This window comes from Antechinus flavipes, chromosome 2 (assembly GCF_016432865.1).
Source record: "Antechinus flavipes isolate AdamAnt ecotype Samford, QLD, Australia chromosome 2, AdamAnt_v2, whole genome shotgun sequence".
Lineage (NCBI taxonomy): Eukaryota > Metazoa > Chordata > Mammalia > Dasyuromorphia > Dasyuridae > Antechinus > Antechinus flavipes.
This window is the reverse complement of record NC_067399.1, coordinates 372,726,732-372,798,820: the sequence shown is the minus strand read 5'-3', so window position 1 is coordinate 372,798,820 and position 72,089 is coordinate 372,726,732.

The following is a 72,089-nucleotide window of genomic DNA, read 5'->3' as shown; positions in this document are numbered from 1 at the left end:
GGCCTGGATAGATAGCGGCTCTGAAAATGATTTGGAGATTTTAATGGACTGCGAACTGAAAATGAATTATCAGTAACCACATGGCAGCCCCAAAACAGAGAGAGAGAGAGGAAGAAAAAGAGAGAGAGAGAGAGAGAGAGAGAGAGAGAGAGAGAGAGAGAGAGAGAGAGAGAGAGAGAGAGAGAGAGAGAGAGACACAGAGACAGAGACAGAGACAGAGACAGAGACAGAGAGAGAGAGAGGAAAACTTGAAAGAATAGAGAGAGGAGAGTCCCCTGCTTGGCTTGCTTTCTTCATTGAAATTCTTCCACAATTCTGTTCGTTCAATTCTCAGTACCAAGGGATATTGATAAGCTTGAGTGTCTAGGATAAGGCAACTGCCTTGGTGATGTGCCTTGCATCTTTGCCATGAGGATCAGTTCAAGGAGTTTGATATATCTAGCTTAGAGAAAGTAGTGGTGGGAGGTTTAATATCTGTCATCAACTCTTTGAAGGGTTGTCATGGTGAGAAAGGATTAGACATGACCTATTTGATCTCAGAAAGCAGTACTAGATGGTGAAGGTTGCAATGTGGTGGTAGGAAAAACTTCCTAACAATTACAGCTAAGTGGAACGGAGAAGTAAAGCATTCTCCCTCATTATATGTAGTCAAGCAGAGGCTGGGAAATCACTTGTCAGTTATGTTATACTGGGATTTCCTTTTATATATGGATTAACCTAAATGGCTGCTGATGTTCTTTCCAATTCTCAAATTCTGCTGAGTTTACTTTCCCTTTCTGGGCCTCTGTTTCCTCTTCTGCAAAATGGGGTTAATACTAACACTACTTATCTTACAACTTTTTTCAACTATTGGTACCAGTGTAGTGCTGAGTGTCCTAGTCAGAAACATGGCTCAGGCTCTCCAATACACTTCCCAAATTTGCATTTATTTATTTATTTTTTGCAAGCCAGGCCATAAACTAGCAATGATCTTTTCTCCAATAACCACAAAGAAGCTCTGGGCTTTGGAGTTTCCCTAGATTTAAAGTTTATCTCTTCACCTACATAAATTGGTAGATTTGGGAAAAGGGATTGACCCCAGGAAGCAAAATCTCTGCTAATTGTTCAAAGTATTTCAGACCTTAAATATGTAAATATGGACATTTCTTAAAGTCTAAAAGGGATTTTGCTTTACAAGTTTACATGTGTATTGATTTATTTTGTATCAACTGAGAAGTATTTTTATTTTGTCCCTGATGAAAGCTTAGGACTTTCTCCATCTCTCTCTTCCTCTTTGTTCCTCTCTAGCTCTCTCCCTCTCTTTCTCTCTATCTCTCTATCTTCCTCTCCCTTTTTCTTCCTCCCTCTCTCTCTCTCTCCTTTCTCCCCCTCTGTATATCTATATCTGTATCTATACTTATATATTTTTGTATCCCCAATATCCTAGCCCAAAGCCTCACACAAAGTAGTGGCTTCATAAAGGTTTGTGAATTGATTGATTGAAAATGCAAGTGATCTAAAGGAAAATGAAGGACATCCATAAGCTGAAAAGAATTATTCAATGATGAAGTGACCTAAAATACAAAATCAAGATCATATATGCCTAGAAAGGAGGGAAGCTTGTTTTCCATAGTAAGTAAAAGCTAATAGACAGGCTGAGTGCCACACTCCCATCCATGATATCAATATATAATGACCCTGAGGATTTCAGGGCTTAAGTTCTAGAATAGAGTTCGTTCACAGAGGTTCTCCAAGCCTTAGCCAAGAGCTAGCTGTTCAGCCTGGATCCCTTGAGTCAGCAGAATTTTAAAAGGCTAATTTCACAGCAAGCAGCTTGGGGCACATTTCTCCGCTTGCTTAAATACCACAGTTTCTACCCTGAGGGACCAAACCTGGAGCTTTGCCCCAGGCTGAAGTTTACCCAAGATTATTGTCTAACCCAAAGGCAGAAATTGCTTCATTTTAGTTTTTGTAATCCCAAAGCCTAACACATATGCATTTAATACAGGTTTTTTGATTGAGCAAAAAGTGGGAAATTTGCCCCGGAATAGGAAATTTGAAGAGCTGAGGTAGGAAAGGATTTTTTTTTTTTAGGGGGTGGGGAGGAATCTAAAAGAGAGACAGGGAATTCAGAGTTTTGGCTTCTAATTGCTTAGAGTTCCTCCAAGGAAAGAGAAGAGATTGGTCTATAGACCGTATTATGTCAGATAACTTTCTCGAATGAGGGCAGCTTTTTCAATAACCTGTTTGATGGTGATCAGTGGTCTTCCCTGCATTGGGCAAGTAGGCTGAAGTCTCTGTCTTCCCTTCTTCCTCCGCTGAAAATACTTTTTTTTTGCCGTTTGCCCAAGGTGCTAAAGGTCTTAGCAAAGGCTCTGTTGAGATATAGAAGCAGGGTACTGCCAACAGTTCTAATGAGCGTGTAAACTTTTCTGCCATTGAGATTGCACTGGACCTTGCATCTTGAATGAAGGAGGGATAACAGACAACTTTCTGACTGCACTGGTGAGATAGTTCACACACACACACACACACACACACACACCCTATTCCCAATCTATTAGGGATATCCTCTACAGATTATGTAGAGTCAATAGATGAGAACAGCAAAGGATAAAATGGTTGTGTAGAGGTTGTGATTTCCATTGATGAAGGAAGTACCAAGTGAAAATTTCTTCAGAATCCATGCTCGAAGCATGAATAGGGAACATGAACCCCTCTGTAAAGGTTCTGCAAATATTTTTACACGTCAGTCGCTCCACACAGCAATCCCACTTTTTATTGCTGGAGTAGCATTATGAATTGGTGCCCATTTCAGACTGTTCAGATTGTTGCAGATTTTATTTTTTTCCCCCATTTTACAGAACAGGAAACTTAAAACCAGTCTATGGTCCCATGGCTAGTATATAGCAAAAGTCACAGATTTTTTTTACCTGAAATCCCCCAAATTAAAAGAGAAACTTGTGGAAATTACAAAGATTTTCTAACCTAAGTCAGAGAGGAGCTTGGCATTGAGACTTTGTGTGTGTGTGTGTGCAGTTTACTGGGATGAAAAAAATAGATTTAAAGACTGTTGGTCCTATTTAATTGACCAGCTATTCTGTATTCCTGGAGAACTAGTTAACCAAGAGTCATCTTGTAGAGAGGAGAAACCTATCATATCCATAACTTTGATGATGGACAAACTCAATTTCTGAGTTCTAAACTAAAAGAGAAATGGCTGAGCTCATTCTTCTTCCTCTTACGAAGAAGAATAATATCAAAATCTAGTTCCTTCACTCTGAGATTGATCATCTACCATTTGTAGTGTTTATATCTAGTATGTATGATTTTTTTTTTCATTTTATCTTTCCCATTAATGTATGAGCTGTTAGGGATATATATCCTTCTTTATATTTCTTGACTTTACCATAATGCAAGGCAAATTGTAGGCACTTAAAATAAATTTTTGTTGATTTACTGACTGAAAAGACTCCAGCTGAGACTAGCAGCTAGAAGCAGGAAGAAGCTTGACAATGTTTTACCTAGACCTGGCAGTGACCAGCAATGATCATAGGATTGGAAAAACATCAGAATATGGTAATCATGGGAAACCAGCCTGCTTTGAAGAGATTGCACACCATGTCAGATCAGTGAGGAATAAGTCCAATGAGAATAATGCTATAATATCACCAAAAGATGTTGGTGGCCTTGAAGTACAGAAGGTCCCTCCACACATACACTTTGACAACATGTATTTTTTACATATACAGTGTTCTACATATGTGTTCTGGCCACTTATATTCTGTAGGTGCTGTCAACCTTCTCACTTATGTGTATAGACAAGGGAGAATGACTCTCAGATTTATGTAAGGTTAAAAAGAAGAATGTTTTATTGCTACTTTTTGTTTCATTAAATGATTTTTAAAATAACAAATTGTGTTTTCCAACAGATTAGTAAAAATAAATTCATAGATAAGGATTTGTGAGCTGCAGTTTTTAAATCGATGTACACTCACAAAATATCTTGGACTTAGCGTAGATTTTCTGGGATCTTTACATGTATGGAGGAGTTGTGTCCAAGGTGCTACACATTAATAAAAGGCAATGGATTTTGTTGTTATTGGTCTATTTGTTTTGGGATTTTTTTTTTATACTAGAGAGAGCATAACCTTACTTTCAAGGCTCACAACATACCTCATTTCTATCTTTGACTTTCAGAATTCTTATATTCTTTTAAGGTTTAGCTCAGGTCAGAACCAGTAAGTAGAGTACAAAGAACTCTGGAGTTGGAGTCAGATTAGAATCCTGGCTCTGCTATTTACAATTTGTTCGACCTTGGGCAATCAGGTCTTTGTTTTCTCCAGTAAAATGAAAGGTTGGATTAAGTGACTTCTGAAATCCCTGTGATCTTTAAATTAACGATCCTGTAATCTTGAGATCAAATGCTTCTTCTCTAGGAAGTCTTACCTCATCCTTCCAATTTTCTATTTTCACTGGAATTAGAAACTTCAGAATAAAGGAATTCTCTTTATCATTGTGGATTTGTATCTTCTCTGCAATTTGTAGTCTTAAAGAATTGTCTAAAGAACTGAGAAGTTAAATTATTTGTCAAGGGTCACATAGCTGTTATGAGAGCAAGACTTGAACCTATGTTATATTTATATTATGTTATGTTATATTTATCAATGTATACTATTTTGGGAATAAACTGAAAGATCTCTGAAATATGACTGTATCTTTAAGATCACTATAATCTCAGTGCTTAGAACATTTGCTGTATTTAGCAAAAATGCAACTAAATTGATTGAAAGAACTAGTGATGTACAGTCTGAACAAGTTTAGAAAGAGAAAATACAATAAAACTTCATGAAAGAAGGCTTGGTTCTTTATCTTATTCATCTTGGCCTCAAAGAGCAGAACTAAGAATAAAGGGGAAGTTGCAGATTTCAGTTTGAATTAGGGGAAACTCCCTAATGATTAGAGACTTATAAGAGTTAAATAGAGTGTTTCAGGAACACTGTCGTCTGTCATTGGTGGTATTCAAGCCAATTCTGGCTGGTTGGGTATATCAGAGGGGAATACTAATTCAGTTTTATGTTGGACTAAATGACCACCCTGGTCCTTCCCATCTAGAGTCCATTAAGTATATCTTAAAAGTTAACTTGTGCTTTCCATCCACAAAGATGTTGCTAGGAAAAAACTTATACCTTCCAAGCAGAGAAAATGATTAGCCATGATCTGTTGAGTTCAGGTAGAACAAGAGGATTTCAGATCCTTATGCAACAAAGATTATACAGGCTAGCAAAGGATGGAGAGATTTTGATCTGCGCGAAAGGAAGGAAAACTCACTCTGATAAAATTATAGATCCATTGAAATAGTGAAGTAGGGAAGTCTTGGGTGTTAGTTAAAATCAAAAGTGTCATTGAATCACTCTTGATGAAACCGACTTACTTGTTTCAGCCATTCTGGAAAGCAATGTGAAGCTTTGCCTCTAAAATTTTTAAACTGTATCTACCCTTTAATCCAGCAAAATAACAGGTTTGGTCTGATACTACATGTACCAAATTATTTATGGCAACTCTTTTTGTTATAACAAAGAGCTGAAATCTAAAGTGATGATTATCATTTGGAAAATGATTGAACAAATTATGTTATATGAAAATAACAGAATACTGTTGTGCCATAAGAAATTATAAAAATGGTTTCAGTAAAACCTAAGACTTATGTGAACTGATGAACTATGAAAATGAACAGAACCAGGAGAATCATTTATACAATGATAACAATATTACAAAGAAAATGCATGGGACAAAGATCATTGACTCAAATAAATCAAGGAGATTTCTTAAGAGAGAAGCAGAAAGGAATTATATTGCAATCTAGTGAGAAAGGCATTTCCCTCCCAACAAGCAGTCAGACAAAGAGAAGCAAGATATATACTAAACAGATTATATACAAGTCTGGGGTAACACTCTATAGGCTGGACCTTTGCCCTGATTAGTCAGGACAAATGACCTCACATTCTAAGTCATAAATGAGGAAAAACTTCTAACCCAACCACATCTTTAGGTTTACTAAATTACCTTACATGGGAGTTTTAATGCCAAGGTGGCCATAACTTAGTCTCACAAAGAAAAGGGCTATATGATCCCATTCTTTGTAAACCATGTGATTTCTGGAGAAAGAAACTTGGGCCTGGGGCACAGCTGACCTTCACTTAATTTTTAGAACACTGTTTCCATCTTGTGAGATTGCTTTCACAGTTCACTTCACTCAAAAACAACTTTAAAAGAATTAAGAACTGAGATTGTTGCAATGATCAAGCATGATTCCAAAGAATTAGTGATACTGCTCACTCACTTCCTCACAGAAAAGGAATGGTTTCAAGATTAAAGATGCCATGTTTATTACATGATCAACAGGGAGATTTGGCTTTTTTTGGTGGGTTTTTGTTTGTTTGTTTGCTTTAGGTTGGGGAGTATAGAAGGGAGAAATGAGCTAGGGATGTTGTTGTTCAGTCATTTTTTAGTTATGTTTGGCTCTCTATGACCTCATTTGAGGTTTTCTTGGAAAAGATAGTGAAGTGGTTTGCCATTCCTTCTCCAGCTCTTTTTAAAAATGAGGAAACTGAGGCAAACAGGGTTAAGTGACTTGCCAGAGTAATAGTTAGGAAGGGTTTGAAGCCAGATTTGAACTCAGGAAGATGAGGAAACTGAGGAAGCAGGGTTAAATGTCTTGTCAAATATCACAAAGCCAGTAAGTATCTCAGACCAGATGAAGGTGAGTTTTCCTGACTCCAGGCCCAGTACTCTATCCATTAAGCCAGAGCTAGAGAAGGGGTAATAAAAAGAAGAAAAGAAAAAAGGGGGAAGGTCAGAATGAGGGCGAGAAAGAACTGCAAACAGTCTTGCTTGGAAAGTTATATGTTGACTTTATTGTACATTTTAAAAGACATGCAAGTCATACATAATAGAAATCTGCAGTTTCATATACAATCATCTTTTTCTGTTCTCTTCTATATATGAAAATGTCCATTTTATTTGGAGTTAGTTAAGAGTCCAGTTGAAAGTAACACAGAAAAGTAGTAGTAATGTTATGTCACAGTTCTCAGTTTCCATAATTATCCTGACCTAGTCCTGACTCAGTTTCTCTGTTCAGTTTATAATACCAGTTCAAAGCTCAGTCCTTTGATTGTAAAACCTCCTCTCCCTCTTTATCAGAATATTTGATAAGGATAAAAGATCTTATGTTTTAGAATATCAGAATGCCTCACCCCATCTCCAGGGTTCCTCCTCCCATGCCTCCCCTACCCTTGTCAGAACCAAATTGTCAGAGTCCCATTCTGGCTCTCAGCACCCTGATTCTGCCCCCCACCTCAGTTTACCCCTTGAGTCTGAGCCATGTGTATGTAGATCATTGAGAACTCACATTGTTTGTTGGATTTTTGGAGAAGATAGTGTGATTCAGCCTGGGACCAAACTATGGATCCATTTGGTCCTAGTAAATCTCTCCCACTTAATAAATTATTAAATACTCTCTAATCTCTATCTTGCCTCAGTTTCTTCAGCATTACAGTAATACCAAAGCTTGACTAGGGGAGTCACAAAGTCCTAGGACTTTTCTACCCCAAATAGGATTCCTTCTTTCCTCATAGACTTCACCTCCCTACTGGTTCCTTAAGAGGCATCTCAAAATGTCTAGTTTTTGCAGGATTACTTTGTTGTGTGAAATTCAGGTACCAGGAAATAGAAAAGGTGACCTGTAATCTAAGTTTCTCTTCCCTGGCATTGGCTGGCTGAGGTGTCAATTGGGCCATTCAGTGGTAGTCAGTAATGGGAAACCACTTGGATTGTGTAGGCTTCCCCTGCCAAATCACTGATCTTATATATGGCAGAAAATACCCTGACATGCGGCTTCTCTGACCTATTCTCCTATGTAGAAATTCACAGGAAGCTGGGGTGAGATTTTAAAAAGGAAGAAGTACTCACAGTTGGCTCGAAGAGTAGTGAATGTTCTGATCCTTGTAAGAACTACTATGTGACACCTGAGCTTGCAAAAACCATAGTAATAGTTAAGGATTTGAAAATGAAAGTACTGTGGTCTGTAGTGGTATTTTGAGCTATAACATAGTATGTCACAAAAAGGCCTCTAATCTTTTTTTTTTTTTTTTTAACTTTAGAATCAGAAAAGCAAATTTATTTGGTGAAAACTGGGAGTAAATCATCCAAGGAGAATGGTGTGCATTGGAAGTAAGGACATTGACACCACCAAAAATGTAGATACATAAGAGGCAAGAGGATAATTTTCATGCTGAGAAAGGGAGGGGATTCTGGATAAGAAAAGAAAGTAGTTCCCAACCTTTTAGCATCATCCAACTAGCTGTTGCTTTTACACACACACACACACACACACACACACAACACACACACACACACACCTGTTGCTACCTTCCTGCCCTGCTAGCAATTCTTCTATTACTTCTCCATCATCTTCTCACCATGGAGTTGAGGTTATGCTGTTTTTTTTTAGCCCCTTCCTTATCAAACATTTGGAAATCCCTCTACAGAGTCTTCATATGTGTCTTGGTCCTTATTCTTTACTACCACCTGCATCACTGGCAAAAAGTATTCCAAATCCATCACCTTCACATGCATTTTGATCACTTTTGGGATTCCTTAAACTCTTGACACCTCAGCATTGATAGGGTTCTGGCCCAGGAACTACATCATCTTCCCACAGTTTGGTCAAACATCTGGAAGGTTTCCTGGGACTCTTGGGTCTGATCCTCTGTGAGATTACACATCTTGACTGTATGATTCAATTTTCCTCTTTCTGTTGTAATCTAAAGTACTCTACTTCAGTGAGAGTCATGTCACTTTGAAAAAGGGAAAGATCAACATTAACGACTGAAGGGATGAAGGAGGGAAAACAAAGAGTTTCCCATGAGTAGAGAATGAAACAAATACTACAAAATGGAAGAAGAGGATGGTTGTCATCTGCTGGGACTTACGAAGAAATGCAGCTAGAATGTCAATTAACAAGTATTTATTAATATAATTCTAAGCACTGGGAATACAAAGAAAAAGCAAAAACATTTTATTGGGGAAACATCATGTGAATATATAGATACATACAAGATACAGAGTAGATATGTACAAGGTAACCCTTGCTTGCCTCAATTTCCTCATCTGTAAAATGACCTGGGGAAGGAAATGACAAACCACTTCGGTATCCTAAATGGGGTCATAAAGACTAGGACATGACTTTAAATGACTCAATAACAAGCCTTAGGCACTGTTAAGTATGATGATTAGAGCGTCTCCAGGATGGGAGAAGAATTGAGAAGAATCTGAAATTTAGAAACTTTCCCTTGTCTTTTAAAACCTGTGGTTTCCTTCAAGATTCTGTTCAATATGACAATTATGGAAATGTGTATAGAAGGAAAAGGAGGGAGACCATGCTAGGAATGAATTCAGGAGTGGAGATAAGGTGGTACAAGTAAGTATAGCTAGACCGCAGGGCACATGGAGAGAGGTAACATGTAAGAGTGAATGACTGAATGAAAAAAGCATTTATTATGTAAAAAGCATTGTGCTAAATGCTAGGGATACAAATAGAAAAGTCAATCCCTGCTCTCAAGGAGCTCACTTTCTAATAGGGGAGATGACATATATGGAAAGATTCCATTTCAAGACAAATGAAAAGGTCCTGTGGTCTTTAGGTTGTTGCTGGTAAAGCATATGGCAATGCCTTTTATTTAATATCATTTCCATTAATAAAGTTATGCCAGTTTCTGATTTTCAACCATGTGACTGTACCAAGAACTTTGGTGGCAAGAATTTTGTTTTCTAGGTTTTCAGTAGCTGTAACTGTAGCATCTTCAGGAATACTTGCAAGGCTGCATCTCCCTCCTTCCTCCTCTCTCTATCTTTGTCTCTGTCTCTGTCTCTCCTTCCTGTCTCTATCTCTCTCTTTCTCCTGTTTCACTGACTCTGTCTCTATCTTTCTGTCTCTCTCCTTTCCTTTCCTTCTCCCTTTCTCTCCTGTCCATCCTCTCTCTACCTCTGTCTCTGCTCTCTGTCTGTCTCTCCCTCTCTGGCTGCATCTTCATAGGAGTTACATCCCAGAATGATGGCTGAGCTAGAAGCACAAGCTTCTTAAAGCTCTTGGCTTCAGAATTCTGGCTGTCTCCATCAGGATGATGATGATCAAACTGATAGTGGTTTGAGTTTCCAAACCTCCTGTTTCTCCATCAGGGTGCTTTGCTGCTTTAGATAGCCTGCTTTGCCTGCCCTATAAGTCCAAAGATATGACTTCATATCCATAGGCAAGTTTTAGTTCTTCCTCAGAATGAGCATATTTTGCAGCTGCCATCATATTCATAGAGTTTGTAATTTTATGGGTATTTTTGAAGTAATATTTTTAAGTTGCCATATTTCTGACGTGGCTTCATTTATGGTTGTAGAACCCAGATAAGGTACCTGGGATAGTAGTAACTCAAGAGACTATGGATAATACTAATCCCATTGAACAAGAAAAAAAATAAAATTTCTTTCCTGAAAGCCAAAGGGGAATGGTGTGGAGAACTCAAAGGAAAAAAGGCGTAGGACTTCAGAAAGAGACATGCAATGAACATACTAGATTGGGCACAGTGCAGCTGGGAGTACTATGTAAGACAGGTCTATAGAGAAAGATTACTGTCAGGCAAGTATTGTTATATGAACTCTGGTATAGTTTCTTGTCACTTGTTAGTTGATAAGTCTTTTCTTCACTGCAACATGAACCATGTTGACGATAATGCCTTTTAGAGGGTGCTCTCAAAATATCTTGGTGGAGGTAATAAGCCCAAGAAGTAAGAAATCAAATCCCCTGAGATGTACTTGGCCTCACATATCTCACATTTTCTTCATCTGTAAAATGAGGTGGTGGGACTAAATGACCTCTAGGGTTCCTTCAAATTCTTAATGTATGATTTTATGATTGATATCTCAGTCAGTCAGTAATAATGAAAGAGAAATGTGTGGAGAATGGGAACAGTCACAGCACCACTGCATGCAGCATACACACAACATATAGCAGAACTGTATGAAAGGTAGAAGTTATCTAATTCCTCTTCATTGTACAGATTATAGAATTCAGGCTTAAGTGACTTCAGTTCAGCTCAAATCATTACTATGTTCAAGATATTTTTAGGTTTTAGGAATATGATGGCAAAGCAAAATGCTTCCTGCATTCAAGGAGCTTATTATATTTTTAAGTTACAAATATACTTTTATTGATTTTTAAAAAATCACCAGAATTGGGCTTATAGCCCAAAAAGATCTTAAAGGAGGGAAAGGGATCCACATGTGCAAAAATGTTTGTGACATCCCTTTTCGTAATGGCAAGAAACTGGAAACTGAGTGGATGCCCATCAGTTGGAAAATGGCTAAATAAATTATGGTGTATGAATGTCATGGAATATTATTGTTCTGTAAGAAACAATCAGCAGGATTTTTTTCAGAGAGGCCTAGAGAGACTTACATGAACTGATGCTGAGTGAAGTGAGCAGAACCAGGAGATCATTATAAACAGCAACAAGAATTCCATACAATGGTCAATTCTGATGGACTTGGGTCTCTTCAACAATGAGATGATTCAAACCAGTTCCAATTGTTCAGTAATGAAGAGAGCCATTTATACCCAGAGAGAGGACTATGGGAACTGAGTGTGGACCACAATATAGCATTTGCCTTCTTTCTGTTACTGTTTGCTTGCATTTTTGTTTTCCTTTTCAGGTTTTTTTTTTTTTCCTTTCTAGATCTGATTTTTCTTGTGCAGCAAGATAACTGTATAAATATGTATACATATATTTGATTAACATATGTTTACATATATTTTGACATATTTAACATGTGCCATCTAGGGGAGAGGGTGGGGGAAGGAGGGGAGAATTCGGAACAGAAGGTTTTGCAAGGGTCAATGTTGAAAAAATACCTAATATAACAAATTATATTTTTTAAGAGGAAAAAAATGAAAAAGAGAAACTCAAACCACTATCAGTGTGATTATCATCATCCTGATGGAGACAGCCAGAACTCTGAACCCAAGAGCTTTAAGAATCATATTCCTAAAACCTAAAAATATCTTGAACATAGTAATGATTTGAGCTGAACTGAAGTTACTTAAGCCTCAATTCTATAATCTGTACAATGAAGAGAGACTAGATAACTTCTACCTTTCATACAGTTCTGCTATATGTTGTGTGTATGCTGCATGCAGTGGTGCTGTGACTGTTCCCATTCTCCACACATTCCTCTTTCATTATTACTGACTGAGACACCAAAAAAAATATGCATATGTTTTGTAAATAAAAAGCTATAATAATAAAAAAATCATCAGAATTTCTACTAGTATTCCCCCACTTCCTCCTTCTCTGAGACCCATCTCATGTAACAAATTATATTTTTTAAGAGGAAAAAAATGAAAAAGAGAAAAAAATCAGGAAAATATATCAAAGAAATCTGAAAATATAAGCAATAGTCTACATTTCTGGACCTGTGACTTCTGCAACAAAGTGAAAGTAGCAATGTTTTTCCAATATTTCTTTTTCTGATTCATACTTGGTTTTATTTATTTATTTTTTATAGTTTTGCACCATTCACTTTTGATCATTTTGTGGTTATTTCCATTTACATTGTTACAAGTTTGGCTATATTGTTTTCTTGGCTCTGCTTACTTTACTCTGCATTAGTTTATGTGAATTGTTCTATGCTTCTCTTTGTTACATTTGCCATTTCTTATGGCAAAATAATATTCCTTATTCATGTCCCATATTAACTATTCTTGAATCAGTTGGTGTCAACTTCATCTCCAATTCTCTGCAATCACAAAGAGTTGCTATAAGTATTCCGGTATAAATGGGGACCTTTTTCTTATAGCCTCTTTGAGCTACATAGAATCTCTGGCAAGGAGTATGATCACTTTTGCTTTCCATCATGGTTATACACACACACACATCCGTGTGTGTATACATGTACATATACACACACAGATGTGTGTGTGTGTGTGTGTATGTGTGTAAAAATGCAAAAACCCTATATTTTCATGGGTAGTGAAGGAGAGGGGAAGAAAGGGAGGAAGATGACATGTTTACAAAAAAGTTATATAAATTATACACAATATAAACATAGCCATTTAAGAAGGAAAGTGTAGGAAAGATCTTATAGAGAAGGTATTCCTTGAAGGTTGCTAGGAATTTCAAGAGATGGATGGGAGGAGGAAAAGCATCCTAGGCATGGCAGACAAGATTGTACAAAGCCATAGAGGCAGGGGATATCATATACAGGACACGTGTCCAGTTTGATTGAAATGCAGAGTGTTTGATGGAAAACTATTGTGAAATCATTCTAAAAAGGGAGGTTAGAGCCAGCTTGTAAAAGATTTTGAATGCCAAACAGTAAAATTTATATTTTATCTAGGAGCAATAGAAACTCATTTGAGGAATGAAGAATGTATTGTTAGGACTATGTTTTAAGAATTTGGCAGGGGGCAGCTAGATGGCACAGTGATAGAGCACCAGCCCTGAAGTCAGGAGGACTTGAGTTCAAATCTGGTCTCAGACATTTAACACTTCCTAACTGTGTGACCCTGGGCAAGTCACTTAACCCCAATTGCCTCAGCAAAAAAAAAAAAAAAAAAAGAATTTGGTAGCTAAGTGAAGGAAGGAGTTGAGAGGGAGAGTCACTTACCCCCAATTCCTCAGCAAAAAGAAAAAAAAATTGTTAAAAGTTAATGAAGGAAAAAAAAAAAAGGAGTTGATGAAGACCAGAAAATAGGGTGGTGGCTATGTGAGTAAAGAGAAGTGAATGAATAAGAGACATGTAGAGATAGAATCAACAATATTTAGGAACTGACTGGAATGTGGAATAAGATAGAATGAAGAGCCAAGGATGGCTCCAAGATTGAAAGTCTAGTGGCTATAAATTTATATCTCACCAAGTTTATGTGGTAGATTACTCCTGTCAAATAAGCCTATTACAATGCAGAAATTACAAAGGTAAAAACCTACATTCATCATACTTATATTCAGGTTCAGGAAGAAAAATAACCCTAAAGAAAGATTAGAGTTTCTGACCAAGAAAAAGAGAGAGAGAGAGAGAGAGAATTAGGTCAGGGAGACAGAAATAATTTCTTAACATATGACATTCTTTATCGCCTTGGTCCATACAGGTCACCCAGACCTATTCAAAGAGCTTCATTATTTCATGATTTTTTCAATTAAGATTGAACAAAATAAGTTAGAACAAATTAGTAAATAGACTAAGTTATAGATTTAACTCCAAGTGAATTTGCAAAATCCTATACTTACAAAACTACAAGGCTACATTTTAAAAAATTTACTAGGGCTAATTGGATGAAAGAGATTTACATGCCACAAAGATAAGCAAAGATTGGAGTCAGAGAAATTCTTCCATCAATCTTTTTGGAGGCTTTAAAGATTCTTCTATTTTTCCTTTCTTTTGATTTCTTATCTCAGAAATGTCAACCCTTGATGCCATCATTCCATGAATCAGGTTTCAGTCAAGTGAGGTTAATAACAACAAGAAGAAAACAGATTTTAATTAGCCAGATATTTCAGGAGGAATAGCATAATAAAATTGAAGAAAAAGAAATTTTAAAAATTCCCATAACACTTTGAATAGAAATAGTCAAAAGTTAGAAGTTAGAGAGAGGGAAGAGGTTTACAAAAAAAGATAATGAGTTCCATTTTGGATACATAGAGTTACAGATGTCAATTGGAATCCAGATGGAGCAGGAAGTTGGTGAAATGGGCCTAGAGTTCAGAAGAGATACTACTTATGGATAATATCTGTATAAAATGAAAGCCATGAGAGACAATGAGATCTTTAAGTGTAGAGAGAGAAGAGAAGGGGGTTCAAGACAGATTCTTGGTGTACATCACTAGGAAGCCTCTGGGACTTGGATGATGATTCAATAAAGAAGATTGAGAAAGAATACATTGATGGTGGAGAATTTAGAAAGAAATTACAAAAATCCGGGGACAACAGAGTATCTGGTTTCAGGTTAGAGGAGAAGTCAACAGAATCAAATGTTATAGAGAAGATCAAGGAAATTAAAGAAAAAAGCCATTATAATGGCAATTAAGAGATGGTTGGTTACCTAGGAGAGAACAATTTCATTTGAGTATTGAAGTCAGAAGTCAAATTGAAGGAAATGGAAAAGAAGTGAGGAGGATGTGAGTTTGGCAAAAAAAAAAAAAAAAAAAAAAAAAAAAAGGAAAAGGAAAAGATTATATAGGACAATAGCTTAAAGGGAAAGGCAGAATTGAATGAAGGAGTTTGAAGGAGTTTTAAGGACTACTGGAGCTCAGGGCAGGGTTGTAGGCACCCAGAAGGAGTCAGTGAATAAAGTGACATTAAGTATTAGAAAGAGACAGGGGATTGAAAGTGAAAGCTCCAAGAAGGGACTGGAGGGTGTTTGGTCTTGTCAAGAAAGGCTATAATTTCCTCCTAGACTGGAATAAAAGAATAGACAACTGGGGGATAATGTTGAGGCCATCTGTGACATAAAATTGGAGAGAACTGGGAACTTCACAATTGAACTAAATGGTTGGTTTAATTGTTCTCTGTACACCTGATCATTGCTACAGACTAAAGACACTGAAAGTAAATAAGATAACTAAACAGACTTTACCCAGAGGTCTTAGAAAACGGCATTTGAACTTAAAGTTTTGGAATTTGGGGAAAGAGGAATAGAGTCCATCTATCCCAGCAATGTGGAGGTGATAGGTGATCTGGGACAGTGAGTTACTGTTTCCCTGCCTCTTGTTCAAGTTGATCTAGAATTGCTGTAGTTGACAAGGGTGACTAGGAATTCACCAACTGAGGACTGATGGAAATAATGGATGAGACAACAGTACGATAGATGAGAGATGGTGCTTCTTCCCACTACCTGCTAAAATCTTAGCTCAAAGTCCTAATTCTTAACGAAAAAATCAGACTATAGTTTCCCCTTCCTCTCCCCAGCATGGGAAAAAGAAGCAGGACAGTGACAGGGTTAGGAACAGATGATAGACTCCTGACATGCTCACCTAAAAAGCATCTACTTTTTGAGTGTAACCTCTTCAGTCCTGTTGATATACTCATTGTTTAATACTTTTTAAAAGATAAACTGGTACTGACCTAAATCCCAACTGACATGATTTAGTGAGAGTGACTTAGGGTGAGATTTGGGAAGAGAGAAGTATTCCCTTCTTTTTCCCTTCCTCTTTTTGAATGAATCAAAACAACAACAACAACAACAATAACAAACCAAATACTTATTAAGTACTCAGGACCCAAACACTGTGCTTAACAATACTACTACTACTAATATTAATAATAAAATACTAAAAAAAAGAAAGTGTGTCAGTCCCTGTTCTCAAGGAGCCCACTCTTTAATTAAGGGAGACAACACCTATAGGAGAGTTCAGCTTAGGGTTAACTGAAAGTTTGATGGGTGACCTTCGACAAATCACTTCATCTTACCAAAGCTACTTGTCCCTTCTCTGTAAAATGTTAATAATAACACCTGATACTCCTTCCAGCTGAGGTTGTAGAGAAGATCAAGTCAGGTAATGTATGCAAGATGTTTTGCGAAGTATAAAGTAGCTTATAACTGTAATCATTGTTCACATTTATAGACTTTATATATAACCAACTTTACAGTTGGTTACAAAGTGTTATCATTGACATCTTATTAGAGCCTATGAAGAAGAAAGTAATTATAGTTCATGTTTAATGATTTTTTCCAGAATTAAGCAGCCTATATCTTCTCATCAAGAGTAACCCTGAATGATTGGATATTGGTTTAAAACCCCATTTCAATGGACTCACTCCTACTTTTAGCCATTAGTGAGTAGCTCCTCATTTTCATTTTAACCCATTAGCATTAATTACCTTTTTTCTTTCTTTTCTTAATAGTATTTTATTTTCTTAAATACATGTAAAGATATTTTTCAATATTCATCTATGCAAAACCTATGTTCCAAATTTTTCTCCTTCCCTCCCTCTCCACCCTTTCCCCAAGACAGCAAACAATCTGATATAGATTAAACGTTCAATTCTTCTAACATATTTCTATAATTGTCAGCATCAATTACTTTTTTTTTTTTACAAAGGGATATATATTTCAAAAATATAGCCAGCATCATAGTAGAAACATTTCCTCAGACACTTGGAGAGTACACTCTCTCCTTATACCATCTCAGTCGCTGGTTTACTGCAATTTTTACATAATATTGGTCCATAACATAACAGAACATTGCTACTGGAGGAGCCCTTGTCTCAATGTAACAATCGCTGGCAGGGGAATGGCTGGCAACAAAACCTATGGGATGTGTAGTTCATCCTACTTTGGGAAGGGTGGAAACTAACAGAAAATCATCCTTTAGACAAGAGGACAGAGGTTTTCACATATGCGCTATTGTGAGGGTTTGGGGACTCTCCAGGAGAAAAAGGTGAGCTGAAGAAGTGACAGTCATTCTATAGCAGAAGTAGCACCAGCTAGTATCTGCCACAGCTGCATTTTCCATCTCCAAGACCATTAGAAATGACATCTAAATGAACAAGTTAGGAGGTGTATGTTTTTATCCAGGACACTAGATCCTGGGTGTTTCCTTTTCTATTCCTGTCTTATTTTTGTTTGTGTTTCTAAAAATTTTGTTAAATGATCCATTTGCCAGATTTGATATTACTTTTTCTAAACATCTGTGGTCAACCCTGTCTTTATGTTGACTAGTGTTCTTTGTTTATGGCATGAAAATACAAAGGGAACCACACTGGAGAGTGACTTTTCCTAATGCAGGGTTGATAGCTCAATCTTCACCTGCTGATAAGGGTTTGCTCTCTCATTGGGGGCATAATCAGGAGTCATTTCATAACTACATTTCCCAATAATTAATGTGAATCACATTTCATAAATCTGCCATATAGATACAAATCAATGTCATATCATTTGTTGGTGGTGCTGATCCTTTATTTTCAAAGAGGGTGCATGACATCACAGGTGATATCTTGACTTGTGCATGAATTGGATTTAAGTGAGGAAGAGTTGCACAAGTCTTAACCCTTTCTCTTCCAGGTCCAATGACAAGACAAAAATCAGGGAGACTCATGATGGCCCAGAATACAGTGAATGATCTTGGCATCTTTGATATCAACTATCAGTGGACTGAAGGTTGCTCCTTGATCCTCTGGGCCACAACACTTGATTATTTGGTTGCAAACCCCAGCACATGCCCTACTCCTGGATTTCCTGGTGACTCATTCTTGTCCTTTTGGTACTAACAAAGGCATAACTTCCAATCTCCTCCACTGAAAACTAAAGAAATGCTGAGACAAAGAGTGAAAATCCAGATTCACAGATCCCTGTAGAGATCTAGACCTGGAAAAGCCTCAGGCCCCTCCCTCCCCTTGAATTATTGTCTCTCTTCACTCCTGAGGAATGCAGAAGAGCAGGAAGAAGTCCTTTTTAAAGAGATGGCAGAAGCTATCCTTTATCAGCATGAGTTGAGATATGGGGCTAGGAAAGAAGGACCGTGGATTCCCATAGGAGAGGGACAGCATATCATTCATTCATTCATTTAATCGTTTATTCACTTATTTATTTAGTATTAGTTGCAAATTGGGACACATTTATTTTTTGCTGAGATATTTTCTTTCTTTTTAAAAACAAAGCTTTTTTATTTTCAAAACACATGCATAGATAGTGTTCAAAATTCCCCCTTATAAAACCTTGCGTTCCAAATTTTTTTCTCCCTCCTTCCCCCCACCCCTGCCCTAGATGGCAAGCCATCCAATATATGTTAAACATGTGAAATTCTTCTATACATATTTCCACAATCATCACAACAGCATATTGTTTAAAAAATACCTCAGATTGGGGCAGCTAGGTGGCTCAGTGGATAGAGACCCAGCCCTGAAGTCAGGAGGACCTAAGTTCAAATATACCTCAGATACTTAATACTTCCTAGCTGTGTGACCCTGGGCAAGTCATTTAACCCCAATTGCCTCAGCAAAAAAATCCAAAACAAACAAACAAAAAAAACTTAGACTAGTTAGAGAAAATAGATGACAAAGATAGAAAAGTCAGAAAGGAAGGAAGAAAAGAAAGAAGGAAAGAAGGGAAGGAAGGAAGTATTTACAAAACAAAAAGAAAGCCTGTTACTAGGATCTTAAATTCTACTGAGGGAAGATAATTCACAAAAGGAAAAAAAAAAAGGAAGTGGGTAGAAAACATGGTTTTTAAGACCAGAGAAAGTCAGTACAGGTTCAGCAGAAGAATAAAGACAGGCCAAACTTGGTTACAAGATGGAATCTCTAGAAGGAACTTACTAAAGGAAGAAGGAGGTAGACATTGTGCAGGTGAGTAGGCCACAAAGGTGGTAGACTGTTTCCGGGCAAGGAGGCCCCAGGCACTGAAGGAAGTTCCAGAATGAGGCATTAATAGAAGTGTCAAGATTCTGAAGTAATGTTTGGGGAGAAGTGGGAGGGGGAAAGATTGAAGAAGACATGTAGGAAGAGTGAAGCAGAGAGAAAGAAGGAAGTTACATATAAGAAGTCATCAGAGGAAGCTCATCCTCTGTCACAGCTAATAAGTGAAAAAACTGGCATTTTTGAGGCTAGGTCTTATGATTACAAATCCAGTTTTCTTCCTGATTTGTTGCTTTCTTTCTTTAATTTTCTCTCCCATCATTTTTTGTAGCCATATATCAGATATTTAAATCTGGGGGTAGCAAAATGGCATCATAATGCATAGAACCGTGGACCTGGAGTCAGGAAAACTCATCTTTCTGAGTTCAAATCTGACCTCAGACATTAACTAGTTCTGTGGCCTTGAGCAAGTCACTTAACCCTATTTGCCTCAGTTTCCTCATTTGTAAAATGAGCTGGAGGTGGAAATGGCAAATCACTCCAGTATCTGCCAAGAAAATTCCAAATGAAGTCATGAATATTTGGGCAAGATCAAAAAACAACTGAACAACAGAAAAAAAAAAGAAATGAAAAGGAAAAGGTCAATTACTGAAGATCTAATAATATAAAATTATTTTGTTGTTTGTTCTTTGTTTTTGAAGAGGACCAATGACATCACAGGGTATTGTCAACTTTTGCATGAATTAGATTTAAGTGAGACAGAGTTGTACAATCTAAGTCTAATGGCAGGATAAAAGTCAGGAAGGTTGGTGATAGCCTGGGATGGAGTGGATGACCTTGGCATCTTTAATGTCTGACCGAGCTCTAAGAACTCCATTGTTTCAGCCACTTTCATGACCATGGGAACAAATTGTTCTCATCAACCCATTCCTCTGGGGGAAGTCTTAATATACTTGGAACAGATATCTCCCTAACACACTAACAAATTAGAGATCTGTTGGTTACTCTCAATCTGGTTGGCCTGTCTGATGAAACAGTTTGCTAGGATGTGGCTGCTGTGCATGCCAGTCCTCCCTGAACACCCATACACCTCCAAATTCTTGTGTAGGGTCCAAGGGGACTCTTTTGATAATTGTTGTGTCCTTTATCTTTTTGTCCCTATAGCTGAGGGACTAGGTCTGGGACTATTCAATACAGAATTGTTTTTAATATTTTAGAGGCAACTGGATTTTGTTGGAGGGAAAAGGAAGAGAAAATTGAGGATGGAGCACTGAATTCTGAGGTCACAGACTCCACACCAAGCCCTAAGAAAGAGACCCATCGTTGCTATAGGTACAGAGTTAATGCAAATTTCTCAGGCCAGGATGGGGAGGAATAGATCCAGTCACAGAAAAACAAAACCTTGATTGTACCAGGGATTAAAGAGTTAAGAAGTTCCAATCCTTTGGCATATGTTAACAGATTGAAATGGTAGCTATGGTGACCACCAAATAGACAAAGAACAAACCATTTCAGCAGTAGCATTCCACTGATAGATTCTGCTAATAAACTACAAATAGAGACTTAAGATTTAGACTAGCCATTCTAGATGACAAAATAAATATTTCTTTATAGGTATATTTTTAACACTTCCAAGTTCAATCTCTACATTCTTGAGGAAGGGTGGCATAATAATAATAGCACATTTCCTCTATGGATTCATTTAATCCAACTCTTTCACTTTTCAAAGGAGAAAACAGGCCCCAGAGAATTTATATGAGAGTTACCAGACAAGCAATGAATTTGGAATCAGGGGATCTAAGTTTGAATTTTGGCTTTACTACTTCCTACATACATCATTCCGGGCAAGTAATTTCACCTTTTCGGCTTCAATTTTTCTCATATGTAAAATGGAGATTATAATACCTGAAGCCATTAACTCATGGGGTTGTCTTAATGACATAATACATATATACTTTGCAAGACCTTAAGATGTTTATAAATGTCAATTATTATTAAATGATCTGCCTGTTTAAGGACATAAAGTAGCAAAGCCAGGATTCAAATCCAGATCTTCTGTTGCTGCTATATAAATATTGGCTATAGCGATATGATCTTGAACAAAATCTCCCTTCTTTTGGTTTTTGTGTCTTCCTATGGTGAAATAAGAAGATTAGACTAGGTAATTTCTAAACTTGTTGCTATTTAGTCATTTTAGTTGTGTCCAAATCTTCATGATCTCATTTGGGGTTTTCTTAGCAAAGATATTAAAATAGTTTGCCATTTTCTTCTCTAATTCATTTTACAGATGAGGAAACTGAACCAAACAGGATTAAGTGACTAGACCAGGGTCACATAGCTATTGTCTGAGACTGTATTTGAACTCATGTCTTCCTGACTCCGTCTAGAGCTCTACCCACTGAATCACCTAGCTGCCCCAATTTCTAAAACTAACTTTCAGTGTTAAATCTATAAACAAGATCCTAGAAATCTATGACATGGCATGCTGAACTTCTTTAATTCATTAATTTACCAACCTTAACTGAGGAAACTGAGTCCTGGAGATTAAATGATATGCCCCAGATTATACCAGCCAGACAGTAAGTTATAGAACTGGGATCTGAACTTTTATCCAAAGATACTAACAACCTGACACATGGCTCATTCTAGCTTTTGTTCAGTACAGTGTTATATGAATATTTTGTACCTATGAGTCCTTTCTTGCTTTTGTTGACCTCCTTGGGATAACATTTAGTAGTGGAATTAATGGATCAAAGTATACAAGCAATTTAGTACCTTTTCTTGCAGCAGTCCATATTGTTTTTCAGATAGACAGTTCACAGTTCTACCAACATTGTCACCTCTCAATCTTTTACCATATTTGGCAGTTTGTTACCACAAGTTATTAAGCTTGTATTTCTCTGAGTTTTAATTTTTTTCTCTTTAGATTGCATTTTTTATTTTTAAAACATAATATCTTTGATTCATTTATGTATTGGGCAATGGCTTCTATTTTTTATCAATATTCTATGGATTTCTTAATGTCAGACTTTTATCAGAGATAGTTAATGGAAAGAAAATTTTCCTCAATACATATTTTTTTCCTTTTAGAACTGTATTACTTTTATTTTTTTTAATGCTATGAATAAGTTTTGTATAATTAGAATATTATATAAAAGTCTATTTTAACTTTTATAATTTTTTCTACCATATTCAAGTTATGGGTTTCCCATCTATTTAAATTTAAAGACATATAACTTATGTTCCTATAACATTTTAATGATGTGACTTAAATGCTCAAATATTTTATCCATTTGGAATTTGTTCGTAAGTTTCAGATGCCCAAAGCATCCAGCAACCAATGTGAGTTCGCAATGACATATATATACACACAGGGCTCAGCTACAAGGGTAAACCAATGCAGGGACAGAGTCAGAGCATTGAGAGCAGGAAGGGACTATCAGTCCAGTTCTGACAGGGTTGGGGGGGGGGGGGCACCGGACATTCTGATAAGTTGGGATAAAGAAGAACAATGACAGAACTGGGGGGAGGCACCAGACATTCTGATAAGTAGGAAAGGGCTGGGATCATGATGTCTAAGACAGAAGATCTTTCTCCTTATCTGGATCATGATGATTATGAGGGAGAAGTGGTGTTGCAGGATTGAGCAGAATAATTAGGAACTGAGGCAGAACAATTCAGGGAAACTGAGGCAGAACAATTTAGGGAAACTGAGTCAGGACAATAAAAAGGAACTGTGGCACGACATTTATGGCTCTGGTTAAGTGACCTGGACTATTCTAGTTGTAATTCCAAAATTGGAAGCCATTGTTGAAGATTTCTCCCCCAGACAGAAGCAACTTATTGTACTTTTTACATCTTGTTTATAGCCATTTGTTTAAATGTCTAATCCTCCTCCCCTTTTGTACACTGGAACATGAAAAGACTCAGGACTTTGTGTCTTGAAGTTAAGACAGGCATTCCTGAAATGCTAGCTAAATTGTTTCTTTTTAACCACTGTCATCTGCACCTCCTTCCATGTTCCACTCTTTCTCTTTCCACCCCTCCACTCCAGTTGGATAGAAAATTCACCTCAGTGGTAACTGTTCTTTTGCATTTAAATTTTTTTGGATCAGTATATACAAAGCAGGATTTTCATTAAGTATTTCATTAATGTGATGGTTGGGGAATATTCATGAATATATATAGGTACACGTACAGACCCTTCTTTCCCCTCAGAAGCAGACTTTTGTCATATTTAATAATAAGAACTAGTATGTATATATTACTTTAAAATTTGCAAATCACTTTACAAATGTGTGGGTGCTAGACCCCCTTCCCCAAATTAGCTGATCAGAGACATCTTCAGGTACAAAGAGAAAGCATTTATTCAGTCCCTGCTGCAGGGAGGGGCCCAGCACACCCCGGAGGCTCCCTATATGTGCTCGCCTGACAACCCGGAAGCAGGAAAGGGGTTGTACAGGAAAAGACCCAAGCCTTTTCATTGGATAGACTAAAAGGAAGTGACCATCATTGACCAATGGTCATCAATGTTGTCTGCTTCCTGTGGGTCAAGTCACTTCTTGTAACTTCCTGTTCTTGACCTAAGGTCTTAACCTTTTAGAGACTTCTAGGCCTAGGGATCAGGTGACTTCCTGGAACCTCATGCAGGAGTCCAAGGCTTGATCTTCTGGCTCTAAAGACCTCTGGGAATGGGGATCACATGACTAGTCTCACAACGAGTCACAACTTTTTGAGAAAGTTTTACCTGTCCATCTCATTCACAAATATTACTTTGTTTTATCCTAACAATAATCCTCTTGCTCTTATTATTCTAATTATTTTCTTAAAAAAACAAAAAGCCCCTTTTGGGGGAAGAAAAAGACAAGGGATTGTCCATCTCAATGACTATGTGCAATTATAATCCTGGCAAAAACACACTAATTGCAATTCTTCAGGAATTCAAGATTTCCTCCTCTAGTGGTGATGGAGGCTGCCATTGGTGTGCTGTACCATTATGATGTCATTTGATCCTCATAATAATCCTGGGAGGTGGCTCCTATTGATGAGGTTTAGGGTTTGGGGGTTCCCTTCTGTCAGGGAACCAAATGATGAGGTCTAGATTTAGGGAACCAAAATGAGATTAGGGTTCCTAGTGGTCAGGGAGTTAAATGATAAGTCTAGTGGCAGGTTCAGGGTTCAGGGAACCAAATGGAGAGGTTTGGTTCCCCTACATCCCTTTGGGATTTGGTGCGAGGATAGGGAGTTTTGGGGCACCTCTTTCTGCGGGCACAGGGATCTCTGTAAAGGAATTTATAGACCCGAAAACCTAGACTGATAAAAAGAGGTTTATTATAATCATTGGGAAGTCAGCCTTTACTATGCATGAATAGAAAGGCTGAATTCTGTAGTGGCAAAGTCCCAAAAGTAGTGGAGGAGTCCTGGCAGAGAAGTAAAATTTCTAGTAGAGAGATCCGGACAGAGGGGCATAAATCTCATTAGGGAAATAGGTGAGGATAAAGACAAGCTAGTGCTAGAAGAGAATATTATTCCAGTGGGCAGAGGTTTCCTTGGTATAGCATGGTATGGCATGTTAGGACCTTGGCAAAGAGAGGGTTTTAGACTGACTTTTTTGTAACCGTGGCTACAAGCTGGGGATTGCTCTTGATGGGGCTGAGTCCAGCTCGAGCTGAATTTGAATAGAATTGAATGAGTCTCTTTAATTCAACAGGACTTGAAATTCTTTAGCTGAGGACTCAACCAGCCCCACCCAGACAACAGAAGGAAGCTGCTTGTCCTTGGGCAGGGTCCCCACAGTGACAGGATTCAAGGACAATTTGTCCTTCAAGGAGTTTTAGAGTTTCAGGGTCCCTTCTTCACTATTATTATCCGCATTTTACAGATAAGGAAATTGAAGCAAACGTAAGTTAAGTGACTTGCCCAAGGTCACACAGAGAGCTTATTTCAAGTCCCAATGTAATGCCGGAGAAACTGAGGCAGGAGAGAGATTAGAGAGTTTTTAATATTTTATTAATGGGAGAGTAAGATTGACTGGATAGGACTCTCGTCTCAGATTATCCAGTCAGACAGAGATAAGTATACTGGGACCAAGGAATCCATATTGGTCCCAGGGCTGGAGGACCCAAAGAATCCAGCGTCCAGCATACAGCTGCCAGATGCCATTCTCCAGCCATGAATGGAGGAACCCCAACTTCTTAAATACCTTTTTGGAGACAAAGAGAAAGGGAGGGAAAGTTTTTTTATCAGGGAGGGGAAGCCATAAAACCTAAAAATTCCAGAGACAAAGAAGATATCATGGGTTAATCTTGGAATATTTTAAGGGATATTGTAAATCCGTAAAAGAGTCAGGAGATCTACTCTTTTATCTTGCTAATTCATAACCCAAGAGCAAACAATCCTTATCAGGTAACTGAGACAGGGAAACTGAGTCAGGACAGTTAAAGAAAACTGTGGCATAACACCAACTCCTACATTTAATATATGACTTTGATTGGGTGAATAAGACTCCAGCTATAAAGAGGGGTATTTACAGGAGAAGACTTTTGTGGAATTTAAGTGGGCCCTAGTTGAATTCCCAAAGCTACTCCCTGAGGCAAGCAGGGAGTTTTGTCAGTATTGTCTTGTCCTTAAATGGGTCTTTTTATTGTCTCTAAGTGAGCCTTTGTTGCACAGTGGGCATCCTTGAATTCCTTATATTGACAAAGTTATCATGACTTCATAGTTACTATATCCAATCAGAAGGCCAAGCTATAGATGTCAACCCCCAAGGCTATTTTTCTCCTATAAAAGAATCTACTGGCATCAGACTTCTACTAAATCCTGTTAGGGTTAGTCCCTTATTTAGCACCACAGTGGTGAGTTCTACTTGAGAACTTAGCTGGAGTCTTTTCCCTGTTAATCGAGTCAGTCCCAGTTAGATAGGAACTTAGCTGCCTTATGGTGTCTTTCCCCTTGTTAATCACAAAATTCCCTTTTGGAACTTAGCTAGTTGCCAGCATTTTAACATAACATAACATCTTTAACTCTTGATTTAGAGAATTCTTTTGAGACACCTGTTGACACTGGTCCAAAACCCCAACATATTTTTGAGATTCAACTCTACACCCCAACATTTGGTGGTCCATAAAGTCCTGGAACTCCAAAATATTTTGAGGTCTGTTGCTTTTGTACCCCCATATCTCAACATCAAATAAAGAATTTCCTTTGTGTGGATCAGTTTTCTCATTTATAATATGAATAGAATAATGCTTAAATTAGCTTTTAAACTAAATTAATATTAATATATACTATAATAATATAGTGCATATAATATAAATAATATAATTAATGAATAGATTTAAACAATTGATTAATTAAATTAGTTAAAAATCAACAGGGTTGCTAAACTTTGTTTAAAAAACAATAACAACCCACAACTGTCAAATATTTTAAAGCATGTTCTTATGAAGAATTTTTTTCCTGGACTTTTTGGCACTGGAGAAAGAAGAAGAATTCCTGAGGATCTCTAAGTTGGGGAGGGGTGTCAGGCCCTCTCTCATCTGGGAGACTGTTGCTTCTTGTCTCAGGTATGCCCATTCTTTTCTGCTCCTAGGTGATGGAAGAGCTAATACCTTGTGAGTTTTCAAAGGTCAGGAGAATGAAATATTATGTTGAAATTTGTTAGAAGTCAGATTATGAGGAGAAAAGTCCCCCCAGCCTTCCTGGGTCAGCCAGTCCAGCATCAAGACCCCAAAGAATGACTTGTAAGGCTTAGTCCAGTGGTATCTAAGACAAGGACTCATCCATCAGCTAACACTGTCATCTGAGGTTTCAACTCACACTCCTCAGATCTGTAAAGTGGAAAATGACAAATGTTGGAGGGGCTTTAGGAAAATAAGAACATTAATGCACTGTTAGTAAAAACGAGACATTTTTATGGTCTGGCCATTCTGGTAGCCAATTTAAAACCATACCTTAAAAGTTACTACAGTATGCATATCTTTTAACCTAGCTATACCACTATTGCATCACCCAGAAAGAGATCAAAGAAAGAATAAAAAAGGTATCAATACTTTAAGAATATTTATAGCAGTTCTTTTCCTAGTAGCAAAATGCTGGAAATTAAAGGGATTTCCATCTATTAGAGAATATCTGAAAAGGTAGTATATGTACATATAAGGAAATAGAAAAAATTACAAAAGGGAAGTTTCAGAGGAAGCAAAGTAGAAAGTGGGAAGATATTTATGAAATGAAGAAGCAGAACTAAGAGAATGATTTTTATAAGGACAAAATTATGAAGAAAAACAACTGTGGCAGAGTTTAGAATGATGATCAGTAAAATAATAAACTGTGATTTTAGAGCACCAGAGATGAAGTGAGCTATGTACCTTCTGCCTGATAAGTGATGGACTTAAAATAGAATAAGACATAGATTTTTGGACATGGCTAGTGCAGAAATATGTCTTGTTATGTGCATATTTGTTATGAACTCTTTCTCTTTTTTTTTCTTCCTTTTAATTGTTCAATTAATGGGGAAGTGGGAAGAAAAGAAATTTTAATCAGAAAAAATAATAAGAAAAATAAATCAAATTTGAGGACAAAAAGAAGTGAACTTTGTGAGGCAAATGCTATGTAGAAACTGCATTAAGCTTGAGATCACTCTCTTGAGGAACCAAGGTGACATGGAAAAAGTGTGTCTCCACATCTTAGGAAGAGATGTTTTTATACTACTCTCTTCCTGCAATAGCTGGGAAGGAAATATCCTTTTCTTTATCTTTCTTTCTTTTTTTTTTTAAGCATGATAAAAATTTCAGTTATTATTAATTGGATCATTCTCTTTGGGAAACAATTTTCATAATTTGTTGTGGATGAAAATGTTTATTACCTTTGTATCTGGCAGATCTAAATACCCAGTTACATTTTGATAGCCAATCTACTAATGACAGAACTCTTTGAATTTCTCTGGTCCTTAAAGATGTACAATTGTTATTAGACTATGCTTAAAGATTTTCCAGCTTGCTGGAACCTCCAAAGCATGTGCTCCACTGTCATCACTCAGATAAGACTGCCTCTGAGATAAGGCATGTCAAAATTTTAAAAGTTTTTTTTAAAGAAATGATTCATTATCATTCTTTGTTATTGATCTGGATCCAGGACCAGATTCTTTAATTCTGATTAGAATTCTTTAATTTTTTAAACTCTTAATTCTTTATTGATTTAAATTCTTGATTCTTTAAACTAATATTCATATACAAATAATTGTTCATTTGTTTAACTTTGGGTCAATTTTTATTTCTCTATCCAGACTTCAGTTTCCTCCTTTGTAAAAGGAGACGGTTGGATTGGATAACTTTTGAGATCCTGGTTCAGGATTCTTGGAATTGCATGAATTAAAACTTCCAATAGCACTAGACCTCATTAAAAAAGCAAATTGGCATATCTGCCAGGAATCTAGCTTTCCTAGTCCCCTGCCACATTTAGAGGGGAGGAAACTAATATCCAAAAATATGAGGGACTTGTCTAAAGTCACAGATTAGCAATACTAGAGATTTGTACCCAGGTCTTTTGACTCCCAAGTTCATTATTCTTTTCTACTTTGCTTTTGGAAGGAATTGAAGAAGTCTGTGCTTGGCAGTATTTGCTGGCTATCCTTGGGTAGTTTATTAATATTTGTATTTGTAGAATCACTGCTTCTTGGATTCTTATAGGTATAATTTCTTAAACACAATATGATCAGATCATTTAGGGCAAAGCTATTTCACTATTTTCTTCTTTAGGCTAGAAAAGTGTCCCTGTTTTTTTCCTTTTTTACAATTTGACTAAAATAAAGTTATACTTTTAAACTATTAGCAGTATTGCTACCTAGTTAGTTGACCCTGTTTAGCCATAGCAGTCAAGTATTTTTAATCAGATGTTCACTCTACCCAACATTTGAAGTTCACCTAGGGAAACTTCAAGTTCTCTATGTCAAAGAGCTGACTACTTTTCCCCCTTTTATGAGTGACATCATTTATTTACTTAGTTTTTTTGTGTGAATTGATCCATTAGACTTTTGACTTAGTCTCTACTTGCTAGAAGATTCTGCTTTTCTCTTCTTCCTTGTAAATATAAGAGAAAATGAATTAAATGAAATACTTTAAATACTTAGTCTAGACCCTAGCTGCCTAAATTGTGAGTTGTGTCCCCATTGAGGTCTCATAACTGAATGTGGGAGTTGCAAAATTATGATTTATTTTCAGTAAGTGTTTGATTTGTATACCTATTTTATATGCCTATGTATCTAGGATCACATAAAAATCTCAGAAGAAAAGGGATCACAAGGGGGAAAAGTTTAAGGAACCCTGGCCTAGACTACCAATGAGGCTTCTTTCCATACTAAGTACATACATCTCTCCATGATAAGTCACAACTCAGATGTTGAAGAAACACAGTTCAAGTGATCAAATTAAAACATTGTTTTTAATCTACAGGGAAATCAGGCAGTGCAGTGGATAGAGCACAGGACCTGGAGTCAAACAGATTTGAATTCAAATCCAGCCTCAGACACATACCGGCTGTGTGGGCATGTCACTTACCTCTGTTTGCCTCAGTTTCCTCATCTGTAATGACCTGGAAAAGGAAATGACAAACCATTCCAGTATCTTTGCAAAGAAAACCTCAAACAGGGTCAAAAGACTTGGAAATAACTCAACAATACCACATCATTTGCAGATAAGCTTGGTTCATATTTGTTGTTGATTGTCACATTTATAACAATTTGTTTTAAGCTCAGACATTTAAAAACATAGTTCAGGTGTTCAGATTCAAGCTACTGGTCAAGATTTAGTTGTATCTTACCTGGAGCATTTCTCCTCTCTTCATTCTCATTGGCTGATCTAATAATGGAAAGTGTAGAACAAGATCATGTTTATTTTCTTTTACATCTGAGTGAGTCAGGGTCATCAAGACTTACTCAGTTCTCTCAATTCTGTCCAAACATCTGAAATGGACTACAAGAGGGCCTAGCTTAACTCAATTACCTTATTTCACCCCAGTTTTTTCTCTTGGAAAAGCATGGCTTTAGCCTGCCTTGTGTGGCCTATTTCCCCTAGCCAATCTCAATTCCTCTAATCTTCACCTCATTTGTGTATAGTCATGGCTCCCTCCCCTTTCCTTCCCCATTTCTGCTGTGAGTGAGTTAGGAAGGAGTTATATTAGTCTATGTTTCTATAATGCTTTGCATTTTACAAGACACTTTACCTGCTTTATCTCATTTGATCCTCACAACTACCTACTTTAGAGATGGCCAAAGTTCAAGAAACCTTGTCCACAGTACTCAGAAATGGAAATGGGGACTACTGATTCCAAGGCAAATGTTCTCTTGATGATTCAACAGGTGCCTTGTATTAGACCTTACTTCTGTGTATGTCTGTGAATGTGTGTGCTGTAATATTTTTTAAAATTTTATTTATATATATATCTATATGTATACATAGATATAGATATAGATATATAGATATTACACCATGGTGATTTTTGTCATATACTTACCCCTTGGTAGGTAAGCATTAGGACATTCCCTTGTGATAAAGAAAAATAGTTAAGGGAAACAAATCAAGTGACAAAGTGTGTCCATCACCTCCTTATCAAGGGGAAAGAGATATGTTTCATTATCTATTTTGTGAGAACGATATTGACCATTTCATTTCTTATAAATTCAGTTGCTTTTGTTTTTATTTAAATTATTGTAGTCACTGTGTACATTTTTTTCCTGCTAGTTCTGCTTTCTTCATTCTGTAACAATTTATAAGTCTTTTCATCTTCCTGTATTTTTCTCATTCATTGTTTCTATGGCATAATAATATTCCATTATATTTCTATAGCACAGTGTCTTCAGCCATTCTCCCATGGATGGGCATCTACTTTCTTTTCTTTCTAGTTCTTTGCTACCACTTTGCTATATATGTTATCTATCTGTCTCTATCTGTCTGTCTCTCTGTATGTCTTTCTGTACATATGTATGTTTCTCTTTAACACATTCTTGGTGAATGTTCCCAGAAGGATCGCTAGATTAAAGGAAATGAAGTTTTTAGTATAATTCTAAATTGTTTCACTTTAAATGGTTAGAAAAAGTTAGCTCCATTAATATGCATTAGTGTACCTATCTTCCCTGTGTTCTGTTTTCTTCCCCTGTGGTGGCCACAGTAGTTTCATACCAGATTCAAGATCCTAGACTTTCATCAAGCTTCCTCTCCCACATATTCAGTCCCTCAGTCCCTGGTGAGTAATTGCAAAGACTGACTTCTCTCTTTTCAGAATTTCCTGCTTTTTACCTCCTACTCGAGCACTCTCTGATAGAAGCAGCTCGGGGATTCCTGATAGGCCCCTCAGGAAGTAACACTGGGGAATTCTGAGTGAGAATGTGTTCTCTCCTCCATTTCATTATTAAGTTTCTCACTAACTCTTAGGTCTCTGTGGTACAGAATCCCTGGAAACTTGTTCTTAATGACAATATTTCTTCAAAATCAATGCTTTTTAAAAGTGAAAACTATATACACATTTTTTTCCCTCCTTCTCTCAAAGGGCATGTATCCCTCAAGACTTAGTCGCAAGTCTTCTTTTCCTCTCCACATTTTCTCCCTGGGTGGATTCTATCTACTCCAGGGTCTCAATTATCACTTCTATGTAAATGATTCCCAAATCTGCATATCTAGTTCCAATCTCTCCCTAGAAGTCTAGTCCCATTTGTACTACAGAAGATCGGATATTTAGTCTTTGACTTTCATTAGCAATTCAAACTCAGTAATTTCTTAAAGAAACTTCTCTTCCTCTCCAAATCTTCCTATCATTCAGATTTCTGTATTTTATCATCTTCTTAGTAACCCATGAAGAAAACATCAAAGTCATTTTTGAGTCTTTGATCCTCTTTCCCTCCTTCACAAATTCAATTAATTGTCACAGAATTATATAATTTTTTGGAGTAGGAAGTAACCTCTGAAGTCAATTTGTATCTAAATAAGAACCCTTTTGATTCATACTACTGTTTATTCCATAATATCTTTAACATTTGTTCCTTTCTCTTCCCTCATGCTGCCATGGTCTATTTCAAGTATTCATCATTCATTTCTCTCAACAAGCACATTTGTACCTGGTACATAGCAAACACCAAATAAATGCTAATTGACTGATCAACTAATTATAATATCATCCTCACCATAGTGTTAGGTATCAAGCACACACAAAAAATTCAATCTTTTCTAAGGACTTGAAAAACCTATAATTTAAAGGAGGAAGGGAGACAACATTAAATTTGGACCACTCACTGCAAGGATTACATTGAATCTGTGCAAATTGTGGTATATGATTGTGATGGAATACTATTGGGCTCTAAGAAATGACAAGAAACAGAAAGTTTTCTTGCCTTTTTTTCACCCCCTCAGTAATATTTTATTTTTCCAATATATGTAAAGATAATTTTCAACATTCATTTCTGTAAGATTTTGGGTTCCAAATTTTTTTCTTCCTCCCTCCTCCCTTTTTCTTCCTCCCTTTTTTCTTTCTCCCTGCCCCCTCCCCAATTCAGCAAGCAATCTGATGTAGATTAAACATGTGTGATTCTTCTAAACATATTTCCATATTTATCATGTTATAAAAGAAAAATCAGACCTAAAGGGGAAAAAAAAAAAACAAGGGAAAGAAAAAACAAACAAAAAATGAAATACTATGCTTCAATTCATATTCAGTCTCCATAGTTCTCTCTCTGGATGTGGGTAGCATTTTCTATCCTAAGTCTATTGGAATTGTCTTGATTTACCACATTGCTGAGAAGAGCTAAGTCTATCATAATTGATCATCATATAATCTTAGTGTTCTCCTTTCACTCAGCATCAGTTCATGTAAATTTTTTTTAGGTTCTTCTGGAACCAGCCTGCTCATCATTTCTTTTTTTAATTTAACTTTTTTTTTTTCTTATATGTACCTTCTTTTTTAAACATATTTCCATGAGTCATGTTGGGAGAGAAAAATCAGAAGAAAAGGGACAAACTACACAACAAAAAAAATAAGAAGAGGAAAAAAAAATGTGAAATGTGAAAACAGTATACTTTGATCTGCCTTCAATCTCCATAGTTCTACCTCTGGATTCAGATGGCATTTTCCATCCAGAGTTTATTAGAATTAACTTAGATCACTGAATTGCTGAGAAGAGCCAAATCTCTCATAGTTGATCATCAGGCAATTTGCTGTTGTGTAAAATGGATTTAGTATTAGTTCAAGTAAATCTTTCTAGGTTTTTTTTTTTTTTTTTTCTGAGGCAATTGGGGTTAAGTTACTTGCCCAGGGTCACATAGCTAGGAAGTATTAAGTATGTGAGGCTTTTCTAAAATCAGCCTATTCATCATTTCTTATAAAACAATAATATTCCATCACATTCATATACTACAACTTATTCAGCTATTTCTTAATTAATGGCAATTCACTCAATTTCTAATTCCTTGCTATTACAAAAAAAAAAAAAAAAGCTGCTATGAACATTTTTGCATATGTGAATCTTTTCCCCTCTTTTATGATCTCTTTGGGATATAATAGACCTAGAAGTGGCACTAAAAGGATCTAAGGGTATGCACAGTTTTATAGCCTTTTGGGCATAGTATCAAATTGCTCCCCAGAATGTTGGATCACAACTCCAACAACAATGCTTTAGTGTCCCAGTTTTCATACATCCTCTCCAACATTTATGTGAAATGGTACCTCAAAATAGTCTTAATTTGCATTTCTCTAATCAATAGTAATTTAGAGCATTTTTTCATATGACTATAAATAACTGTAATTTCTTCATCTGGAAGTTGTCTGTTCACATGCTTAGATCATTTATAAATCTGGCTCAGTTTTCTATATATTTTAGAAATGAGACATCAGAAACAATGGCTAAAAAAAATTTCTCCCAGTTTTCTGCTTCCTTTCTAGTCTTGGCTGCATTGGTTTTGTTTGTGCAAAACTTTCAAAATTTAATATTATCAAAAATAATCTTTTTTGTATTTCAGTTCTAGTTCTTCTTTGGCCATGAATTCCTCCATTCTCCACAGATCTGACAGGTAGACTATCCTTTGTTCTCCTAATTTGCTTATATTACCACACTTTACATCTAAATTATTAACCCATTTTGACTTTATCTTTGTATAGGGTGTGAGATGTTGGGCATTGCCTAATTTCTGTCATACTATTTTTCATTTTTTCCAGAAATTTTTGTCAAATAGTGAGTTTTTATCCCAGAAGTTGGAATTTTTGGAGTTATCAAACACTAGATTTCTATAATCATTGACTATTGTACTTATGTACCTAATCTATTCCACTGACCCCACTATTCTATTTCTTAGTCGTACCAAATGGTTTTGATGACTGTTGCTTTATAACATAGTTTTAGGTCTCATGTGGCTAAGCCACTACCCTTTACATTTTTTTTTTTCATTAATTCCCTTGAAATTCTTGACAGGTGAATTTTGTTATTATTTTTTCTTGCCCGACAAAATAATATTTGATTGGTATAGCACTGAATGAGTAGATTAATTTAGGTAGAATTGTCATTTTTATTATATTAGTTTGGCCTACATACGAGCAATTAATATTTTCCCATTGTTTAGATCTAACTTTATTTGTCTGAAAAGTGTTTTAGAATTGTCTCTTAAAGTTCTGCTTTTGTCTTGCCAGGTAGATTCCCAGGTATTTTATATTGTCTACAGTTATTTTATTTTATACTATCTTTTGTTGTGGACTTTGTTGAAGATAACATTTGTTCTAATGGTTTATGTTATGTATATTTTATATCTTGCAACTTTGCTAAAATTGTTAATTGCTTCTAATAGATTTTTGATTGATTTGTTAGGATTCTCTAAATATACCATCATATCATCTGCAAAAAATTTTTTTTTGTTTCTTCATTGCCTCCTCTAATTACTTCAATTTCATTTTCTTCTCTTATTGCTAAAGCTAACATTTCTAGTGCAATATTGAATAATAGTGGTGATAATGGGCAATCTTGTTTCACCCCTGATCTTATTGGGAATGTTTATAGCTTATTCCCATTATATATAATGCTTGTTGATAGTTTTTTGAGGAAAATTTCACTTATTACTATGAACTGAGAATAGTGTATACAGCAAAAGGAACATTTTAATTATGACCAAGTGTGAAAGACTTACTACGAAAAATGTCATCTACATCCAGATAAAGAGAACTAAGAAACTCTGAATGCAGATTGAAGCACAGATTTTTTTTTGGCTTTCTTTACTTTTTTTCTTTTTTGCAACATAACTAATGTATGAATATGTTTTGCATGCCTTCAAATGTATAATTGATACCTTTTCAATAAATGGGGGAGGTGTGAGAAGGAGAGAGAATTTGGAACTCAAAGAAGAAAAAGAATGGTAAAAGTTAATAAACAAACAAATAAATAAAAGATTTAAAGAAAAACAATTGAAGTGTTCAAGTAAATGGAATAAGTGAGGAAGAGTTCTGATTACATTTCTCTGTCCATCTCACTTTCTTTATTTGGTAGCAAATTCTTCTCCAAATGAGATATTATATGGTAACTTAAGCATCTGCAGAGAGGAAAGGAAACACATACATTACTTCTATGCCCAAAGGAGATTGAATAAAAGATATTCTTTCTAGCTACTTGGTCATGGGAGTGAAATGATGTAGACCTCAAAATCTGAGTTCAGATTGGGGGAGGGCCAAGGGAAATAAGCATTTATTTATTTATTTATTTTAAAGATTATTTTATTTCATTAGCTATTTCTCGTAACATATGTAAATTTTTTAGCAATCATTAAAACATTTTTTTAGCTCAAAATTTTATTTTACTTCTTCTTTCCTCCATTTGAGAAGAAAAGCAATTTGAATTTGATTATATATGTGAGGTCTTGCAAAATATATTTCCATATTAGCCATATTGTAAAAGAAAACACAAACAAAAGAAAACAATAAAAATAAAGTTAAAAAATTTATGCTTTAATCTGCATTCAGAGTTCATCAGTTCTGTCTTTGGAGGTGGATAGCATTTTTCAAAATGGGTTCTTTGGAAATGTTTTCAATCATTGTCTTGATCAAAGCTGAACATTCACAGTTGACCATTTTTACAATATTGGTGTTACTATCTACAGTGATTTTCTGATTCTATTCACCGCACTTTGCATGTGTTCATATAAGTCTTTTCAGGTTTTTCTGAAATCATCTTGCTTGTCATTTCTTATATAGCATAATAGTATCCCATCATAATCATATACTACAACTTTTTTTAGACATTCCCAATTAATGGGTATTCCAATTTCTAATTCTTTGAGGTAACAAAAAGAACTGTTATAAATATTTTTGTATTTATGGGTCTTTTTCTCTTTTCTTTGATATCTTTGAATCTAGTAGTGGTATTGCTGGATCAAAAAATTTATTCAATTTTATAGGCCTTTGGATGTAGTTCCAAATTATTCTCCAGAATGATTGGATTAGTTCACAAGTCCAGCAAAAATGCAGCAGTGTCCCAATTTTTACACATTCCCTCCAGCATTTGTCATTTTTTTTCTGTGTGTTAGCAAATCTGATAGATGAGGTGGCATCTCAGGGCTGTTTTAATTTGCATAACTCTAATCAATAATGATTTAGAGCATTTTTCCACATGACTTGATAGTTTTGAGTTATTCTTCTGAAAACTGTATGTTTATGTCCTTTAACCATTTTTCAAGAACTATTTGTAATTCTTAATTCTAAAAATTTGGCTCAATTCCCTATATATTTGAGAAATGAGGTCTGCAAAATTTTCCTCAATTCTCCCATTTTCTTTCTAATTCTAGCTATGTTGGGTTTTGTGTGTGTGTGTGTGTGTGTGTAAAAGCTTTTTTATTTTATGTGATCAGATTTATCAGTTTTCCTCTCTGTAGTCCTCTTTATCTTTTTGTTAGTAATAAATTCTTCCCTCATCCATAGCTCTGATAGGTGTATTTTCTCTTGCTCCCCTAACTTATTTGTGATGTCACCATTTGTGTCTAAATTATTTATTCATTTTGACCTTATCTATGTGAGATGTTGGTATATGCTTAGTCCCTGCCAAACTGCTTTCCAGTATTCTCAGCTATTTTTATTAAATGTTGAGGTTTTTATCCCACTAACTTGGATCTTTGAGTGTATCAAACACTAAATTAGTATGGTTATTTACTACTGTGTATTGTGTACCTAATCTATTTTAATAACCTACCACTTTATTTCTTAGTACTAGATTGTTGTCATGATTATTGCTTTGCAATATAGTTTGAAATCTGGAACTGCTAGACTGCCTTCCTTAACATTTTCTTTAATTGATCATCTTGATATTCTAGATCTTTTGTTCTTAAAGATGAATTTTATTATTTTTTCTTGTTATATAAAAAATTCTTTAGTAGTTTTATTGCTATGGCATTGAATAAATAAATTAAGTTAGATACAATTGTCATTTTTTAATATTTCTTTTTTTTTTAATTTTTGAGGCAATTGACATTGTGACTTGCCCAGAGAAACACAATTAGGAAGTGTTAAGTGACTGTGGACAAATTTGAACTCAGGTCCTTCTGACTCTATAGTTGGGTGCTCTATCCACTATGCTATCTACTTGCTCCAAAATTGTCATTTTTATTATAGTGACTTGACCCATCCATGAGCAATATTTCCCCAATTGTTATGTTTGTCTTTGTGTAAAAATAGTTTTATAGTTGTGTTTAGATAATCCCTGGGTTTGTCTTGACAGATAGATGTTTCATTTATATTTTCTATAGTTATAAAATTTCTTTTTCTATCTCTTCCTGTTGAATTTTATTGGTAGTGTATTAAAGTATATGTGTTGATTTGTATCGGTTTATTTTATATTCTGCAACTTTGCTGAAATTGTTTCAACTAGTTTTTTTTAGTTGATTCTCTAGGGTTCTCTAAGTATACTATCATATCATTTGCTAGAAAACCATAATTTTGTTTTTTCATTGCCTATTTTTATTCTTTCAATTTCTTTTTCTTATTGCTATAGCTAATATTTCTAGTACAATATTCATAATAGTGATAACTTGATTGGGAAGGCTTCAAGTTAATCCTCATTACAGATCATGCTTGCTCTTGGTTTTAGGTAGATAGTACTTACCATTTTATTTTGTTATATTTATTTATTTATTTTGCTTATTACTTATTTTAAGAAAGGCTCCATTGATTTCTGTGCTTAAGGATATTTTAATAAGAATGGGTAATATATTTTGTCAAAGGTTTTTCTGCATTTATTGATATAATAGTATGATTTTTATTTTTATTGTTAATTATTATAGTTTTTCTAAAATTTAACTAGCCTTGCATTCCTAATTTAAATTCTTCCTGATCATAGTGTATAATCTTTGTGAGATATTGTTAGTATTTTATTCAAATGTTTTTACATTGATATTCACTAAGGAAATTGGTCTATAGTTTCCTTTCTCTGTTTTTGCTTTCCTTGGTTTAGGTATCAAATTCATATAAGTATCATAAAAGGAATTTTTTCTTTATACATTTTAAAAAATAGTTTATTTAGTATTGGGATTATTCCTTAAATTTTTGATAGAATTATTTGTGAATCCATCTGGTTATGGGGATTTTTTCTTGTGGAGTTCACTGATGGATCCTGCATTTTCTTTTTCTAAAATAGTTATTTTTGTATTCTATTTCCTCTTCTGTTAATCTGTGCAGTTTGTATTTTGTAAATATTCATCCATTTCATCTAGACTGTCAGTTTCAATAGCATATAATTGACCAAAATAACATGGAATAATTTAATTTCATCTTCACTGATGATGCACTCAGCCTTTTTATTTTTGATATTAATAATTTGGTTTTCTTCTTTTCATTTTTTAATCAAAATAACCAATGCTTTATCTATCTAATTGTTTTTCAAATAAAATTAGTTACTAATCTTATTAGTTCAATTTATGTTAAACTTTCAATTTTATTAATCTCTTATTTGATTTTCAGGATTTCCACTTTAGGGTTTAATTGGGCATCTTTAATTTGTTCTTTTTCTCTCTCTATATATATTTTAGTTGCATGCCCAATTCACTGATCTGTTCTTTCTCTCTTTTATTGAAGTGTGCATTAATAGATATAAATTTTCTCTTAAGTAATACTTTGGCTGCATCCCACAAATTTTGGCATACTATCTCATTGTTATAATTTTTAATGAAATTATTGATTTGTTCTTTAACCCCACTCATTCTTTAGGATTAGATTATTTAGTTTGCAATTAACTTTTAATTTATGCTTCCATAGCTTTTTATTAAATGTAATTTTTATTGCATTATGATCTAAAAGAGGTCCTTTATTATGTATGCTTTTCAGCATTTGGTTGAGATTTTTATGCTCTAATACATGGTCAGTTTTTGTGAAAGTGACATGTACAGCTGAAAAAAAAAAAAAAAGGTCTTTTTCCTACTCTCTGTTTTCTCCGAAGGTCTACAATATTTAACTTTTCTGAGATTTTATTCATCTGTTTGGCTTCTTTCTTATATATTTTATAGTTAAGATTATGTAATTCTGAGAGTGGAAAGTTGAGGTCCCCTACTACTAGTATGGTTTTATTGTCTATTTATTTCCTTCTATAATTCATTTAATTTTTCTTTTAAGAATTTGTTTGTTGGGGCAGCTAGATGGTTCAGAGTACCTGAGCAGAGACAGGAGGACCTGAGTTCAAATCTGACCTCAGACACTTAATACTTACTAGCTGTGTGACCCTGGGCAAGTCACTTAACTCCAATTGCCTCAAAAAAAAAAAAGAATTTGGATGCTCTGCCATTTGGTGCATATAGTATTTGTAGTATTTAGTAAATAGCAATTTAATATTGTTATTGCTTTATTTCCTTTTAGGGAATAACCATTTATTTAGCATGTACTATGTGCCAAGCACTATGCTAAAGTGCTTTACAAATCCTCACCACAACTCTATTATTATCCAGATTTCCCTGACAGAGTCAAGGCAGAGGTTAATTGACCTGCCCAGAGTCACACAGCTAATTAGTGTCTGAGGCTAGATCTGAACTCAAGTTTTCTTGATTATAGACTAGCACTTTTTCCTGTGAGCTAAGCTTCCACCAAGATAGGCTCACCTAGAGGAATCTGCCCTATAGGAAAGTCCTATCTATGACATTTCCTAGGAAATGAGGGTGCATATCTGTGTGTGTGGAGGGCAAGTGATTCTAGGGTAATGATCAGATAATCCCTCTGATTTCAGGTCTATACTTTGAGATGTGTAAACACAGAAGTGGTATAAAGGGACTTGAGAACAGAACTGGAATGTAACTTATTTACCCAAGTTTAACAAGGAGGTTTATAGAGAATATCTGATGGTATCGGATGGCTTGGACACAGATGGTCCCTTTATCTCTGAGGCTATTATTGTGGGGGCAGCATAAAAGAGAGAGAGAGAATAACAAAGACAGAGAAAGAGAAACTTCTGGACTGATTTTAGGTGCAAAAGTAAACAGCAAAAAAAGTAATTACCATTTACAAGATATATGTCAACTATCTGGAAAGTGCCAGAAAAATATCTTTGGTTATGAAAATTTGTTTTGTATGACTACACACATATAATCTATATAAAATTGCTTCCCTTCTCAGGAAGGAATAAGGAGAGGAAGAAAGGGAAAGAACTTAGAACACAAACTTTTTTAAAAAATGAATGTTAAAAATTATTTTTAAATATAAGTGGGGAAAAGCATTATTCATAAAGTTTTTAAGAGAGAGAGAATAACTTTGGTCAGGCTCTTTTCTCAAGTGAGAAATCAAAGGTCTGGGAGAAGTAAATACTTATCGTTCCTCTGTCCCTTCAAGTTTACCTTTGAAATACAAATTCAGATTCAGTAGGAGAAAGAGGAATAGGCTTCTAATATGCAAAGCCTAACAAGAGAGTAAAATGTTCACTTAGTGATATCACTATTTATAGAGATGTGTATATATGTATATACAGTATATTATCTGGGGTATTCCTCCTAAGCTGCTGTCCAACTAGTGAGTTGGAGTCCTAGTTACTACCACCTCCAGTTTCAAGGATATGTCCTTGTCAGACTACTCTTTTAAAAGTATAATTCATGAGTTAGTGTTTTCCCTTTTAATAGTTAGTCAGTAGAAACATTTAGCTCTTAGCAAAGCATTTTTTAAGTGATTATTATATACCAGGCATTGAACTACGCACCAGGAATATAAAGAAGGATAAAAATTGTCCCTGTTTCAAGGAGCTCACATTCTAATGAGGGAAACAGCATGAAAATAACTAAGTACATATGAGATAAAAAAATAGATAAAAGGTCATCTTAACCTGAAAAGCACTAAGCTTGGGGGAGGGTAATTGGAAAAAACCTGAAGAAGGTGGTATTTGATCTGAAGTCTGAAGGAACACAGCATAACTAAGAAACAGAAGTGAAAGGGAAACATTGTCATAAGAATTTTTTAATTTCCTTTTATTTGTCTTTATTAGTTGAGGTTTCAGGGCTGCCTCTTCTGTTTAAGGAAGTTTTTTGGCTGGCTGAAACTTATCCCATGGGATGTTAATTTTTAAAGAAGGCTCTCAGATATTCCTGAGATAAGAAGCTAAAAGGGAGTCAAGGGTTCCCAAAGTAATTTAATTTGCTTTATTTGTGGAAGTATCTAACTGGCTCCACTCTGTAGCAGATAAACCTCCCTCTCAATTGTTGTTTAGTGTCGAACTCTTCAAGATCCCATTTAAGGTTTTCTTGGCAGAGTTACTAAAATGGTTTGCCATTTCCTTCTCCATTTCATTTTACAAATGAGGAAACTGAGGTCAACAGGGTTAAGTGACTTGCCTAGGGCCATACAACAAGTGTCTGAGGCCAGATTTGAACTGAAGTAGATGAATCTTTCCCACTTCAGGCCTGGCACCATATCCATTGTGTCACTTAACTTCCTGACTCACTATTGCCTTCAGGATAAATATAAAATGCTGTTCGATATTTACAGCCCTTCACAATCTGGCTCTTTCCTATCTCCCAAGTTTTCTTACACTTTACTCCCATGTATTTTATAATTCAGCAACATGAGCTTACCAGCTATTCTTCAAACACAACATTCCAAATACAGACTTTACCTTGGTTATCCCCCATGCTAAATTGCTGCTGAATAACCAGAGATTCCAGAGATTAAAATTTAGATTGTATTATGTTAAACTACAGGCTCAGAGTTCAGAAAAACAATTGAATTTTGATCAGGGCTCTAACACAGTTCATACAGTTTTCAATTCCATTAGAGAGGCAGAAGAATTTTTGATCATATAGTGTAATGCCGGAGAAACTGAAGCAAAATAGAGATTGGAGAGTTTTTAATATTTTATTTGAAAGGGAAAGATTTACTGGGACCAAATGGATCCATGATTTGGTCCCCAGGCTGAAAGAGACGATTGTCTCCCAAGAATCCAACAACCAATGTGAGTTCTCAGTGACACACACACACACACACACACACACACACACACACACACACACGGCTCAGTTATAGGGGTAGACCGAGGCAAGGGCAGAGTCAGAATGTTGAGAGTGGGAAAAGGACTATCAATCTGGTTCTGACAGGGTCAGGGGAGACACGGGACATTCTGATAAATTGGAATTACAGAATGGGGAGAGCCACCGGATATTCTGATGATGTCATGATTAGAAGAGAGGGGTGGTATTGCAGTATTGAGCTTTACAATTAGGAACTGAGGAAGAACAATTTAGGGAAACTGAGTCAGGACAATAAAAGTGAACTGTGGCACAACAATAGCAGTATCATACATCCTCATAGATCATAAAAGTTAAACATATTTAGCTAAAGTTACATTATATCTATATATATACATAAATTTAAAGTTAGAGTTTACAACTGACTAATTGAGAGGGCAGCAAGGTGTTACAGTGGATAGAATACCTGAAGTCTTCCTGACTTTACTCCCATTTTCCTGAGTTCAAAATTAATATGCTAAAAAATAACAGCTATAAAAAATTTCCTCAAAAAACATAAAATGTATTCTCCTACATAGTCTCAATAGGAAGAGGGGTAAAAGCTTGGCGTACAATGATCATGAGGCAGTCACATAGGAAAATATGGTGCCAAAGCAACTCACCAGTATATGACAACTTTTCAAAGAGTACACAGTCTCTGATGGTCCAGTCAAGCACTTTGGTTCCCAGAATCTGTTCCTTTTCTCATATTTGCTCTTTATCTTAGAGCTAGCTCTTTTTCTAGTCCATAGTTGACTATTTTCTATTGCTAGAAGTCCTCATTGAAGCTCTTTTTGGTCTTGAGTGAATATCTCCTATATTTTTTATCAGTCTGGTCTTTGCTTTCCAAATGATGAAGCATAGATGGAATAGTTTCCCTTCAAAGTTACACTGTTGATAAGGGGAGAGAACGTGAGAGATCCCTTCCTTTCCTTTTGCATGGATCTCCTGCACGCTAATTCCTGGTCTTAATTCCTTTGAACAGCCAAACTCATGTAGAATTTAGCTATCTAAATCCCTGCAAAAGTAAGACCATTTCCCCCCCTCTTCCATTGAGATTGGTCCCTTTAATTTCATTAGAGAAAGGTGTTTGCATTTCACAAAGGGATCACTGGGTGTTATTACCTTGGTAACAAAGAAACATTTAATTATCTTTGTTATTTATTCTTTGCTTTCTGTGACTATATCAGCTATAGGGTGGAAAGTAAGAGTTAAATTCTTATATTCACTTATATTCTTTTATTTTATGCATTTATTTTTAAATTTTTAATAGCTTTTTATTTATAAGTTATATGCATGGGTAATTTTACAGCATTGACAATTGCCAAACCTTTCATTCCAATTTTTTCCCTCCTTCTCCCCACCCCCTCCCCCCGATGGCAGGATGACCAATATATGTTAAATATGTTAAAGTACAAATTAAATACAAAATAAGTATACATGTCCAAACCGTTATTTTGCTGTACAAAAAGAATCGGACTCTGAAACATTGTACAATTAGCCTGGGAAGAAATAAAAAATGCAGGTGGACAAAAATAGAGGGATTGGGAATTCTATGTAATGGTTCTTAGTCATCTCCCAGAGTTCTTTTGCTGGGTGTAGCTGGTTCAGTTCATTACTGCTCAATTGGAACTGGCTTGGTTCATCTCATTGCTGAAGATGGCCACATCCATCAGAATTGATCATCATATAGTACTGCTGTTGAAGTATATAATGATCTCCTGGTCCTACTCATTTCACTCAGCATCAGTTCATGTAAGTCTATCCAGGCCTTTCTGAAATCATCCTATTGGTCATTTCTTACTAAACAATAATATTCCATAATATTCATATACCACAATTTATTCAGCCATTCTCCAATTAATGGGCATCTACTCTCACTTATATTCTTTTATGCACTTATATTCTATTGAAAGCAATTTTGATTAAATTAATAATAGCAAGCATTCATACAGCATTTTAACGTTTGCAAAAGCTTTATACATATTATCTTGCTGATCCCCAAAATAATCCTGTGAGGTGGGAGTATTATTAATCCCATTTTACAGATGAGGAAAATGAGAACAAGAGATGAAATGACTTGCTCAGGATTACATAGCTAGTCAGGGTCTAAGACTAGATTTGAATTAATTTTCCTAATTCTATCGCCTGTACTTTATCCACTCTGCTGCTTAGCAGCCTGGGTGATTGATTCATTATATTCCTCAGAATAAAGATGGAGAGAACATGAAGTTAAATTCTAAGAAGCAAAGCTATATTCTTATTATTTGTTCTTATTGAGATTCAGTGACTTGCCCAGGATCATACAGCTTATAAGTAATTGAGGCCAGATTTGAACTCAGGTCCTCATGACAACAAGGGTCAGTGTTCTATCTACTTAGCTGCCCCCAAACGATATCCTTATATACATAATTGATAGAGGTATAGAATTACAGAGACAATATATTATAGAAATCATTGATTTGATTAGAGTCGATTTGCTTTTTTTTTTTTAACCCTGCCACAAATATGTACACAGGTAATCAAATTATGGAAAATATATATAAAATAATTTTAGGGAGCCAATGGAGGATGAATACTTGGGGGAGGCAGAAATGGCCTCTTGTAGGAGATGTCTCTTGTGTTAAGTTTTGAAGAAAACCAGGGGTTCCAAGAAGCAGCTAAGAAACAACAGATAGAGGACTGGCCCTGGATTTAGGAAAACTCTCATTCAAGACTGAATTCAAATCAGGCCTCAGATATTTACTAACTGTGTGACCCTGAGCAAATTACTTAATCCTATTTGCCTCAGTTTCTTTATTTGTAAAATAGATTGGAGAAGGAAATGGTAAACCACTCTACTCTAAAGAAAACCTCAAATGGAGTCATGAAGAGTCAACATAACCGAACAACAAACAACAAAAAGGATTTCAAGATGTAGTATAAGGAGCAGCATTCAAGGCATGGGAGATGGTCTATGCAAAGATGTGGAAGTTAGAAATTCATGTATAAGGAATAGTATGTAGGCCACTTTAACTGAAATACTGAGTATATTAAAAGTGTGAAATCAGTCTAGAAAAATATAATCGAATCAGATTGTAAAAGGCTTTAAATGCCAATTTCCTACAAGATGTAATAGGGAACCTGGTGATGCTTTTTGAGCAGGGAAGGTCAGGTTTATGTTCTAAGAATATACATTTGCTAGTTTATGTGGAGGCTGGATTGGAGAAAAGAAATCGGAAACAATTGAATGGCTATTGAAATAGTCTCTTCAAATGATGAGAGCCTGAATTAGGATGGATAATCTAATAATTATTGGTGGATAATCTAATCTCCTAAACTCCTAAACTCTAGTCCCATATTATTATGGGATATTTCAAACTGGATATTCCATAGGTATTTCAAACTCAATATGTCTAAAACAGAACTCATCATCTTTTCCTCAAAAACCAGCCCTTTTTTGAACATCCTTATTTCTATTGAGGGAAGAACTATCCTTTCACCTACTTATGTTTGCAACTTCAGAGCCCTTCTGGACTTTCCTCTCATTCTTCTCACATAACTACCCAGTTACCAAATCTTGTTTTTTTCTACCTCTCTATCTTTCACCACCATCCTCTTCTCTTCCCTCACATGAACATTATCCTAGCTTAGGTCTTCATTTTTAATGGGTCTTCCTGCCTTGTCTCTCCACTTTCTAATTCATCTTTCATAGTGCCTAAGCATTTTGGTAAAGGAATCATCAAATATGAACTCCTCTGCTTGGCATTTAAAGCCCTTTAAAACTTATCCCCAATTTTATTATCGGGGTGTGGTAGAACTATTTAATATAGATTCTGTCAAGCTGATTGTTAAATGTTCATTGTGAGTACTTATACCTCAGAAATCAATAGATGGCTACAAATTGGGGTTTATTGATTATTTTGTAAATTGTCTTAAGAGATCAAGAGATTCAGAGAATATGAATAATGCCGATTAAATGTAAAAATGTGTTATTTGTATCCTTTTCAATTATCAGCTCCTGGAAAAAATGATTATTAAACATTTACCAGCATATACCAGCATATATTATTCACCTTCTAATACTCTAACCAAGCTGATCTTTCTATTCCTCATAATAGGATTCTCTATTTTCCAGCTCTGTGTCTTTGTACTTTTTCTATTGTTTTGCTACCCACTGTCTCTTAGAATTCCTTGCTTCCTTAAAAACTTCAGGGGTAGCTAGGTGGCTCAATGGATATAGCCTAGGCCCTAGAGTCATGAGGATACTTATTAGCTGTGTGAACTTGGGCGGATCACTTAATTTCAATTATCTCACCAAAAACAGACAAATAAAAATCTTCTTCATGAAGTCTTTCCTGATCCCTTACCAAGCTGCTAGCATTTCAACTGTCCTTGGATTTAAAAAAATATATATTTCACATATACTTATAAAGAGGTGCTAGGTCACATAGTGGATTAGAATCAAGAAGATTTGAATTCAAATCCCACCTTGGACAATCGCTAACTGTGTAATTCTGGGCAAGCCACTTACCCTTCTTCTGCCTGCATTTCCTTATTGGCAAAAAGGAAAATAATAGCACTTCAAAGTATTGTTGTAAGGATTAAATGAGATAACACAAGTGTTATATTAACTATTATTATTATATATACGCATATACATAATTATTATCATACATCTCGAAAGAAGATGTATAGTTTCAATAGCTTAATAACTTAAGACGGCATAAAGATTTTTAGGATAATATATATAAACACATGCATGCATATTTTCTCCACTATTATAATATAAGTTTCTTGAGGTTAGGATGTTTTCTTTTTTCTTTCTTTCTTTCTTTTTTGGTTTTTTTTGGGGGTATATAGTAGATGCTAAATAAATGCCTGGTGATTTATTGAATGATGGACTAGAACTTAGCAATGAGATAAAGGCTGAATATGTTGACTGGAGAGTCATCTGCATAGTGAGACCTAATTGATATCCTGGAAAGAAAATATTTTAAAAGAAAGAAAAGGAGGGATCAGGATTGATTCATCTATCAGGATGATTTTTTTTTTTCCAAAGGAGACAGAAAAGGAGAACTTAAATGTAAACTATTCTATCCCTCTCCTTCTTTAAATCTACTCTTCACATTCATATGCACATATTTGACCATGTCACTATCCCCATCTTCCTCCAAGACCCAAACTTTCAGTAGCTCCATATTGTTTACAGCATAAAATATAAAAACTTTAAGCAAGTCTTCCCTAAGCTTCAACCCAGGGACAGGATTAGGATCTGTTCCCCAATTGTGTCCTGCATATTTTTGTCCCCATGTATTTGTCCAACTTATGGCTCAGGCCTGGAACACACTTCTTCTACATTTCTGAGCTCATTCTCTTATTTCTTCAAGGTTTGGCTATATGTGACTCATGGCTAAAGAGCTCATAATTGGAGATGAAAAATTTCCTTATTATCTGTGGAATTGGAAGGATTGATTATTTAGTAGATGTTTAAAAGTGAATTTTAGCGGATCTGTAAACTTGGATGGGAAAAAAAAAATTTACAAAAATTTGAGGAAGATAGTTTTGACAGCTGAGTGGAGGATTGACTGGAAAGGAGAGTCTCAAGGCAGGCAGATCAATCAGGAAGTTATTGCAATAGTCCAAGTGTGAGATAATAAGGGCCTGCATGAGTAAGGTGGCAGTATCAGAGAAGAAAAGGGGATATATAAAGCTATTATGAAGGTAGAATTGATAGGATTTGGTAACTGATTGGATATAGGATATGATAAAGAGTGTCAACTATAATCTTAATAGCTTAAGCTATTAGCTTTAAGCTTTAATAGCTTAAGACTGAATAAGGATTTTCATATTTTCTCCACTATTACAAGCTCCTTAAGGTCAGGATGGTTCCATTTATTTATTTATTTTGATATATACTAGATGCTAAATAAATACTGAACTATGGACTAGAGCTTCTTAATGAAAGAAAGGTTGAATATATTGATTGGGTAGTCATCTGTATAAGTGAGATCTGATTGATATGTAGGAAAGAGAATGGGTGATAGAGTGTGAACCTAAATGACTGGAGAGGCTGGTGGTAACCTCAATAGTATCAAGGAAATTAAAAAGAGAGGAAGATTTAGGAAAAAAGATAAGAAATTAAATTTTGGATATGTTAACTCTTCAAGCATTTTGATCATCTGAGGGACATTTAGTTAGAGATACCAAATAGGTGATTAGAGATACAACATTGGAGGTTAGGAATAATAAAGTAATTCAAATAAATTTTTTTTGACTAAAAAAGGAAACTTTAAGTGGGGAGACAGAGGCCCTTGGATACTCAACACTAGTGCAAGGAAGGCCTTCACCCAGTGGCAAGTAGGAGGATTAGGGCCTCACTAGGAAGGGGTTTGCCTAATATGCAGCCTTGGGAATAGGAAATATGCCATCTGGTAGTTTCCCAGTTTAACTAATTATTCTTGCTAACTAGAAGCTACATTCAGTTGATTCTGTACTGCTGAAGGAGAGAAGATGCTGTCAAAATGGAAATGTAAATGTTACAAATTTTGAAAATGCACAATCTTTAAAAAAAAAATTTAAAAATGTTTGCACTTTCTGGAATATTTTGGCATTCCAGTTGCCCCTTGCCAGTTATAGTTCCGGGTATCAATTCTTGCAATAGTCTTCTATGTGATTACCTTGCTTTCAACCTCTTCCTTTTCTAATCCTTCTTTTATAGTTGTCAAAAATAATGTTCCAAAGATACAGGTTTGGCATGCCACTCCCCTATTCAAAATCTTTCGTGGTTTTATATTTTTTCTAGTATAAAATGCAAACTTATCATTTAAAGCACTCTACACTAAGCTCCTCACTTCCTTTCCAGGCTGTTTTCTTTATGCATTCTGCATCCCAGCCCAAGTGGCCTAGTAGTTTTCCCTGAACTTGGCACTCATTGTTTGTCTCTTTGTCTTAAAAAGAGTTATTATCCCCCATGCCTAGTATCTCATCTCATGGGATCCTTAACTTTCATCAAGGCTCAGTTTAGCTGCCATCTCCTACATAAAACTTTTTTTTAACCAGAAAAGATCCCTTAGTTGTTAATATTCTTTAATTCCTCAAATTTACTTGCATTGTTTATTTATCAGAGTATATAGTGCATCCTCTCAGTGGAATAAGGGCTAGGACAATTTCAGTATTTTTTTGTTTCTCTAACACCTACCATAGTTCCTTAGCAGGTATTTTGTTTAGTAGAATTGTGTAATGTTCTTCTTTTTTTGTAAAATATATGATGGTTCTCTGTGGGAGCAGGTTTCTTGGGGAAGTTCTCTGGAGGCAGCCTTAGTTTCGGTTCTGAGTAACAATCATCTCAAAATGCAGCCAGCTGATAAAATCCATACGTTTATTTTCTCCTTCCAAGTCTTGTCTCTTTCCTTGGGCCCAGTTAGCTTTCTTAGATCTCTCTCCCTCCTTGGTTCCAAGAGCTCTTGCAGCTTGTCTTTTGGCTTTTCTAACTTCTGCCTTTAGCTCAAATCCGACTTAATCTCCTTCACTGATTGACTGACTGACTGAATGAAGTTCTAAGAGCTTCTTATATATGATTTCTTAAAGGTGAGAATCCAAAGGTTGACTCCTCCTCTGAGAGTGGGATTATGTGAGGTGTGAATTCACAAAGCTACAAAGTTTTGTGTATCTCCTGTACTTGTGAACTCCAATGTGTGAGCCAATGTGTGAATTCTCAAAGGTGTAAACTCAAGCATTGTTTCTACCAATTCCAATGAGTTATTACTAGGATTCTAACAGAATTGAAATGAAATGAGATCATGAATAATGAATTTATATAGTACTGCATGATTTACAAAATGATTTCCCCACAAAACTGTATATTTAGGGTGCATGATCTGCTTTCAAATATTTGATAGATTATGTGGAAGAAGGATTAGACTTTTCCTTATCACTCTACAGCAAAGAACAAAAACAATGAGAGGAAGCTAAAGAAAATCCAATTGAAGAGTCATCAGCTCTTACATGAAGGCCTTTCTGATGCTTCCATGGATTGTGAAAGCATGTTTTATCAATAAATCCTTGAATTGTATACTTGTTATACACTTACATATCCAGGATCATGTAAATTCTTGCGTGAAAAGGAGTCATGAGTAGAAATAGTTGAAGAAGCTCTGACTTAGATAACCCTTTGGTTATTTTCTAGATCTAGAGGAGATGTTTTAATTAGACCCTGAAGGATAAAGAGGATTGAGATAGATAGAGAAGTGGGGATTGGATATCACTAAATTACAAGTTTCTTTTTCTTTTTTTTAAATAGTATTTTATTTTTCCAAATACATAAAAAGATAGTTTTCAATACTCACCTTTGTAAAATCTTGTGTTCCAAATTTTTCTCCCTTTCCTACCTCTTCCCCCCTCCTTTAGACAGTAAGTAATCCAATAAAGGTTAAACATATACAATTCTTCTAAACATATTTCCATATTCATCAGGCTGCGCAAGAAAAATCAGATCAACATTAAGATTTCAGAAAGGCCTGAAGAGATTTGCATGAACTTATGCTAAGTAAAGTAAGTAGAACCAATAGAATATTGTACACAGCAACAATATTATGTGATGATCAACTGTGATGGACTTGGCTCTTTACATCAAGGAAATGATTCAGACCAATTCTAACAGACTTGTGATAGAGACTCATCTACATCCAGGAAGAGGATTATGGGGACTGAATGCAGATCATAACATAATATTTTCACCATTTTTATTGTTGTTTGCTTGCTTTTTTTTCCCTTTCTCATTCCTCCCACCCCCATTTTGATCTAATTTTTCTTGCACAGCATGATAAATGTTGAAATGTTTAGAAGAATTTCACGTTTGACCTATGTTGGATTGCTTGCTAGAGGAGGTGGGTGGGAGGAAGGGAGGGAGAAAACTCTGGAGCATGGAATTTTGCAAGGGTGAATGTTGAGGACTATCTTTGCATGTATTTTAAAAATAAAAAGCTATTAAAAATTTTTAAAAAACAACAACAAAAAAGAAAAATCACATTAAAAGGGGAAAAAACAGGAAAGAGAAAAAAAAAACAGGCATGCAAACAGACAATTAAAAGGTAAAAATAATAAGTTTTGATTCACATTCAGTTTCCATAATTCTCTTTTTCTGGATGTGGATGGCACTTTCTACCATAAGTCTATTGGAATTATCTTTAATGACCTCATTGTTGAAAAGAGCCAAGTCCATCACATAATCTTGTTGTTGCTGTAAATTACAAATTTCTTGAGTTCAGGGACTGTCTCTGATTTCACCTTTGTATCCTCATCCCCCTACACATAAAGTTGTCTTGGTTTCTGTCTTGCCACTGAACTCTGATAACTCTGGAAGAGAGAGTAAGCAGGGGTCCTCAAACTTTTTAAATAGGGGGCCAGTTCACTGTCCCTCAGACTATTGGAGGTCCGGACTATAGTAAAAACAAAAACTTTGTTTTGTGGATCTTTAAATAAAGAAACTTCATAGCCCTGGGTGAGGGGAATAATTGTCCTCAGCTGACGCATCTGACCTGTGGGCCATAGTTTGAGGACCCCCTGGAACTTAAGGCTTGACTTTGTGCAGCTCTGTCTCACTTAAATCCAATTCACTCTCAAGTCAATATATCACCCTTGTGATGTCATTGGTCCTCTCAAAGAAAAAAGGAACAATAATCTGTGAGTAGTAGTAGCTGCCCCCGTGGGAACTCAATCTGGCAGTTCAAACTGAGGAATGATGCTATTTCTTCTTCTCTTTCTCCTTTTGTTCTTCCTCTCCCTCCTCTACCTTCTTTCTTGCTATATATGGTTCCTCTTTCCACTTGGGCCACCTTCCCTTACATGTGGGTACTCTAAAGGAATATAATTTTTGTTAGCTTATGTTTTGTAAAGTATTTTGGGATTTGGGGGCTAGATATTTTTATAAATTATTTAATTATGTATTTATATTTTCAAAAAATGGGACAATTTACTCTTCTTATGTAGTTTTCATTTATGATTCCTTGAAATAAACTGAAAAAAACAGGCTTAAAAAAAAGTCATTTGTGCGCTATAAAACTGTGCATACCCTTTGATCCATCAGTGTCTCTATTGGGTCTGTATCCCAAAGTGATCATAAAAGAGGAAAAAAGACCCATATGTGCAAAAATGTTTGTAGTAGTCCTTTTTGTAGTGACAATGAACTGGAAAGTGAGCAAATGCCCATCAGTTAGGGAATGGCTGAATAAGTTATGATATATGAATGTAATGGAATTATTGTTCTAAAAGAAATGATGAGCAGACTGTTTTCAGAAAACCCTGGAAAGATTTACATGAATTAATGCTGAGTGAAGTGAGCAGAACCAAGAGAACACTGTACACAGTAACAAAGATTATGTGAAGATCAACTGTGACAGATTTGGCTCTTTTCAACAATGAGGTGATTCAAGGCAGTTCTAATAGATTTGGGATGGAAAGTGCCATCCATATTCAGAGAGAAAACTATGTAGATTGAATGTGGAATAAAGCAATGTGGATCACATTTTTGTGGTTGTTGTTTGTTTGGAAAAAAAGCCCTTTGATTTTGAATTGGATTAAAATGAAGTTAGCTAACCATGTCTTTAAACCCAAACCTGAATCCTGGGCTATCACCAGTGATCTTGATTTTTGTCTTGCCATTGAACTCTGATGACTCTAGAGGAGGCTGATGATTTTGTATAGCTTAGCCTCATGTAAATCCAATACATTCTTTCAAGACATCATCCTTATACTGCAATAGTATTGGTGCTCTTGGAGGACAACAATCCCTACACATAGTAGGCACTTAATAAATTTTTAAATTTTAATTTAATTTTATTTTTTGCTGAGGCAATTGGGGTTAAATGACTTGCACAGGGTCACTTGTAGCTACAAGTGTTAAGTGTGTGAGGTCAAATTTGAACTCAGGTCCTCCTCACTTCAGGGCTGCTGTGTTCTCTATCCACTGCATCACTAACTGCCTGAATAAATTTTTTTAAATGAATGAATAAATTTGGATTCTGGTCTAGTGGAAGCAGAGAGTTTGGGAGGAAGAGCTGAGGGAGGCAATTCATAGAAGGCCTTGAATAATGTGCTGCATAGTTAGAATTGAAATCTCTAAACCAAAATGTTAATTGGATTTTTCTGTAGTCCTCTCCTTCCTGTTTACCCAGAAAGAAAGAAAAAAAAAGAAACTTGGCTCAAATAGATGAACCTAAGACCAACTCTGATATGCCATGGCCATCCTGGTTACCCTGTAGGAAAAAGCTTAACAACAGTAAGTGTAGAGGGCTGAAACTCTTGAGTTGATGCACTGACGTCAGGACAGCCGAGCACTTGAGATTAATTACCGATTGGACAATATTCTATGGGAATATGCTTGGAATATTGCCCTTCCCACTGTCCTGTGCTGGCTCGCTGATTGGTGTATACAGAGGATTGTAGGAGGGACTGGGGGTGGAGTAAGACTAGCCAGAGTTACTTTTGCGGTAGATGAGGAAGAAGATGGGGGTGGAGATTCTGCTTCCATCCCTTTCACTTCTATACCTAAAGACCAAGAATAAAGACTAAGGACTCCTGACTCTGGCTGATTTTAAGGTATCCTGGGTGCTAGCATGATCATCACATTTGGCGCTCAAGCATGGGGCCCAAGGATCCTAATTTCACTGAAGTCTCTGGTGACCAGGAAATAGGGTGAGTATTTTAATAGACAAACAGGGAACTTACTTTATTAAGGGCTAAACTAAAATATTACTATATTTTCTAGCTGAAATGGGGCAGATATTAGGAAAAGATTCTCCTCCAGCCCCAACCTCAGCCCCATGCCCACCCCCGCCCCGAGGGGGCGCAATAGAAAGCATACTTAAGCTGATCAAGGGACAAGGCTTAATTTTAACTTGGTTGCAGATCGCTAGATTCTTGGGTACATTAAAATGCACGTCCCCTTGGTTCTTAGAGGAAGAACAAATTCCACTAGTATTGTAGTATTCACAATGATAAAGGTCCTCCTTCAATTTCCAAGGAAACATTCTATACATACAACATAATACAACTGGTCTTAAAGAATCCTGCAAGTTACAGAAAGAAGAAAAATTCTAAGAATGGCCAGATGAGGAAGTGTGAGGAAAATGAGGAGGATCAAAAAAGTAAAAGGAGGGATTAAAAGTGATATCACCAGAGGGCATGGGGACTTAAGTGAGGGTGAAGGGCATGGTGATTTTCACTCTGACAAAGTAGCTTCAACCCTGCCTAAACTGGAACTGGTTCTTGACATGCCCCCATCAACTTCACCTTCCAGGATGGAGGGGGGAGTTGTAGTGGGAGGGGCAGTGACACCACCAGCACCTTCCCTCTCCTCCTCCTCTTCCCCCCCTTCCCCATCACCCACTCCTATGACTAGATTGCAAAAGGCAGTACTTGAAGCCACCTAAGAAGGGCAGAATTTAGGTGATTTGCAACTGGAAATGTATTCTGTGATTCAACAGTTTAACTCTTCAGGTCAAGAAAGTAGAAGATACGCTTTGATATAGAAATCCTCAAAGACCTGAAAAAGGCTTGCACTCTTTATAGGACTACATCAGCTTATGTTAAGATGTTATTATAGAATTTGGCTTATGAAGTCTTAACCCCTAGGTTAAGTCCTAGGGACTGGAAATCTATAGCAAGGACATCCTTAGAACCTGGACAAAACTTGTTGTGGCTTTCTGAATATAGTGAGCTCTGTAAGATACAAGCCCAACAAAATAGTCATAGTGGAATTAATCCTCCAATCACCTGTGACCAACTAACAGGTGTGGGTTCTTATGCAGAAATTTTAGTATAGATTAATTACCCCTTAGCAGCTTATGGGCAAATTGCTGCTGCGTCTATCAAAGCATGGACTTCTCTCCCCAATAAAAATGATAAGGGTGAAGCCTTCACAAAAATAACACAAAGGCCAAATGAATCCTTTGCTAATTTTGTGGGACGTTTGCAGACTGCTATCATACGAACTAATGGTGAAAATGCAGTAACAGACATTATAATAAGGCAACTTGCTAAAGAAAAGGCTAATGAGATTTGTAGAAGAATTATACTAGGACTATGCAAGGATGCTCCTTTAGAGGAGATCATAAGATGCTGTGCCACAGTGGGCACAAATGCCTTTTATAGCCAGGCTATGATGCAGACTTCCCAAGATCCCAACATGGGAAGACAGGGTCCCTTTTGACAAGGGACTTTCAGAGAGACTCATCAATGCTTTCAATGTGGTAAAGTGGGCCATCTGAAAGCTCAATGTTGGCATAGAGACAGTGTGAGAAAACAGGGTGGGAGAACAAGACCCAAAACCCCATGTCCAAAATGCAACAGAGGCTTCCTTTGGGCATCAGAATGTAGACTATTTCAGGGAAATGGGATGAAGGGCCCAGCACCAGGGCCCAAGACAAAAAATATTTGGGGCATGATGGCAGCCCATGCTACACCCAGAGAGTGCCTAGAAGTCCAGTACCCAGACATGACCAATCAGCCAGGAAGCAATCTAATGGGAGAAGGGGATTACACAATGAATCAGCCAGGAAGCAACATGACGGGAGAAATGGATTACAATTGGGGAGAATAGAGTTGTATGCAGCTAGGACTACTGAGATAACCCCTGGAGAGGTGAAATCTGTTTCTTTCCAGCCTATGGATCCCTTGCCTCCAGGCACCGTAGGCTTGACCATTTCACCTCCTGAGAGTACTTACAAAACAGTGTCCATCCATACACTGACGTGGGAAACTGGGAAATGTGTAGATAAAATCCCAGTCACTAATACAAGTAGACAATGTGTGACTTATCACCCAGGAGAAATAGCAGCATCAGGTTTACTGATACAGACTCTTTTTATTTTATTTTATTTTATTTAATAATAACTTTATATTGACAGAATCCATGCCAGGGTAATTTTTTACAACATTATCCCTTGCACTCGCTTCTGTTTCGATTTTTCCCCTCCCCTAGATGGCAAGCAGTCCTATATATGTTAGATATTGTTGCAGTATATCCTAGATACAATATATGTTTGCAGAACCGAACAGTTCTTTTGTTGCACAGGGAGAATTGGATTCAGAAGGTAAAAATAACCCGAGAAGAAAATCAAAAATGCAAATAGTTCATATTCATTTCCCAGTGTGATACAGACTCTTAATAAGCAATCTGATGATAGTTGCCCAGATTCTGACTCCAATCAACAAAACTCAGGAATATACTGGACGGCAGCTGTGACAGCTGACCAACCTATATAAATGGCATACCATTAGAAGATTTGGTAGACACAGGTGCAGATCATACAGTCATTAGAGGTGTCAACTGGCCTAATCATTGGCCAAAGATTAAGGCAGATACCTACATGTCTGAGGTAGGAGGAACAATAGCAGCTGAAGTTAGTGCTACCCTTTGAGATGGACTTTTGAAGGTGAAACAGGAGTTTTCACTCCTTTTATACTTGGAAAAAAATCCCCATCAATCTGTGAGGAAGAGACATTTTACAACAATTAGGATTACAAATAAGTACCTCGGTTTTTTAGGCAGGGCTGCTGTTGAAGGCCTGCCAACACTTTCACCTGTTCCAATCAAATGGAAAACTGATATGCAATGTGGATAGAACAGTGGCCCTTGGGTAGCGATAAAATTCAGGCCTTATTAGATATAGTACAGGAGCCACTTGACCAAGGACACTTACAACCTTCTCTAAGTCCTTGGAATTCCCCAGTATTTGTTGTAAGAAAGAAATCTGGAAAATGGAGGATGTTGACTGATTTAAGAAAGGTAAATGAACAGATGGAAACTATGAGAACTCTTCAGCCTGGACTTCCATTCAATTGCCTAGAGAATTTAATTCTTTGGCCTCTTTGGCTTATAGACATTAAGGATTGTTTCTATTCTATCCCTCTAGGTAAGGAGGCTATGAAAAGATTTGTCTTTTCAGTGCCCAGTGTTAACTTAGCTGAGCCTTATAAAAGAAATGAATGGATAGTTTTGCCACATGGAATGAAAAACAGCCCTTCTATGTGTCAAATGTATGTTGCTGCTGCTCTTGTTCCAGTAAGAAAAGCATTTCCAAAAGTTATGCTATTACATTACATGGATGATATATTGGGATGTGCACCTGAGGAACAAATGGTAAGAGTCATGTCTACAAAAGACCATGGAAACACTAAGGTACTACAAATTGCACATAGCTCCAGAAAAAATTCAAAGACATGCTCCTTTTTAATATTTAGGATATGAAGTCTATCCTAAAGTGCTTACAGTACAAAAACTTTCCTTAAGAACAGAGAAGCTGAACACCTTAAATGACTTTCAGAAAATGATAGGAGATATCCAATGGATGTGTCCAGTTTTAGGCTTGACTACCTATCAGTTACAACCATCATATGATATTTTAAGGGGAGATAATGCTTTAAACTCACCACACCAGCTTACAAAAGAAGCTCAAGAGGCTTTGAGAGAAGTTGAACTGACTTTATCCAATGTGGTGGAAAAAATCACTCAAAAACCCTTGGAAATATTGGGTTTTGCTACACAAGAGACACCCACAGCAGTCCTTCATCAAGGAGACAGTGCGATAGAGTGGGTGAACCGGCACAATCAGAACAAAGCCTTACTCCTTACCCAGTGCTTGTGATTAGAATTTTATTAAAGGCCATTAAGGGAGCAATACAATTATCTGGGATAAGACCTAACAAGATACACACCTTTTATACTAATGCACAAATGAATGTATGCTGTGAAACCATCCCAGAGTGGCAAATTTTATTAGCCATGGCTCCAAATCTTACGCATGGGTCTCCATTAAAGATAACCAGACTATTACATAACTGGCCATGGATTCTTGAAGAAAAGGTTTCTAAAGTTCCTCTTAAAGGACCAACTATCTTTACAGATGCATCCAAACGTAACATTTGTGCTGTATACTGTCATGACTTAACTATAAAGAGAGTAGTCAGAACTCCTTTTCAGTCCACTCAGCAGAATGAATTGTATGCAATCATTCTAAGTCTTATTTATTATCCAGGAGATATAAATATCTGATTCAGCCTATTCAGGAGGTGTGGTACAAAGAATTGCCAGTCCAAATAAAATTTGTAGCCTCTAATATATATCAGCTTTTTAAGGAACTTCAAGAGCAAGTGAGAAAGCATCCAGGTAAGATTTATATCTTGCATGTCCACTCTCATAGTGAATTTCCAGGTCCTATTTTTGATGGTAATTCAAAGACAGATAGCCTTCTAACTATGCCGGCCAATACTCCTTTATTTCAAGAAGCCCAAGAATCTCATTTTAAATATCATCAGGCTGCTCAAGCTTTACATTTGCAATTTGGAACAACAAGAGAGGAAGCAAGGAGCATAGTAAGAGCCTGTACAGCTTGCCTTCCTTTCCATACTCCTACACTGCCTCCAAGGAAAAACCCTCATGGTTTGAGACCCAATGAAATTTGGCAAATGGATGTGACCCTTTATAAATTTTTTGGTCTTCTGTCTTTTATCCATGTTGTGGTAGACATTTTTTCAGGATTCACTTTTGCAATACCAGCAGCAAAAGAGACAGCCCGAGTGATCACTGAATTCCTTATATAAGCATTTGCAATTATGGGTGTGCCACAAGCCATAAAATAGACAATGGACCTGCATATACTTCTAAACATTTTGCACACTTTTGTGCACAGTATAAGATTTTATTTATTTATTTTTTTAATTTTATTTTATTTAATAATAACTTTGTATTGACAGAATCCATGCCAGGATAATTTTTACACGACATTATCCCTTGCAATCACTTATGTTTTGTTTTTTCCCCTCCCTCCCCCCCCCCCCCCCCCCCCCCCCCAGGATGGCAAGCAGTCCTATATATGTTAAATATGTTGCAGTATATCCTAGATACAATACATATTTGCAGAACCGAACAGTTCTCTTGTTGCACAGGGAGAATTGGATTCAGAAGGTAAAAATAACTCGGGAAGAAAATCAAAAATGCAAATAGTTCACATTCCTTTCCCAGTATTCCTTCTTTGGGTGTAGCTGTTTCTGTCCATCATTTCTCCAATGAAACTCAGTTAAGTCTCTTTGTCAGAGAAATCCACTTCCATCAGAATACATCCTCATACAATATCGTTGTCGAAGTGTATAATGATCTCCTGGTTCTGCTCATCTCACTTAGCATCAGTCCATGTAGGTCTCTCCAAGCCTCTCTGTATTCATCCTGCTGGTCATTCCTTACAGAGCAATAATATTCCATAACATTCATATACCACAATTTACCCAGCCATTCTCCAATTGATGGGCATCCATTCATTTTCCAGTTTCTAGCCACTACAAACAGGGCTGCTACAAACATTTTGGCACATACAGGTCCCCTTCCCTTTTTTAGTATCTCTTTGGGGTATAAGCCCAATAGAAACACTGCTGGATCAAAGGGTATGCACAGTTTGATAACTTTTTGGGCATAATTCCAGATCGCTCTCCAGAATGGCTGGATTCGTTCACAACTCCACCAACAATGCATCAGTGTCCCCGTTTTCCTGCATCCCCTCCAACATTCATCATTATTTTTTCCTGTCATCTTAGCCAATCTAACAGGTGTGTAGTGATATCTCAGAGTTGTCTTAATTTGCATTTCTCTGATCAATAGTGATTTGGAACACTCTTTCATGTGAGTGGTAATAGTTTCAATTTCTTCATCTGAAAATTGTCTGTTCATATCCTTTGACCATTTATCAATTGGAGAATGGCTTGATTTTTTATAAATTTGAGTCAGTTCTCTATATATTTTGGAAATGAGGCCTTTATCAGAACCTTTAATTGTAAAGATGTTTTCCCAGTTTGTTACTTCCCTACTAATCTTGTTTACATTCGTTCTGTTTGTACAGAGGCTTTTTAATTTGATATAATCAAAATTTTCTATTTTGTGATTGGTAATGGTCTCTAGTTCATCTTTGGTCACAAATTTCTTTCTCCTCCACAAGTCTGAGAGATAAACTATCCTATGTTCCTCTAATTTATTTATAATCTCGTTCTTTATGCCTAGGTCATGGACCCATTTTGATCTTATCTTGGTATGTGGTGTTAAGTGTGGGTTCTTGCCTAATTTCTGCCATACTAATTTCCAGTTATCCCAGCAGTTTTTATCAAATAATGAAATCTTATCCCAAAATTTAGAATCTTTGGGTTTGTCAAACACTAGATTGCTATAGTTGACTATTCTGTCTTGTGAACCTAACCTTTTCCACTGATCAACTAATCTATTTCTAAGCCAATACCAGATGGTTTTGGTGACTGCTGCTTTATAATATAATTTTAGATCAGGTACAGCTAGACCACCTTCATTTGATTTTTTTTTCATTAATTCCCTTGAGATTCTTGACTTTTTATTGTTCCATATGAATTTTGTTGTTATTTTTTCTAAATCATTAAAATATTTTCTTGGAAGTCTGATTGGTATAGCACTAAATAAATAGATTAGTTTAGGGAGTATTGTCATCTTTATTATATTTGCTCGGCCTATCCAAGAGCACTTAATATTTTTCCAATTATTTCAGTCTGACGTTATTTGTGTGAAAACTTTTTTGTAATTTTGCTCATATAATTCCTGACTTTCCTTTGGTAGGTAGATTCCCAAATATTTTATGCTATCAACAGTTATTTTGAATGGAATTTCTCTTTGTATCTCTTGCTCTTGGATTTTGTTGGTGGTGTATAAGAATGCTGAGGATTTATGGGGATTTATTTTGTATCCTGCTACTTTGCTAAAATTATGAATTATTTCTAATAGCTTTTTAGTAGAATCTTTGGGGTTTTCTAGGTATACCATCATATCATCTGCAAAGAGTGATAGTTTGGTTTCCTCATTGCCTACTCTAATTCCTTTAATCTCTTTCTCGACTCTTATTGCAGAGGCCAGTGTTTCTAATACAATATTGAATAATAATGGTGATAGTGGGCAACCTTGCTTCACTCCAGATCTTACCGGGAAAGGTTCCAGTTTTTCCCATTGCATATGATGCTTACTGAAGGTTTAAAATATATGCTCCTAACTATTTTAAGGAAAAGTCCTTTTATTCCTATGCTCTCAAGTGTTTTTATTAGGAATGGCTGTTGGATTTTATCAAATGCTTTTTCTGCATCTATTGAGATGATCATATGGTTTTTGTTTGGTTGGTTGTTGATATAGTCAATTATGTTAATAGTTTTCCTAATATTGAACCAGCCCTGCATTCCTGGTATAAATCCTACTTGGTCATAGTGTATTATCCTGGGGATGATTTTCTGTAATCTTTTTGCTAATATTTTATTTAAGATTTTAGCATCAATATTCATTAGGGAGATTGGTCTATAATTTTCTTTCTCTGTTTTCAGCCTACCTGGTTTAGGTATCAGTACCATATCTGTGTCATAAAAGGAGTTTGGTAGGACTCCTTCAATCCCTACTTCTTCAAATAGTTTATTTAGCATTGGAGTTAATTGATCTTTAAATGTTTGATAGAATTCAGATGTAAATCCATCTGGTCCTGGGGTTTTTTTCTTAGGGAGTTGATTGATAGTTTGTTCTATTTCTTTTTCTGAGATAGGAGTGTTTAAGATAATTACTTCTTCCTCTGTTAGTTTAGGTAAGCTATATTTTTGGAGGTATTTTTCTATTTTATTTAAGTTGTCGAATTTATTGGCGTAAAGTTGGGCAAAGTAACTCCTAATTATTGCTCTAATTTCCTCTTCGTTAGTGGTGAGTTCTCCCTTTTCATTTTTAAGACTAACAATTTGATTTTCCTCTTTCCTTTTTTTAATCAGATTTACTAAGGGTTTGTCTATTTTGTTGGTTTTTTCATAGAACCAACTCTTAGTTTTATTAATCAATTCAATAGTTTTTTTACTTTCAATTTTATTGATCTCTCCTTTTATTTTTTGAATTTCAAGTTTAGTGTTTGATTGGGGGTTTTTAATTTGTTCCTTTTCTAGCATTTTTAGTTGCAAGCCCAATTCATTGACCTTCTCTTTCTCTATTTTATTCAAATAGGCCTCTAGAGATATGAGATTTCCCCTTATTACCGCTTTGGCTGCATCCCATACATTTTGGTATGATGTCTCATTATTATCGTTTTCTTGGATGAAGTTATTAATTATGTCTATAATTTGCTGTTTCACCCAATCATTCTTTAGTATGAGATTATTTAGTTTCCAATTATTTTTTGGTCTACTTTCCTGTGGCTTTTTATTGAATGTAATTTTCAATGCATCATGGTCTGAAAAGGATGCATTCACTATTTCTGCCTTACTGCATTTGAGTTTGAGGTTTTTATGTCCTAATATATGATCAATTTTTGTATAAGTTCCATGAACTGCTGAAAAGAAGGTGTACTCCTTTCTGTCCCCATTACATTTTCTCCAGAGATCTATCATATCTAATTTTTCTAGTATTCTATTTATCTCTTTGACTTCTTTCTTATTTATTTTGTGGTTTGATTTATCTAATTCTGAGAGTGCAAGGTTGAGATCTCCCACTATTATAGTTTTACTGTCTATTTCTTCTTGCAGCTCTCTTAATTTCTCTTTTAAGAATTTAGATGCTACACTACTTGGTGCATATATATTTAATATAGATACTTCTTCATTATTCATTCTACCCTTTAGCAAGATATAGTGCCCTTCCTTATCTCTTTTGATTAGATCAATTTTTGCTTTAGCTTGATCTGAGATCAGGATGGCTACCCCTGCTTTTTTGGCTTCACCTGAAGCATAGTAGATTTTGCTCCAACCTTTTACCTTTAACCTGCATGTATCACCCCGCTTCCGGTGTGTTTCCTGTATACAACATATTGTAGGATTCTGGCTTTTAATCCATTCTGCTAACCGCTTCCTCTTTATAGAGGAGTTTACCCCGTTCACATTTATGGTTAAAATGACCAATTCTGTATTACTTGCCATCTTGTTAACCCCGGTTTATGCTTTTCTCCCTTCTTACTCCCTTACCCCCTTCCCAGTATTAAGCTTGTGAGCTCCCCTTGCTTCTCACAGCCCTCCTTTTTCAGTATCCCTCCCCCCCCCCTTAGAGTTCCCCCCCCAACTTGCCCCTTTCCCTCCCAGTTACCGTATTCCCTTCCACTTAGCTTATTCCTTCCTTTTTCACTTTTCCCTTCTCACTTTTCAATGAGGTGGGAGAAGTTTCACCATAGATTGAATATGTCTAAAATTCTTCTCTTAATGCCAATTCTGAAAGCAGTAAAATACTCACTATTTTCATCCCTCTCCATTCTTTCTCTCAGATATACTAGGTTTTCTTTGCCTCTTCATGAAATGTAGTACCCCCACTTTCCCTTTTTTCTAGTACAATGTCCTTTCCACATCTAGTTTCTAGAACAAGGTATACATGTATTCTTTATACATCTTTATAGCCGAAATATAGTTCCCAAGATTAATCTTTACCTTTTTAGATTTCTCTTGAGTTCTGTGCTTGTAGATCAAATTTTTTGTTAAGTTCTGGCTTTTTCATCAGAAATAGATGAAATTCGCTTATTTTGTTGAATGTCCATCTTCTTCCCTGGAAAAAGATGCTCAATCTCGCTGGGTAAGTTATTTTTGGTTGCATACCAAGTTCCTTAGCCTTTCGGAATATCATATTCCAGGCCCTTCGATCCTTTAATGTGGATGCTGCCAGATCCTGGGTGATCCTTATTGTGGCTCCTTGATACTTGAATTGGGTTTTTCTAGCCGCTTGCAGTATTTTTTCCTTTGCCTGAGGGTTCTGGCATTTGGCCACTATATTCCTTGGTGTTTTGATTTTAGGATCCCTTTCAGTAGGGGATCGATGAATTCTTTCAATGTCTATTTTACCTTCTGTTTCTATGACTTCTGGGCAGTTCTCTTTGATAATTTCCTGGAAGATAGTGTCCAGGCTCTTTTTTTCATCATACTTTTCTGGAAGTCCGATGATTCTCAGGTTGTCTCTCCTGGATCTGTTTTCCAGGTCTGTTGTCTTCCTATTCAAGGTACTTTGGGGACTGACGTCCATGACTACTTACTGTACGTGGATGAAGAGACTGTTATATCTATCTTCTCGATATAACATTTTGCATGTAGTAATTAATTTCCAATTGATTTATTTAAAAGAAAAAAAGAGGCAGCTTGAATTAAGATCAAGGAAAGAAATTATTTACTGAGCACCTACTATGCTCTAGCCACTTTGCAAATATCTCATTTCATCTTCACAATAAATAATACTAGGAGGTAGGTGCTATTATTATTTCCATTTCACAGTTGAAGAAACTGAGGCAGATTTAGTTTCTTGCCTAGGGCCACACAGTTAAGTCTGAAGTCAAATTTGAATCCCAGCAGCTAGATGGCAAAGTGAATAGAGTTCCTGGCCTAAAGTTAAAAAGACTGAAGTTCAGATCCTTACTGGCTATGTGACCCCGAGCAAATCAATTAACACTGTTTGCCTCAGTTTCCTCTTCTGTAATTTGGAGAAGAAAATGTATCTTTGCCAAGAAAATTTCAAGTAGGGTCTTGAAGAGTTGAACTCTGCCTGAATCAACTTGAAAAAAAAAATCCTAAATGAACATACTTAATTCCACTTCAATAGGCCCATATTGGTGACCTTTCCTTCATGATCCAACCTGTCAGAACCTGTGGTCCACTGGCAGAGCCTTCAAAAATCTCTACATCATGATGAGGCAAGTAGGGTAAAATATTTTGTGGAAGTAAGTGAATATAAACATTTAAAAAGATAAATTGGAAATAACTTTGTAGCTTATTCTTATATATACACAACCATTTTTTATTTCATTTGCTCATTTATCTGAATTTTTGTTAAAATTTTAAAAGTTAAAAATGTGAGCTTATAATACAGCTAGGAATATAGATTTGAACCCAGAAAGATGAGTCTTCCTGACTATAGACCCTGATCTACTTACACTATCCAACTAGGTGCTCCAATTACATCTATACATATAGAAAATCCTTTTTTTAATAGGAGGTAAAGATTGACTAGAATGTAGAGGTAGTCCTACAAAAAGCACCTAAATCTTAGCTCCAAGATAACAAAAGATTATTTGAATAATTATATACTTATAAGACCCCAGTAATTGGGACCTAGTAAGAATTACTGAATTTTTTAAAAAGTGAGATGGTTTATTATTTTTACATATAACCAATTACAAAGTATGCCTTGATTTACTCCATATATGTAGTCAACTCAATTCAGCACATTTATTGTTTACTTTGTGCTGGAAGAAGTTCAATATGTATAGTGGGAAGAGGAAAGATTATAAAGAGAAATAAACAGTATTCTCTGTCCAAAAGTTTATATTTTACTGGAGGGAGGGACAGGAGAATTCAAAGTACTCAAGTACTCTGATACTCAAATGAATGTTATCTCTTCATGTAAGTATTCCCTTAAACAATGCAGATGCAATTCAACTAGCCCCACCCCATGCTATCTAGACTTCAGTTCCCAACCAGTTCATAAATTTGTCCTAAGAGTTTAGATGGCCTGCCCATATTTGCCGGAAAGAGGGAGACACTGATGTCATAGGAGGATAGCAGGAAGGGGACTTAAGTATGTCCTTGACTCAATGCTTAAAGTTCTTCAGGCCTAATCAATCTTTGAAATAGATGAAGCCTTACTCGATTTTCACAACTGTCTTGAAAGATCTTGCCTCATCTTGTTCAAGGCTGACATTAAAAAGAAATTCTATTTTAAAGTCCTCACTCATTACAATACACAGAGTAATCTGAATAGGTGTTATAATTAATTCATAGAAGCTGGTGAGGTCACTAAAAGGGAAAGTGTAGAGAGAAAAAAGGGGTCGAGTACAGAGACTTGGGAGCACTCATGGTTAAGCATCTTTGTAAGAATAATGATTCAGCAAAAAAGATGAAGAAGTCAGAGAAGAGAGCAGTATCAGTTAATCCTAGAGAAGGGAGCATATCCAGAAGGGAAGAGTTGTCAACAGTGCTGAAGTAGAGAGGAAGAAGAGGGAAGATTGAGAAATCAGTTCATTAAGAAAACATTGAAGGGACAGCTAGGTGGCACAGTGGATAGAGACTCTGGCTCCAGAGTCGGCAGGACCTGACTTTGAATCTGGCTTCATATAGTTACCAGCCCAGTGATCCTGAGCAAGTCACTTAACCCCAATTGCCTTCAAGAAAAGAAAAAGAAATCATTAGTAACACAAGTGACAGTAGTTTCAGATAAGTGATAAAGAGATGGAAGCCTGAGTACAATGCATTGGAGAGTGAGGGAGAGAAGAAAAATAGAAGACAAATGAGTATAGAAAGCTTTCTTTAGGCAATTTACATGGTACATTTTTTTTTTTTTGGGGGGGGGGTGGTGGTGTTGGTGAGGCAATTAGGGTTAAGTGACTTGCCCAGGATCACACAGCTAGGAAGAGTTAAATGTCTGAGGCCAGATTTGAACTCAAGTTCTCCTGACTTCAGGGCTGGTGCTCAATCTAGTGTGTCACCTAGCTGCCCCCATAATATAATTCTTACTTTAAAATGTAAGCTCCTTGTGAACAGGGACTATCTTTTTTGATAGTGTTTGTGTTCCCAGTGCTTAACACAGTGCCTGCCATATATTAATAAATGCTCTATCAATGAGGAAGGAGGTAGTTTCAAAGAAACCTGAAAGGATTTGTATGAGCTAATTCCAAGGGACATGAACACAATCAGGAGAGCAATTTTTCAATAGCAAAAATATTGTAAAGATAAATAACTTTGAAAGACTTGGGAACTCTGATCAACACAATGATCAACTTTAATTCCAGAGTACTCATTATGAAACATGTTGCCTGATAGAGATGTGATAGAATGAGACATGTTTTTTCTGGACATGGCTAATGTTAAGAATTTGTTTTACTTGACAATACTTGTTTGCAATAGGAAATTTATTCTTTTTTTTCCCTCAATAGCATTTTATTTTTCCAAATTTCCAAAATTCCAAATTTTTCCAAATAAATTTTTGCAAATTTATGCAAAAATACTTTTCAATATTCACCTTTGCAAAAGCTTGTGTTCCAAAATTTTCTTCCTTACTCCCCATTCCCCTCACCCCCAAACAGCAAGCAATTCGATATAGGTTAAATACGTGCAATTCTTCTAAACATAAGAAATTTGTTTTTCTTTCTCTATGTGAGGAGAGAGGTGGGAGGAATAGAAGACAATCTTCCTTTGAAAATAATTAAGAAATAAACTCTCTGTGTCTCTGTCTCTCTCCATTCATCTATCTACCCATCTATCTATGAATCTGCTAGGCCCTATCTCCATTATGTGCAAAGATATAATCTCTACTGGGGTCTTACCCTAGTATCAGGTGGTGCTTCAGGGCTTTCTAGGTTTGAGGAGACAATGTGGTAGTCTAGACAGTGCCTTGGACTGGGAGTTTGAAGAATTGGGTTCTCTAGTCCAGGTTGTGATACCAACCAGTCCTTTAACCTTAAACAAGCCATTTTTTTTTTTTTTCATTTTTGGACTTCAATTTCTTTGTCTATTAAATCAGGGGACTGGCAAAAATAATAATATCTCACATTCACATCATACTTTACTATTTATAATGCACTTTCTTCACAGCAAGACTGTGAGGTCAATGATTCAAATATTATCTCATGAGGAAACTGAGATCCATACATTGTGATCATGTACCCAGTATATGCTAGAGCAAGGTCTAGAACCAACCAAGTGTTCTTATTCTAAATCAAGATTCAAGGATCAAATAATCTAGACTATATTCAGGATTAGACTATCTATGATGGAAAAATAGTGAATTTCCATGATAATATTATCATTTTCAAATGGAATTTAGTATAAGAGTTCCAAGACCTATGTTCTCCTCCTAAGTTATAATGACTAGAGTCCCTGGATATAATCACTGAGCTTTAGCCTCTTGTCTGCATGCCAAATTAGCTTATTTATGATTGATCTTTTTTTTCTTAATAGTATTTTATTTTTCCAAACACATATAAAGATAGTTTTCAACATTCATTTTTGTAAAACTTAGTGTTTCAAATTTTTCTCCTTCCCTTCCTCAAATCCCCCCTCCCCAAGACAGCAGGCAATAGATTAAATATGTGTAATCCTTTAAAACATATTTCTATATTTGTCATATGGAAGAAAAATCAGATCAAAAGGGGAAAAAAACCACAAGAAAAAAAAAACAAATAAAAAGGGGAAAAGACAGTGCTTTGATCTACATTCAGTCTCCATAGTTCTCTCTCTGGATGTGGATGGCATTTTCTATCCCAAGTCTATTGGAATTGTCTTGAAACACTGCATTGTTGGGAAGAGCCAAGTCCACCACAGTTGATCATCACATAATCTTGATAGTAAGTACAATGTTCTCCTGGTTCTGCCCCCTTCCCCCAGCATCAGTTCATTAGGTCTTTCCAGGCTTTTCTGAAATCAGCCTACACATCATTTCTTATAGAACAATACAATTCTTTTACCTTCATATGACATAACTTATTCAGACATTCCCCAACTGAGGGGCATTCATTCAATTTCCTTTTCCTTGCTACTACAAAAAGGATTGCCACAAATATTTTTGCATATGAGTCCTTTCCCCTTTTATATTATTTCTTTGGGACACAAACCCAAGAGTGAGACTGCTGAATCAAAGAGTATGCACAGTTTTATAGTCCTTTGGGCATAGTTCCAAATTGCTCTCCAGAATGGTTGGATCAGTTCACAACTCCACCAACAATATCCAGTTTTCCCACATCCCTCCTAACATTTATCATTATCTTTTCCTGTCATCTTAGCCAATCTGAGAGGTGTAAGGTGATACTTCAGAGTTGTTTTAATTTGCATTTCTTTAATCAATAAAAATTTGGAGCATTTTTTTTTCATATGACTAGAAATGGTTTTAATATCTTCATCCAAAAATTATCTGTTCATATACTTTGATCATTTGCCAATTGAGAAATGACTTGCATTCTTATAAATGTGACTCAATTCTTTATATAGTTTAGAAATAAGGCCTTTACATGATTGATGAATTTGAAGGGCTTTATGGTCTCACCTTCCCCCAACTCCCAAATTGGCACATTTGCAGAAGGTTCCAAGTCCCCAAGACTTTCTGAACAAATGACTTGCTTTTCAAGTCATTCTGTCATTCAGACATCAGAGCAACTCCTAAATGGGCTTCTTTGAGCATATTGCAAATCAGAGCTAGAGAAATCTTGGATATCTATTTCCCTAGCAGGTGCATGATCTTGCTATACCTTTTCTTTGCTTATTCCTGGAACTATATCTGTGATTTTATCAATGTGAGGAATTCCTGATGAGCAAACTCATTCCATCAAAATAAATCAGAATCTACATTGCAACATTTAGGGTTAAAAATGCTTTTTAAAAAATAAAATAAATGTTTATTGAAACTCTATTTTTTTATATCACCAAAATTCCTCATAATATCCCTAGACTTTCCCCCTCACAGAGCCATATCATATAACAAAGAATATTTTAAAAGAAAAATAGCAATAAAATTCATCAATACATAAAATATCTGAAAAGATATGAAGTATATCTTACCTCTGGACCTCTGGTACAGTGGATAGAGCAACAGAACTGAAGTCAGAAAGATGTGAGTTCAAATTTGGCCTCAGACACCTATTAGTTGTATGATTCTGAGCAAGTCATTTAACTTTTTTTGCCTCAGTTTCCTCAAATATAAAATGGGGATAACAATAGTATCTCTCTTATAGGGTTGTTGTGGGGAACAAATGAGATAAAATTTTATTTTTTTATTTTTTGCTGACTCAATTGGTTAAATGACTTGCTGGATATGAACTCAGAACTTTCTGACTTCAGAGCCACTGCACTATCTAGCTGCCCTTGTCATAATAGTTGTAAAAATTGCTTAGTATAGTATATAGCATCGTAAGTGCTATATATAAATGCATATTTTTTCCCTTACCTTCTACCTATTCCAAAAGATAGGATACATATATCTTCTTGCATCTCTTCTTTGGGGTCATGTTTTTCTTTGTAATTTTGCAAGATTCACTTTTAATTTTTTCACTTTTTGTGTTTTTTTCCATTTAAATTGCCATAATAATTATGTACTATATATTGTTTTCTTAGCTCTATTTACCTCATTTTATATCATATCATATAAATGTTTCCATGCTTTTCTATATTTATCATGTTCATAACATGAATTTCTCATTGCATCATAATATTCCATTATATACGTATACCACAATTTGTTCAACCATTCCCCAATTGACAGGCATTCACTTTGTTTCCAATTTTTTGCTACATAAAAAGAGTTGTTATAAATCATGTTTTTGTCCATATTCAAAGAGGACCAGAATAACATCATGATGTTGAGGTCAATGTAGGGTATGTTCATGTGTTTGATCTGACCAGGCTGATTAGAAGGCTCTTCTATAGGTCTGACACACATTGTCCATATGAACATTTGGAAGGGAGAGATCTTTACATTTGTATATCTTGTATTTCACTTTAACCTACAGCAACTCTGCTTTGTTCATAAAGCATAGCCCCTTCTTTGACGTGAGCACTTCATGCTGAATGGTCTATGCCAATGTCTTCCATGTCTCACAATAAATACAAAAGTTCTTTTTTTCTTCTATTTAATAATATTTTATTTTTCTAATTATAAATAAACATAGCTTTCAACATTCATTTTTGTAAAATTTTGAACTCCAATTTTTCTCCCTCCCTTTCCTATATCCCTCTCCCCAAATCAACAAGCAATATGCTATAAATTATACATGCACAATCATTTTTTAACATATTGCCATATAAGTCATGTTGGGAAAAAAAATCAGAACAAAAGGGAAAAATCATGAGAAAGGAAAAGAAAATAAAAAGGTGAAAATAGATTACTTCCATTTGCATTCAGTCTCCATGGTATTTTTTTCTGAATACAGATATCATTTTCCATCCAAAGTCTTTGGAAAATAATTCCTTAAAAAACAGAATTTGTGAAATGGAAAAAAAAATCCATAGGACAAAACAACTCATTTAAAAATTCAATTGGACAAATATAAAAATAAGTTAAAAAAAAAAAAAGAAAGAAAAAGAAGAAAACAATTCACTAAAAATCAGAACTGAACAAATGGAAATGAATGACTCAATGAGACATCAAAAATCAGTCAAGCAAAATCAAAAAAATGAAAAAACAGAAAAAATGTAAAATACCTATTTGGGAAAATAACTGACCTGGAAAATAGATCTAGGAGAGGCAATCTAAGGATTATTGGACTTCCAGAAAACCATGAT